The sequence below is a fragment of the Achroia grisella genome, unplaced genomic scaffold, assembly GCF_030625045.1.
Source record: "Achroia grisella isolate CSIRO2021 unplaced genomic scaffold, CSIRO_AGI_Agris_v1 utg3288, whole genome shotgun sequence".
NCBI lineage: Eukaryota > Metazoa > Arthropoda > Insecta > Lepidoptera > Pyralidae > Achroia > Achroia grisella.
In genome coordinates this window covers 248,706-309,653 of record NW_026712800.1, presented here as the reverse complement: position 1 = coordinate 309,653, position 60,948 = coordinate 248,706, and the positions used below count along the sequence as shown (strand labels likewise).

Sequence of the window (60,948 nt, the reverse complement as noted above, 5' to 3'; positions counted from 1 at the left end):
AATCGTTTTGAAATAACCAACGGAAGGTTGCTGGAAATCCCGCATATACTTATTATATTATACTTACTTGGTTATCCGACATGTATTATTAAGTATGCGACCTTTATTATGAAATAAAACCATATGCGTCAATACTTATGACTTTTATTTCTTTAAAACCTTCTCAGTATGAAGGTAAACTAGCCAGTCAGTGCGCCTACACAGCCAAGTTCAGTGTTGTCAAAACGTTAATGTAAATGGCCGTATCGGGTGTGATGTGAACGCGAATCGCGCGTTTTCAAATCGTGTTCGTTTTTCAAACGTGTGAATTTGAAAAAAGAATATTATATTTTTTGTGACGTGAATTGTGAAATAGTGATTAAAAAATTTTTGGTATAGGAGGGCTGTGAGTTAAATCGGTAAGTTTTTTTATTAATAAATAAAAATAGTATCTTTAAGATGGAATGTATATTTTAAGTAATTTAGGCAAATATTAAATAATTTTACTACAAAATAAAGAAGTTATTTATTAGTTATCATATATACGTATATATTATAATTATAATAAAAATTACAAATAATATTTAATTCTAATAATTTCCTAAAATTAATCTATAACGAGCTCTATATTTATCAGTTTGAATAGAAGTATTAATTTAAAAGTGTAATAAGAGTAAAATGTAAGAGTTTTTATTATAAATTGTCGATGGAAAAAAGAATGCATCGAATCATTTTACAACTTGATTAAACCTTTATGTATTGAAGGCCCTATTGTATTATAAACAAAGCTGGGATATGTGCCCATGAGAATTAGTATCGTTAACACCACGAGATTGCAACCTTGTACAGTGGAATAATGAATAAATTATTTTTAATGTGATATTTATAAGGATATTGACATAATAAATAAATTTCAATAAGAAATGTAATTTTAAAATATTCTGTCAATTATAATAGCAGATAAAATATTGCTCGTATTTATTAATTACTGCTTTGTTTTAGAACTTTATACTTCTTTTGAAGTGAAACGAAGTAATGACTTAATTTTGATAATTATACTCATGCAATTTTTTTATTAAATTTATGCCAATATTATATGTAGCATGTAAATAAATAACATGCTATTATTTATGCAATGACAAATGACACAGTCAATAACTTTGAGATCACATAAATGTAATCCCACTAGAATAAAACCACCACTAGATCTTGAAATAAAATTACAGAAGAAGACAAACCAGACATTACAACTGATAAGAGAATAAAATTAAAGGATACGAGGCATGACATTTAATGCTTCAGGAATAGCAATACAGTATAATGTATTTATTATATATAGTATGAGTATTATGGATGTCACATGTTAACGTGATGTTGTTCATGTGTATAGGTTACCACGTACCATCAGGTAGGCTGATTCGTTCTATTTATAAAACGGAAGATGTTATTTACAGCATCAATTTGTTTTGCCAAAAATTACCGTTCCCATGATGGATTTTTTGTCGTATCTTCAAAACTGGTTTCTTTTACACTTAATAACAAAAACAAAACTAGGTAAGTTACAAAAATAGACCAACCTTGTATAAACATAATTAATATTTTTTGCTTTATAAACTTCGGAAGCAAGAAGGATAATAGTTTGTTCGTGAGAGATCTTTGATGATTTTTCAATAACTGTAAATATAGAAATGTTGTTTGTTTTGTAATACACGTATATGTTAACACTTTTATTAGTATATCTAAATTATGCTAGTTACAATTCAAAATTATAATTAAATAAATAATCTAAATTATAGTTAAAAAAATATTAGTTCAAACATAGTTTGACTAATACCTAAAATATGCATATCACCTTTAATATTGATAGCAGGTTTCATCCTATTACAAGTAGGTTAATTATCATTACTAAACGATGTAATTAAACGACAATTATAAAGAAACATTCTAGTATGTCACTTATTAATAAATCGGTCTGTGTGAATGTACCTCGTAGAAAAAATATAAATATGCATACATAAATCCCAATTTGAAACATCTTAATATAACGAGACTTCATAAAATCGTTAGATGTAAACGTACCTTATATGAAAAATGGATAATTGTCGATTCATACAATCAATGCAACGACACGCAGCTGCAGCGATCTCAATGATAAATCTAAGTAACAACTCACGCGATATCCTATGACTTGATGATACCACTGAAAATGGGCTATTTGCTGAGATTATATATATGTATTTATAAACCTGTATAATATATGTAGCATGTATATACATATACTATAACTAACTGACTGCATCCCGTAACGTTGGATGACGCAGCTAAGTTTAAGCTTCTACATCATAAATAATAAAATAGATATTTTGATAAATATTTTATTATAATAATTAAAAGTCCTAGAGAATCATTTATTTTAAACTAATTCAAAAGACGGCGGTAAGATTGCCTCCTGCTGCTTTGTATTCCAAATTTATTTACCAAAATATGAGCAAGGGCCAGAACCAAAACAATTGATAATGCCTCTAACTACACCATTTGGAATAATAGTCGTAACAAACATAAAAATCGACATTACAAGAGTGATCCACCTGCTAACAAGTATACCTTCTTAGTTTATTAATGACGGTCTCGGTGGTCTACCGGCTTAGCACACCGTCTTACTTCGATTCTTTGCACGGTACAAACATTTGTATTCATAAGTATGATTGTTTGTATCAGTCTAGGTGTTTTACATATATATATATATCGCTGATTATATGACAAAGGGCCACAACAATTTTTTTTGCGTTGTGACCCTTTGGTGTTTTATCAGCGATATACATGTATATAATATGTATGTATTTACAGAAAATTATATATATGCTTTTGTATCAGTTGTCTAGTAGCCATAATTTAATCTCTAGCTAGCTTAGTTTGGGACTAGATGGCATTGTGTGTGATAATAACATTATTATATTAAAGTTGGTATGTATATATAATTAAAACTTATCAAATTAAATAACTTTATCTTCGCAATCCTGAATGAATGACAATTAAATAAACGAGTAGCCATTTAGATATACCACTTAATGGGCAAAATTATGTTAGATTGTTTCATTATTTTAATGTGAATCATTCAGTTTGATAATAAAAGTAACCAGATGTTTCTAGAAGCCTTATAATATACCGCCAAGTCATGCTCTACAAATCACAGCAGGTACGATTGAAGAATCCACAGAGTTAACTTTACACAAGTCCTTCTTGTACCTAGTTGTATTTGCTAGAGCTGTTAGAAACACCAACAAAACAAAACAACTCTGTCACAGCACCACAATTTTAGTTTTATATATTTGCTTATATTAATGGCAAACAAACTAACTGCCCTGATGGTTAGTGGTAACCTTCGCCTATATATCAATATCGATATAATCAACGTCACTATAGACCATTCCTAATGCATTATCAATCCAGAGAACTAAGAATACCTCTGTATCTAGTAATTTTACTCTCTTATCCCACCCTTCAACGGAAACAAATCTTACAAAAGAAGCTCTTTTACGGTTGAAATAAGTGAGACAGTACAGATGACTTTACTACGTAGATAACTTTGTACAAAGTCTACCTCGGTATTATGTAACGTACTTGCTAACGATTGTCTATTGTAACAGACGACTGATTCAGAGTATAATTCAGAGACTGACAAAGAAAGATGCATCCGTGAAAGTACTGACTAGGAGAAAAGATCTGCAGTCCCAAATATAATAGTACCCAAATTACAAATAGTTACACATAGTACAAGAAATAAATCAGTAAACTTATTTAATAATTTACCATTGAATTAAAAAAAAAATTTTTTTTAAACAATTGTTACAACCAGATTGAGGATATTTTTTTATTGAATAGTGTTATTATATTCCGTAAGTGATTTTTACAATGATGCCCATATATTCTGTTGTTGACCTAGTTGACCTATTGCACTATGCTTGCTGACATAACAAAACTGACTATTTTTGTCACTATTACGTTTTAGGCCTTGTATGTTATCCTACACAATTTATGCTGTTTCGTATGAATAAAGAAATAATAGGTTGCAATTTCATGCAATTTTTTCAGTTCCTAATTGCAACTGTATATTTGTACTCGTACTTTACAATAAAATATGTGTACTGTATTATATTTTAACGTTTTCAATTAGCATTGTTAGTGACAGTAGGCGCGTTATGTAATAAAAATCTTTGTGACAAGATTATTAATATCTTTACATGGTATAAAATTAAATCGCTGCCGCTGTTTGCTGCTAATATTTTAATGCAGTTATCAGGAAAAGATAGAGTACATTCAAGAGCTTTATTCATATGTATAATACATGCGTATGTATTACAGAACAAGCAGAGAAATTCAAAGATTTGTAATGCCGAGCAAAGCAGGGACGAGTCGGTAGTAATATAGAATGTAGTTCTAATAATGAGTAATGCTGGTTGTTGAGTAGAGAGCACACATCAAAATTAATATCTGTGGTGAAGAGCAAATAGTGTATTCCTACCCAATATATGAATTATACTAGCTGAGCTCGAGACTTAGTTCGTACCCATGATAATCAGAATAACGACACTTTATAAATTTATTCTTTGTAAACCATTTGGAATAACAATAAAAAAAAATTTTGAGTAAATTTTACCACAATACATCAGTGAAAACCACGTCGAAATCGGTTAAGCCGTTTTTGAGAATAACGCACAAAAATGCACAGACAAACAGATAAAAAATCTAATAATGTCTGTTGGTTCTATATATTATGTTAATAAAGTACTTACCTGATTATTTTAATCATATATCTATCATAAACAGACAGAGACATTCATACATTTTATTACAATATGTGTAAATACCGAGGTATATCAGGGAACATCTTGGAGATTGTGTTTTATAAATATGGAATTATATGCCATAAATTATTATTATGCATACTGTCTTGGGAATGTGACCAAATGATATTTTGAATGTATGCTAATGAAATGAACATGTAAATTTTAGAATTTAATAACATAGTACCAATCAAATAAGCAATTTAGAAAATATAAATTTAATTATGAAATTAATTATATCTGTATTAAATTTATAATAAAAATACGTACATCGTTATGACTGTTATCCGAGATAGGGTAGTCAGAGGCATTGTGAACAGTCGTCGTGGTTTGTGGTGGACTCAACATTTGACATGGCTATGTTTAGTTCAGACCATTTCAATCCAACTTAGACTGAAGACCCCATTTTTCGAATTAATTAGGTTTGTTAACAGTGTTTCAATCACCAGAGTCAGATTATAAATTGACCAACCAGAGTATAAATTGACACAATACGTTTCTTTAATTGGTGTCAGTCAAATTCCAACGCATAATTTTTACCAGTATAAGTCGGTGTAGTAAAACATTACGTACTTAATAATCTCTTCTCTATTCAGTAAGTATATAGTAAGTACTTTTGTATCCGGTTCCTTATAAAACAAATAACTCGTTAATTTTCAATTATATCGCTTTTCTGTTCTATAATAATAATTGCTATGATGTATGGAATTTTTATACAACGTTTGACGTCATACAGGCTTAGGTACTTGATATTCTTTTGTATTTTGATCTTTTTTAGTTTTTTAGTGAACTTACGTACATAGAGTATTTTTTGTAGGTATATATTATTATAACTAAAAATATAAATATATACATATTTATGCTCAATATTGTACAATTGGAGCTTTTAAAATGTGTAATATGGGTTTTTATAATGTCAACACTTTCGTAAACTTACGCAAAATAGAGTTGGTGGTATTTATATATTATATTTAGTAAGCGTAGATCTATATCAAGGTGAACTGTATCATTATATATATAGAATCTTAAAATAGTTTCTGATAAATATAATTTAATGTTAAACATACTTGATTGCAATTACGTCTAATTTTGAAGTAGATGTCTGTCTCATCCTATGTCTGTCATAGTCTCTCTTTATGTGATTCGTTGAAAAGTTCAGTCGTGAAAAGTTAGCAAATAGACAGACAAAAACACTATTGGATTTATAATGTTAGTATGAAATAATTATGAAGTTTAAATGGAGTTTTCTTATCGTGAATAATACTGATGTGTAATATTAGTAATATTTTGATAATGAATACTCTGTCTTATATAGAGTTTGATTGTTTTAAATAATGTTGCCATCTAGTACTCATAATATCGGCTATTATCTACAGATACCATAAAAAACCCAATGCTGTTAAGTCTGTTAACGTAAAGTTTATTTATCTGATTATATCTAAATATTCATTAAATAGTAAAAATCCCGTTCATGACTAACTTACATTATTCATGTTTGTATTCTAAGAAATTGCTTAGTGAGTAATACAGGATTTTACTAAGTAAGTGGTTTAAGATGAAACTATTAAATTTATAGCAAGGTAGATTAAACATATGTTTGCTTGTAAGGGTTTGAATAAGATAGCCTTTTGCAATCCACTGTTTTTTCTTTGTCTGCTATCTGTGCTGTGTAAAGAATTATTATTATTATTTTATACAACATTAAATTATTATTCATATAAAATTAGAGATAAAACTTAGCATTATATAAAATTAATAAATCAATTTCTATATACGGTGCTATCAAGTTACAAAACACAAGACTTCACATAACTACTAAGTCTGGTACTTGGGACAGTAAACAAGTGATATCTATACTTTTATTTGTAATCACGGACATAAAACATAGATATATATAATCGTACTCATTAATATATATGTACCTCACGAAAAGTGAGGTAATATGTTTAACCGCTGTACAACAAAGGAAGTCGGCTTTTTTCTTCATTTTTGGATATAATTAATATTTTTTATTACATTGGAACATATATTAAAAGTTTCATTAAAGACAAGTTAACGAACTTCATTATACTTTTAGTTCATTAGTTTTTGGTAATCATTATTTATTAGTCAACCGCAGTCACTTGGTACCATAATTTACATGTGACATTGCATACATATTTGTATATTCATATGTTTATTAATAAAAACAATTGCAAAACATTGCGAATGTTTGTAATTCGCACGTATCAACGTTTCAGATGTTATGTTAGGTACGTGATATACAAACATACATAACATGCGATACCTATTATGGAGTCATTGTGATTTTCAATTTAATAAATTATGGATCATTATTCTGCAATGATACACAGTTTTTTTTTCTTTTTGTACTAGATAAGTACTACTGATGATATTTTTTTATTCTATAAACACATACATATGAAATATATTTATATCTGTATATTATTCACTCTGATCAGTACAAACAGTCATACTCATTAATACGAATGTTTGTATAGTGAGAATCAAAACCACTATCAGAGCGTTGTGCTAAACCGCTAGACCACCAAGGTTATCGAGGTTTCGTCGTAATTGAGCCTTCGTGGAATTACCACATATCCACCAGATTGAAAGTGGCTGCTATTCGCCCCATACTGTACTCTACTACATTATTATATAAAATTGACAATGTTTTAAATGTAAGGAAATTCTTTACTTTAAACATCCTACATTTATACTTATGCCTACCAAATTGACAGCTCACATAAGTGTTTTGTAGTTATTATTTCAATGCATAAATGTATGATGCATTTTTAACAAAAGGGCAAGGGCTGACACTTCTAAGATCCTGAAGTCCACAGATTATTGATTCATTGACTCTTCTTTAGGAGGACAGTTCACCTACCCTCTTTCCTGATTTGTATATTTTCATGTAAATTTTATTTTAAAATCAACTGTAAGTACCTTTTTACAGGCGTATCCTAAAGTGACAATTAATAAAAATGTTTTACCGCGTTACATTACTTTTAATTCGACTAGGGTAAATAAGGTTGTTATAGTATCAGTTGTTTGTATAAAGGTAATTTGATAAAACGAGCCCATTGTCTTCTCTTTAAGAAATGCTTGACATTGTCGATCTCGATCGGGGTTTTTGTATTCAGGATGATATCGGCTGGAATGTATTCAATAAACAAGATCTTGAAGACATATATTGATGCTAGGATACGACGAGAATCTAATCGTACAATATTTATTACTAGCTGAGCCCGCGGTTTCACCCGTATTAAATTTATAGAGTATATGTTTTTCTGATATAAACTATATTGCTGTAAAGTTTTATCAGAAGTCGTTTAATAGTTTTTGCGTGAGAGTAACAAACATCCATCCATACTCACAAACTTTTGCGTTTGTAATATTAACAAGATTATCAGTACTTTTGGGATTGTGAGAAATAGAACTCATACTGCTATATGTCGCTTTGTACTGTTATTGGTCTTAACTATAAACAGGTAATTGTTAATTTTAAATTGCAAAATATTTTTACATTTAAGGATTCCCTTAAGGCATAATTCATTATTAATTTTAGATATTGCTCATGCACGTAATCATGACGCAGATAAAGAACCGGTACTAAGCAATGTTAAGCGAGTTTACAATAGCATGTTACATATCATTTACAATTAGTTATTTTCCATGATTTGTGACATTACGGTGACACTGTGCGTGTTTTTATTTGAAGAATAACGAAGCTGCTTCTCAGTTTTCTACGAGTTGGAGACACGGAAATAATATATTTTATAGGTATGTAAATAGTCACGTGTAATTATCTGTCTCAGACATTTTTGACGTTTTGCAAGTTGCACTTGGATTTCTATATGTAATAATATCTTATCTATCATAAGGGTGAGATATTGTAGCAGTGAAATGCTAGGTACGAAAGCATAAGAATGAATTCGTCTATCCACTAATATACATATACATATAAACAGTACCACGTCGTCATGTATAGGTAATAATAATAACCCTGGACAATCCACACAGCGCCATCTAGTTTCAAGCTAAGCAGAGCATGTGTGCTTGTTATTTTGTAAATACATATTATACATGGAAAACACTCATAAATTCAAAGGTTTGTACCGTGCGAGAAATGGAACCCGCACCAACGGTTATAAAGGCGATGTGCTAAACTATGTATTAGACCACCGTGACGCCCGTGGTACCATAGTCTTTGATATTCCGAAGGACTAAGCTGTCATTCCAATTATTATGTAATTTCACTGACTTATTTTATCCTTACAAAGCAAACTACTTTGAAATGGAAATAGATGAGACAGTGGCAGTCGATTGGCGTACAAAGTCTATCTTGGTAATTTCCTTAACTGCTATAAAAATGTTTTGCTTCATATAATTGAGTTATCATCATTGCACTGCATTATTGTCTTATTGTTGTAAACGATTTACCATATAAGAGACGGATTAAGCTATTCCCACGCTGGCCAAATGGACTGGTATAGAATTTTAATTCAAGTTATTTTTTGCACAGGATATTATACGGCTATTATATTCAAAAGTGCTAATATTAAGTTTTATTGAATAAATATTGTTTCTATTTCTATTTATGTCTCTTACGACATAATGCTTAAGACAAAAATATATATAAGCATAATAAATTAAATAAACATTTCAATTTAAGCCTCTTGGCTTACTAGTTACTAACTACGACTTACAGCGAAACGTCGTGAGTTCGAATCCGGCCCACACCAATAGAATAGAATAGAATAGAAAATCATTTACTCAAATAAACTTACATTGAAGCACTTTTGAATAGTCATAACATTTTTTTTTTAATCTACCGCTCATTCGGAATGCTGTCTCATCACAAGAAGAACAAGCAAGAAACTTGTGTTGCTCTTTTAAATAATTTATATGTCGATAAATAAACTTTGTATGTCGATTTACTGACTGACTGTCCAATGATAGAAATACAGACGTGTTGCGTTCACCATACATTCTATATTTAATAATGCTTCGGACTACCATCTGAAATTATTATCCATTTGACAGCCTCGGTGGTTTAGCGGCTTAGCACACCGCTATACTTTCGAAAGTCGCAGGTTCGATTCTTCGCACGGTGCAAACATTTTGTATTCATAAGTATGTTTGTTTGTATCAGTCTGGATATTTTGTTTATATATTATGTATGTATTTACGAAAAAAATATCTAAGTATTTCTATCAGTTGTCTAGTGCCCATAATACGAGCATTTCTTACTTGTGGGACTAGATGGACTTGTGTTAATTGTTAATTGGTTATATATTTATTAATCCGGTCGTGATGAATCCCGGTATGGTATGTTTTTGATTAACATTAGAATTCATGAAAGATGGAATATTCACAGGTATTTCAACTAGATAGTCGATGGAAAACGCTTTCTGTTGAAAGGGTCTATTTAAAATCACATTCCAACGCTAACGTTGCCTTACGCGATGTGGTAAATGCTATTCAGCAAAGCATTGCGAATAGCAAAGGTATATTTAAATTTAACAGACGTATTGTCTTTAAAGACAACCTTTTTGAGGAGTCAAATCCTTTTTTTGCGATGTAAAATGTGTTATATGTTATGATGTCATGGCTAATATGTTTTGTTTGCTATGACTACATGCAAATTTTAGGACCAAAGTTTACATTAGATTGCGTAAAAGCGTGGTTTTAGCGTAGACATAAGTGATTTCTTAATTTTGCTATGTCAGAATGTCAATGTTAAACTACTGAATATATTGTTAGGCATATTTATATACTGTATATTAATCTAAGGAGGTTGTATTCTTACCACTAAAAAACAGATACAGAGAGTAGTTGATTTTATCAAAAAGAAATTTGTTTCGATTTTAATTTCGTTTTCAATGTCATGAAATATCTCTTGTTTGTTTTATTTGTCCCTATAGGAAACGTAAAGAATCTAAATCACGGAAACAGCAGAACCGATTAGAGTGCGGTTTACATTAAAGTATGCCACAAAATAGCTCCAATTTTAATATAGTTTGAGTATTATTGCAAAAGGTGAACAAACAGAATATTTATATTATATTTATATATATCTCTTATTTATCGCAAGCTCAGCTAGTATTGAATAGAATTCTCTCATGGTTGAAGGAGCGGTGGTTACAAATAGTCTGACTCACTTCATTGGAGAGAAATGTAGGTTAAACAACTCAAGGTTTTGATCGTTTGAATCTGGTTCTTTTAAGTTGAAATATTGTAGAGTAGATACGTACCTACTATTGACGACTTATTGAAATTATGCAACGAGTGGAATCTATATACCAAAATATGGAATATCTTTAGTTAAAATTGATAATCCACTTGTACATATTAGAGCAAGCATTAATACTACGAGTATTTCCACATACGATTTCAGAAACATAAACATAGGCCTATATTTATCCCAAAGTGCAAATATTAAGAAAGAGAGAAAGATATTCTTTTTATGTATTTTAATAATTTGTTGAATAGAATTGAATAGAAATAGATACATTTATCATTAAAAGGACTTTATTTTTGGTTTAGTTATCACATAATAGGAGCACTACAATAAGTACCATAGAGCAGTTTTAAAAGGTGCTGTGACTAACTTCAGCTATTGGGTATGAGGCGTCGCAGTACTTTTTAATATACTCTGCAATATGAGATATAGGTATTTATAATATTGATACATATTAACGGGTACGTAGGTACCTGTTATGATGTATCTATAACTCATTAAAATAGCATCTTTGCTATCTTTTTTCTCGTACAAATAGCATGATAATTTGTTTAAATTTATAAGAATAAAATATGTGTACAACATAACAGTTTTAAATTATTTTCCGCAGTTGTATAACGTTAATAAGATGTGCATCTTATTGTAATCGGTCACGTTCTGATTCATATATAGGTAGGCGTGTTATGTTTGCATCGAAAAGTGTTATAGATATTTGTTAATTCTCATAACAAATTGAATAGGTTAATGAGAACATTGTGGCTTAGTAATTGTGAATTTAGTAAAGAAAAATGGTTTTCTTTTATATTATAAATGAAATAATAGTGACAAAATATGTAATAAGAAATTGTAATTATATATTTACGGCAAGTAATTAAAATTTATTACGTTGTCAATATTGTTTACTCATTACGTAATAAGCGACGTCATCAAACCAATAAATTATTGACATAAATTAAAAATTATTTCAAGGAGGAGTAATAACATAAGTTCATAAACAGAAAAATGCACCTAATCATCGTCATTACTTTATTACATAGTATAAAATAAAGACGCTGCCGATGTCTGTCCCTATGTATGCTTAAATCTTTAAAACTACGCAACGGATTACGAAGTGTTTTTTTTAATAGATAGAGTGATTCTATAGGAAGGTTTATATCTATAATACATGTACGGGCAAAGCCGGGATGATATAAAAGCGCTGATATAAAAGTAATTAAAATCGATGTAAACTTGAATTAAAGATAATAATTGTTGTTTAACATACTATATACAGCAGACACAGACCAAACATACAATCCAATATAATTCCTTTTACAGTCGGTTGATGAGTCGTATTACTATTTGTGTAAAGTAGCAGTAAAGTAGCTATTATTATCATCAACCAAGCGCCATAAGTCTATATAGAAGGTGGGCCAATTCATATTTACACAAACATCTGATATGACCTTAAATATATGAAAGTAAATATCATAGTAAATAACATCTCATTTGGTGGTTTCCTGTGTTAAAATAAACTCAGCACTGTATAATCATTGCAGTCGTGATCAATAACCAATTGAGATAATTACACCATTAAAATGACTTGGGACAAAGAATATATGAATATTTAATTTAAAACAATAAATACAGCGTTTTTGAAAAACGTATGTTGATAATACAAAATAAATTTTGACATATTTAAAGATTTGCTTTTGATTTCATCTAAAGAAAACAGCTAAGGTAAATAGGAATATGTCTATCTTCACGCCCGAGATAAATGGAGATAGGTAGCGAGCACCGTGTGCCTATAACTTCTGACCTAACAAATCACACTTGATTCATTCACTTTCATAGTTCTTTACATGTATGCTTCGGGCGACTTCTTAGCAGATAATATTGGATCTAGATAGGTTATTTAGGGCATCTCTAAATAACCTATCTAGATCTATCTTAGAGTACAGCAGTTAATATTTATTATTAATCACGAGCGATATATTTGCGAAACTACTACAACTAATTAAACACTAGTCTAGTAAGTAATTAATCACGAACTATAATTATGACTACAGTAATACCATAGATAATCAACAATAGGACCAGAATCTGGACCTTGGCACTTATGACATTTCTCAAGTGTTTCCACTCCACGCATCCATTGGCTTAAATGGTTTCTTTTTTCAAATTTTTAGAATGGTAAACTAGCTAACTCTTCACCTGATAGACAATGGTGACTATTGGCCATATATATATGGACATCACAGTCTACATTGATGTAGATATATGATAAGGCATATGAGACTTCGAATTATTTTGTTGGTATTATAGTATTTTGTAAACTCGTTTGTTTTCCACCAAGTCGCTTACCAAGAGGCAGCAATGCGTGCGCTATTGTTTCCGTCTGACTGTTGAGTCCGTATCTCTGACACGATCTTAGAAATATATTACTACTGGGAACCTTGGGAGCGGTGGTATCCTACATTGTGTAATGTTCCTACAAAGCCCACAATTTTATTTAAGTCTACATGTGGTGGTCAACGTATTCATAAGCCATTTTGTTATACTAAAGACAAAAAATACTTTAAATAAAATAGATAGATAAAGTAATACCGGCTTTTACGGTGTTCAAAATATATAAAATTTCATCAAATTGTAACCTAAAAGTTTCAACTGAAAGGAGATAGTCAGATATTTATTTTATATTTATACTTATTAATTACTTTTATATTTAAAATTTTAGACTGCATAAGAGGATGACGTTATAGTTAAAACGTGATAAAGTAGAGGGATGTATCAAGGAATGAATATTGAGAGTGCGGGACGAGAGAGTATTTCATCCCTATTTATAAGTGGTGTTACTATATAAAGTCAAATACCTACTGCCGACGTAAATCCACTTCCGTGTAATGACGTAGGATGTAGTATTGTAATGTGTCACCACTCTGCTTCATCACCCGGATGTCGCAAGATCTGTCTGGGGGAGCAAAGTACAAACAAATCTGTAAGGAAAACTAAATAGACTATATAGACACTACATCAAAAACTAGTAGGTCTACTCAGAAATATAATGTTCATATTGATTTCAAATTAATCCAGTTTTGTTCCGTTCTTTTACAATAAAACTGAACTATAAAATAGAAATGATAGAGGCAGCCCTAATGATTAATGGTGACTAGCTAAGAAAATAAGCAGTGTCTGCTTATTTTCTTAGATAGTCATCATTATTTAGTCACAAATAGAACAGAACTTATAGATACTACTACTATGGGATCTAAATAATTGTAAAACACATTTATTTTTCGTGAGTATATGCTCAAGCTGCATAGAATATATTACATACTACAAGTCATACTCTCGAAAACGATGTTTGTATTTTACCGGGAGTGAATTCGCCACATCGGAAGGTGAAGCAGTAAGTCAAATAAGTATTCTCGTGGTAGTCAAAATTGTATTCGAAAATACATTGATGGGTAAATAAAATTTACTAAAGTCCTCTCTTGCTCGTAAAATATTATTTATTAACTTTAAAATAGCAATAGTTTTATGACAAGTAAGGAGTTAAGTACAACACTTAGAATTTATGGACAATAATGTTAAACGACTACTTATTACTCCGCTTCCACTAATAACACTATTGTCAGCGTTGTCCACTCTATTGTTAATAAATTATTTTCATGTCGATAATATTTTAAAGTATTCGAGTAAAGTTTGTATTCGAATTGTAATCTCCAGAACCAGGGCACATATTTGAACATTTCTTTTTTATGTATATCATTTTTCACGTATTCCATCCATGTTTTCTGTGATTTTCCTCTCCCCTTACATTCATCTAAAATTAAAATTATGTTAGAAAATTACTGTATTTTGTTAAAATATCTCAATAAGGGAAGTAACTCAAAATAGTCATATTAATATTCTACGAGGCTATACCTGAGTGGAAAATAACAAAATTTTATAACTTTTAGTTTAAGCCATGTTTAAACTGGTGGTTTGGTCAGAAATCCAAAAACTTCGTATAGGGGTAAAAGTCCCTTACAGGTCATCGACCCCCAGCTAAATTAAATACCTTATTTGTTCGTCCTGCTACTAATAGTATAATTTATGTCTTTGTTATATTTTTATGGCCGTGTTTACAGTCCCCTCTACTGAATAACTTAAATATACCATCGTGTCATAATGAATTTTTAATTATTTGAAAACAATTTGTTACTTCTTAACAATAAATACATAGATAACTAAAAGTACTATAATGTACTAGTTAGTATTAAGATCATAATATAGATATAACATCTGTACTGTATTGTACTGTAAAATATTTTAGTTACATGTATAGTAAAAGTACCTATGTAAGTAGAATCAAATTAGGTATATAAGCATTTGCCATACATCAAATCACTGGTTGTTGGACTATTTAAGAGAATTTACAACTTAGATAAATATAATGTTAGTGGAAAATAATAAAAAAAAATTTTAATGGAAAATTGTATTATGTGTTGTTTTCAATTAATTTTGTATTTAAATTTCACGTCCTAAAAGGATAAACTGTTAATTCCATAACTTTAATTATGACATTACACAGTTATAGTATGTAATATTATATTATCTGTGGTTATAGACAATAAATACTTAGCATTTATGTAATAGATAATGTATTTGATATATTTTTATTATACAAAGTGTTATATTATATTAAAAACTTGAGACACTCAAATATATACAAGTTCTTAATATGGATAATACAAGTCTAGTGCTGGTACGTATTCAATAATGATAACCATTTCCGGCACATATTGCGTTTTTATGTTAAGGGCAACTACTTTGTATAGAATCACAACTTACGAGTGGCTATTACATTATTTATGGGTATAATATTCTAGGGTTTTACCCGTATCTTCATATGGATTTCAGGTTTCTTGTCCTGTTATTTCCCCGGACAAAAGTTATTGACCCGGCAATTCTTCTTGATTATGGCTGCTTAAGATAATTCCAGTTTTATAACGTTTTTTTATTTATTTAAATGTTTTTTATTTATTTAAAGTTTAAATTATCAATAATTAAAAGAATATATTCAATATTCTTTTAATTATTGATAATTTAAATGAATTATTTTTGTCACATACTAAGCATGCTTGCTGACTCGGTTGTGTTTATGATTATGATTCCCAAATGTATTAAATTGTTATTTTCAACGCTATGGTATGAAAATATTGTGTAGCAATTTAATAAAAGATTTTGATAAAAGACTTTCTTTGTGTATACGTTACAATAACGTATCTATATACTTTTTAAAATCTTTGAATAAATGACATTATATTATTAACAACCTTCAAAATACCATACGAAAATTTCTTTAATAATGACTGAAATCGGTTGAAATTGTACAAGGTATACTGCATATACCATAATTTTATAAATACGAGATTATTACGACCGCTACCAAGAAGATATAACAATTATTAGTAAAAGGTTCACTGTGTGGTTATCTGTATCTAGATAGCCTGTACGAATAAATTCATATGCTATTCACGTTTACAGTAACTGAAGTGGCTAACATATTTCATTTTGATTCGTCTAGCCTTTGTTGGCTGAAAGCTTTTAAGGCGTCGTAAATAAATGTACATTGTAGATGTTATTTGCCATCCATTACAATGTTGGATTTCCTCCTCTTAATTTATATTATTGAGTGGGTTTTATATTTCTTTCACAAAACATTAATTGTGCTTGTGTTGTGGTCTTTCGGAATACCTCTAATGTAACAGATTTATTTGAATGTAAAAAGATTGTTATGACCCTTGTCAAACATTGATTTCTAAATTATTTTAAGAATAGGATCTTAAAGTATCGTTCTGCCATTAGGTATAACTGTTCTCATAAGACAAGGATTTAGTCTACTATACAATCACGTTTCTTTCTGAGAATGAGAATAATGATATATTACACCGCCACTATACGGAAAAGAGACTGCAACAGTGTTATTCTTGAAATCGAAACAATAAGCACACATTGCTTTTGGACTGATCAAAATGATTTTGTAGTGGAATCGAAAGGTATTTATCAGTAATAGTACAAACCATTACATATATAGTGAACTATGTGTTACAATCTAGTTAGTAATATGTATCTTTCCGAACTTTGTCATCTGAGATTTGTCTACTGATCGTTTGGTCGAGTTAAACTTAGTCTGGTAAATTGTTCCAGGCTGACAACATCCGTCGAGAATTCAGAGTGTAGTGTTGCCACCACAACTAGGGTTGCCAATCTTAAAATACTGGGAGTGAATAGGGATTGTTAGTCATGTGGACTGATAAATCTTCTTGCTAGCAATGTACCATGTCAGGTTGACCACCACTCGGTTCCACCTAGAAACCATCAACAAATTTACCAAGAATTTATCACGATGGTTTCGATGGGCTAACTGCCCTGACATCATACTCATCTTATCATCCTCCACTAGTATCCCGCCAGCGTAAGAGCCACCGTTAGAGCATGCAGGTGCACCATTCCATTATTATCCATTAAAAGAACCTTAAAATACTTAGCCTGGTACTAATAAATAAAAAATCTAATAAAATCCCTTGCATACCACGATTTTCGTATATTAAAATATGATACATAAATGATAATCTGTTAATACCAAAGACCAATAATCACATACTTGTACAAGAATCTTCGTCCGTTTGGCATCCCTAACCACAATTGGTATAGGAATAACATGAAAGTTTCACTCCTCCAGATATATTATTGGGAACGTCTGGTAGACGATTGTGACGAACTAGATCATGTTATATATACTGCTATGAACATATATTACTGCTATGAACATATGTATTATATTACGTCATGTAGGGAATTGGTGAATAGAAGTGAGACACACGAATCTAAATTGAGTGGCGATATTGGAGCAGTGGTGAGCGGTTTAGATCGTTTTGTATGTAGGCTATCTAATTATCCTACTTACAGAACAAAATACTACTTCTGTGTTCTGTGATCCTAGTAATAATACAAACGCGATTGTTTGTGTGCATTGAGCTTTTGCTCATTCAAAAACTACACTGAAAAAATACAGAAACATAGCTTACACATATTGGCTATAACATATTGGGCATAATTAAAAAAAGATATAGTATAAATTGTGCGAAATATAGTGATTAGTATTTTGTAGAGAAAATTCTTCAATCTGTGAGCTATATTGCATGTACAATTGCAGTATAGAAAATAGTGAACCAAATGGTATTTAATTTGGATACTGCAACGACAATGTATAATTTATAACTACATTTATTAATACCAAAATATGTACCTTTATCAGTTTTGGTATTTAATGTAGATAAAATTTGTCGTAAAGTATAAAAGCTATAAGAATCACGTACACAGACTACCTTGTATAATTAACAGTTAGTAATGATGTGAATGAAAAATTAATTGCACGATAATCATCATTGTAATGATTATTATCAGAAAAACCATTGACGAATAGCATTGATATTGTCTTTGTTGTATTATTGTCATTACACTATACATAGTTTCCGGCTAAAATTGTAGCTGTAATTGATTTATAGTTGTGTAGTTACAGTATTGCATTGCTTTATCACGTTTAATTTCTATCGATATCTAAAGAAGACTTTTTTTAACGAACTACTGTATGCTGTTGGCTGCAGCTAGCTTTTACAGCTTTAGCGAACCATAAGGCCCGAGTGCAGATAGTCCTCCAAATCCGCGGAAGCATTTATAAGGACACCGCTAGGTGTTCTAACCTTGGTTCAGACCGTCGCAAATTCGATCAGCATTTGAATTGGACGGGGAATCAGAGGGGAAGGAAGAGGTTTTCAATTTACCTTTTCTATGTAACTGGAATGACAATAAACCCAAATTTTGGTAAGTGATAACTGGCGTCAGTGAACAGTCTCACGGACGTCACGTTTTCTAGAGATGGTCATGTGGTTGCATTCCGGTGGACTGAGAGGTCATGCCTCCGTACCATGTAATTTTACTGTTTTATATAACTTTTTAAATAAAACACATCTGAAATAGACAATACAGACGTATTTACGCAGACGACTTTACGCAAATTCAACATCGGTATTTCGGTATATTATGCAATACTTTTGTTAATAAAATTTAGATAGTTGTGTAGCATATATATAAAATAATCATGGGCCTCTGCTATTTTAGGTAGATAAAGTATTGATAACAGTCTAACCAGTTAAAAACATTGCACACCTCAGAAGTATATGTGTCTATGATCAACATTAACATATCAAATAGATCTATTATAATTTTGTTTTTTACGAGTCTTGTTTATCAAAAGTTGAAATATACAAGAACAAGGTCATATGTTACATATACCTAAGCGAGTATTTTAAGTTGTATACAGAATATATATTCTATATTACCTATATAGGTAAGTCGTCTATATAAAGTAACTGATACTTACGTCTCGTCTCATACAGTTTATTTAGACGTTGATCTAGTTATTAACTAATGAAATAACTTTTTCATCTCAACAATATATTTTCTGTATTCATCCTAAAAATCCCAAATTAGTTAAAATAAAGAGTACGAGTTAGCAAAGATAGTATACAATTCGCAATGCGAGAAGTTAAAGAAAATATGCGTTATACGGGACATATATGTATAAGTTTTAAAAACGACTATGTTTTATAATATAATTACCAATTATTAAAAATATGAATAACATTTAAGAAAGGCATCATATATCTTCAAACGAGTTCCTCTCGCACCTGTCTGTATGGAATACAGCATATTATAGTATAATGTAGATTTTTATGTGTAAAGTGATTTTTCAAAATTTACATATTGTATATTGGACTTTGTCTTGGTTTGGACACGTAATGCAATAAGAATGTAGAGAACATTTGAAAGACAATGTTACATATACGAATATGGGCGATTTTATGGGCAGATGGAGGCTAAAATGATGAGAACTGATGACTTTGAACTGATGACATGGGAAGAAAGAGAAAGAATAACAAGATAATTGCGAACAGAGCTAAATGGAAGTGAAAAACATATTATGCGGATCACAATTAATATGGCATAAATAGATAATACTGTATATTGAATTCCGTTTTCCGTATCAAGTCTCATAATTTATCTACTCAAAAAACAAAAAAAAAAGCAAAAATTCCTTCTTATAATTTTATTACAGATGAACGACACTCATAGAATACCTTTTGTACAAACATCGATTAGTCGATCCAGTTGTCATTATGTTTGAGTCACTTTATGAGTTTTTCTCGTCGACTATATAAACACCAAGTGTACTTGCATCTTTTACAACTCTACATATACGACAAATGGTCCTTCACCCAACCTGTTTACAATAAGATTCTTGTTGTGACGTTAAAAACTGGTCTTATGTTATGGCCCTTTAATAGTTGCCTATAAGTAAATTGAAGTAGCTTTACAATTTATATATTCATGTACAGTTTTTATTTATGAACAGGTATTAAGTTATATAGTGTTTTTTTTTATAATACAACAATGATTATATATAATACTAAGAATGTTTGTTCAAATTTGAAGTTTTACATATATCTGACTTGATGTTACTCAAACCAAGTTGATTTGTGTATGTAAAGGAACTATTAACTTGTAAATTTTATGTCTCAATTTAAAGAGAAGCCACAGATAACAGTGTATTTGATAAAGTGGAATTTATATTAGTGTACTGTATGTAAAATGTACTTCCTCAAAATTATTTGCTTTTTATGAATACTTTTTTAATTATTTGTAACCTTAATTAATTATGTATAAATATAGCGTCAAATATTTTATTATTTCTTTTTTTAAATGCACTACAGATTTTTAATTGAGTTTCAACAACTATTACAGACTAATCCAGTTTATTAACGTGTTCTTGAACCGTAATCAAGAATAAACCAATTACGAATAGTACAATGTCGTTTAGTTTGTTCAATGAGTAACCAATATGATACGAATAAGTCGCTAGTGCACTTTTTTTGTAAGTAGAGTGTCATACAAGTAGACGGCCCACCTGATGGAACGTTAAGCAACCTGACATCCCAGATGGCCGGCCGTTAAAGATATTAATAGATCCTGAATGATTATTACTACTTTTTCGTTAGGATGCAATATTTTATAACTTTATTTATATATGGCATATAACCATATGAGATAGTGAAAGATTCCTTTGGAATATCGAGCGATCCAAAGTGTGATTGACTGATATTTAATAAAACATCGAGTTTACCAACTTCTGATTTTATGTTACGTTATCTACATTCTAATTATGGCGATCTCTGTATTCTAACATGTCACATTCCCGTATATTGTAACATTTTAAAGATGCATCCTATTTACAATTTTGGTGCAATATCTTGTGATATTTTTACTGACAATTTTTTTTATACATATTATAATACATACACATATTCTAATATTATATATTCGAAAGTGTGTCTATTTGTTATGAGTTTGTTACTTTTTCATATCTAACTATATATATTATAATATAACTATAATAGATTATATCATGAAGCTGGACCTACGATACCATTTATCCAAAAAGTAAATAGTATAAATAAAAAGTATAAAACTTAATAGAAATTATTTAAATATTTTAAATTTTTATACCTGTAATTTTTACACATAATAAATAATACATGTAATATTGTACAAAACGTTTTTTTGCTGAAAATGCGATGTAATAAGATTCATTTAAAAAATATTAGGCAATGTCCTACATAACCTCATAGTTTTACGATCAAGGTTTGAGAATATTTTCGCGGAACCGGTTCCGAAGGTTCGGTGTACGAGGACGTCATTATTACTACGTCAATAAAAACACGCTCCGATGTTTTGAGTTAAGGAAACGATCGGCCACGCAATTAATGGAAAAACAACAATTATTACTATAACGGGCTATTATTTTAGTTATTATATTAAAACCGAGAAGTGAAGCTGCCCTTTAGTGCCGTAAGAGTTAAATTTTTTTAAAGTAGACTTTGGAAAATGTCCTATGTGTACCTTTATGTATTTATTTATTTATAAACTCTTTATTGCACCAAGCTTTTTATACAAGAATTACACAGACAAGAAATATAGATGTACAATAGGCGGTCTTATCGCATGTAAGCAATACCTTTGTTTCTGTTACGATATAATCTGTAGTGGACACTGCATGTCAAATGTGAGCATTATTGTTAATTGTCATATAATTAGAATCTTATAATTTTTGTCCTCTTTCCACCCATATACATAATTATGTATATGTTTGTACGTCGTAATATGTCACATATATTTTAAAATATAATTAGACAATCCTGTATACATCTGTTTCTTATTAATGGAACATTCAAATTCAATTCAAACGGGGATCGAAATTAGGACGGCCTGTGCCGAGGTTTGAACCCCTAGCAGCACCCTCAGAGTAAAGTCGTATCCGTCAGACGGGAGTTGGTCTTTAGCCTCTCCATAAGTCCTTCCATTAGTATGGAGTGCCATCATCAATCGCTCCCTATCGTCCGGTGAAGCTGTAAAGGCCAGCTGTGGCCTTAAGTATTAGAGTAGTCCGAAAAAAAAATTATCTACAATATGTACTGTATGTATGACTACTCAAATTTTTTTTTTCAGTTGTTACGCTGTTTGCTTCTTAAGCCTCGATCCGGTTGGATGAGATAAGGCAGTGAAATTACAGTATATGAACGCATACATCTTAGTTCTCTGGAATGTATGAATGATATCACGAGCGTCACATGATAAAGTGATGTTCGTACTGCTGTTCATGTATTAACCTCTGGTGGCCTACAACGAGATTGTTATTCTATTAAAAATATATTTCACTAGCTGATACATGAAATTACAATTGCTTGTTAGGAAATAAAATAATCGTTATGTAAATTAAATAAGCTATTAACATATTGTTGTCGAATAGGACTAGTTTTAAAGTAAAAACCCGAAAGGTAGAAAATAAATAAACAACCCATAACAAAAATCTAAAGTAATAATGGATTTATACACTATGTTATGTATCGATAAATATGTATTATTCATGTAAAATAAGCCGAACTATTATTAATATTAAATTCATCCAGAAATAAACATTCTGAATCATTCGACACCTTAAGTTCTTTAGTGTTTATCACATGGCTTAGTACTTTTCCACATTCAGTTCTATATATAGAAATAGGTAGTTTCAAAAGAGGTTGCTTATTTAATTTTCTGTGTGCTCTCTGGTAGAGTCGACGACATAAAGATTCGGTTATATTTATTACCCACGACATCTTATTTTTATATAAACAATAGGACATACCTACTATTATTTATAAAAAAAATACGAGGTTATCATTTTACTTAAGAAGATCCATTCAGGCTTTATCATTTGAAAAAACTACAAATAGACAGACATACACACTTTTACATTCATATATAATGTTAGTATGGATGATGTCCCTTATTATGTTAAATCTCAACTAAGGAGATTTGTTGACTTTTATGCCCATTGTAGATGTGAATCAGGACATTTCTTATGTAGGTAGTAATTCGAAGATTAATATCGCTGACTTAAATCATTAATTAATATCGCTACCACTTGTTAATAAATAAATAAATAACGTTGGTCAATTACACAGCGCTATCTAGTTCCACTAGTATATGAGTTACGTATCACAAAACTACAAATAACTTGGTTTAGTTAGATATAAACGGATGTATACCTTCATACACGGATGAATTTTTAAGGTCTTTGTATGCTCAAATACAACGAGGATATTTAAAGGAGGATTAGGATTATGAAAATAATTTGATTAACTTAACACCTAACAATATAATAACTCATTTTATAATTAGCAACCTAATTAGTACACTTTATTGTATGGTAATATCTTAGGGTATAAGATTTAAAGTTCTTAAATAATTAATGAATACTAGCATACTTATACCGATGTAGGGATTCCTTCCGGTCAGCCATTAAATAGCTAATAGGAAAGGTGAAGTAATGGAAACAAAAGCTTATTAATGGAAAATAACGGATATATCCATAATTAATGACTGTATACCGAGAAAATATATAATTCTACCGTACCGTATTATTAAGATCGTATATTTTATCGATTTATTAAGATGGCTCAAGGTTATGACTATAAAGGGGTATATTGTGAATCTTCATTAAGGAACCTTGAATTTAATGGTGGCTTGTATAGAGTTCAAGTACATCAGCTAAAGTATGTTATTGTGTTGTGAACCTTGACTGGAATATAGTCTAGAGGTGTATCACGTGCATACTCGATATTGATTCTTTATCATCATAATTATAACATAGTATAAAACAAATCGCTGTGTCGCTGTCTGTCCCTATGTATGCTTAAATCTTTAAAACTACGCAACGGATTTTGAAGTGGTTTTTAATACATAGAGTGATTCAAAAGAAAGGTTTATATGTATAATACATGTACACCCGGGCGAAGCTGGGGCGAGTAGCTAGTTATTATATATTACATGATTTTAGAGTATCCTAGTTTAGCTAGGCGGCCTCGGTGGTGTAGCGGTATAGCGCATCGCCTTCCATGCGATGGTCGTGGGATTGATTCCTCGCATAGCTCAAACATTTGTATCAACGAGTATGATTGTTTATATCGGTATGTGTATTTTCTAAAGACTGTCAATAGGTATCTGGTCATCGCCATAAAATAATTGTGTCTATTTATATCTTTGACTTAGTCTCTGGTGATGAAAACACTAATATGAAATCAAATTATTTTATACATTATTCTAAATGATGATTATTATATTATATTATATATTCTATATCTCAAGCCATACATTCGCCACATTGTAATTTGTTAATGCTTCTGAATACGCGATCTGGAATTACATTTCTGAAAGTATTTATGTATCCATATATTACTTAGTATAAAAAACGTACCACTTGAGTTTCTTGCCTGTTCTTCGCAAGTGAAGTAGCAAGCAAACTCTTTCGAAATACATATTAGAGAACTTCTTAGCTTAATTATTCTTAGATTTCAATGATACTGCAATACTGTTGGTATACCTACTCTTAGTATTAATGACCATAGATATTTGTTTTAATACTTCATCAATCTCTGCTAATATTGACTACTAATAAATATAAAGAAACATTAATAACAACAACAACAACGAGTAAAACTATTAATATTGACTAAACTAAATATTACCCGTGGGTTCGTCTTTAGTCTGCAATACAAGAGACAACCTATATCCGTCCTCGTCGTACAATCTATCATTACATTATTATTTTTTATTAAAATCCATTAAGCCGTGTAAATGTAACAGACTCTTTCGTATTTATAATATATATAGTGCATGTACTGTATGTACCTATATATGTGTCTATAGTTTTATAAATACACTTACATAATACAGTTTACAAAAATATTTAGTGCTAAAAAAATTAAACCTTGAAATATTACAACTAGGTGCATGTTCAGTGTATCTTATATAACCGATACATAATAGCCTTATGTATCGGTTATATACATTATTTTTAAATATTACCTTTAATGAATTTAAATTAAGTCATAAATTTAGTTTTAAATACCAATTCAAGCTGAATTGGTTTTTAATTGGTTTTTTTATTTTAAATACAAATCTCTGTACGTCGTTATTATCATATAGTTGAAAATTATAGATAATTAACTATATTTATAGTACACGTATTATATTTTAAATATTTTGCTGTACTTTTCTGTCATGTTTCGTGAGTTTCTTTCACCGGAGAGTTAGTCGAATATATTAATTATTATAGTGCGGCAAGATATGATCTCACTTCCATTGCTGTAATTCAGGGTATTAAACCACTAGGCCACAATGCTGTCTTATTAAGGAATTTATTCTAAAAGTTGTTGTTTACTTTTCAGAAAAAAATGCCGGCCTACGACAATGAGGGAGCGACAATATCTATGGAGGACGTTCGTAAACCAGAGCAATCTAACACAGTTAGTACAATAGAAGATGACTTAGCTATTAGAAGACTTAGAGAGCTGAGGCCACAGAAATCCACAGTATCTTCTAGAAAACAGCAAGCTGTCTGCGTTCGGAGAGCCTACAAAAAATATGGAACTGCGAAAAATCCAAACATAATATTGGATGGTTTAAATATGACAGTTCCTAAAGGTGCAATGTGAGTATTAACATTTTTTAATGAGATCTTTAATTCGTATGTAATTGTTATAATTGTAAACAAGAATATGAGAAAAGATCAATTAAAATAAACTTACATTAAAAACAAGGCGTTCATAAATTCCGCATATATTTATTTTGATTAATCAAATCGATGTCTGCAAGATTTAATTAGCTGATTGTTTTTACTTACTAGTAGTGGTTGGAATATATGTAATTTCTTTTTATTACTTTAAAGAATGAAACAATTAATTAAACCATTTAATTTTTTAAATTAAATAATTAATTAAATTAATCAAACCACTTTTAATTTAATATTAATGTCATAGAAAATTAGAGATATTTAATAATGAAGTCAGATCAGTATCTATAAAAGTAATTTATATTTTATATTTACACTTATTATTTTTATTTTTCTTTACGTGACGTTAACGAGGGGCAGACGTACTGGTATTAGCGAGCGACCAACATTTTTGTAAGAGAGGCTGAGCTGTTTAAAATTATAGCCTGCACCGAACTTCAATCCCCGGAAATAACTTTTAAATTAACGCGTGAACTTCTAAAAAACAGCGGATTTTTTTTAGTATTTATAAATCCTCTTCAAAAGTTGTAAACAATTTCCTTAAGTTCGTGTTGATTGTTAACTTTTTTAACACATTTAGAGAACCTTTTTGATGAAACTCTTATAAGATAAATTGTGAATTATGTAACACTGTAAACAAACAACTTTTATTTTGTTTTTGTTTAAGTTAAGAATTAAATAATCAACCTTATTATCTTACATTTTATAGTCATAAATGTATTAATTAATATTTCAAGCGTTGCAGAAAAAGTATCATTTTAGTAAAATTTAGGAAATTATAATATAAATTTACTAATATTATAAATGGAAAAATGTGTCAGTAGTTCGTTTTGTTATACATATATTTAAACAAATGCTACTTATTGAAGAGAAACAAGAAAAATAAAATGTAGGTAGGTAAATAAATAACATTCTACGAATTTGTGATTGTCATTTCATTTTTCAACAAACTATTTCTTGTTGTCAAACGTTATATATACTTTTTTCGTATCAGAAATAATTCCTCTTTCTTATTTCCAATCAAGGTTGAAGTGGTAAAAAGTTTTACCTTTTAAGTTAAGTGGTTTACCGCTATTTTCTTGAAATTACGACTATAATTAATTTAAGATAGTTTTAAAAATTATATAATATACGTAAACATATTTTTAATAGATATGGTCTCCTTGGCGCTTCGGGCTGTGGCAAAACTACACTACTCTCATGCATAGTTGGTAGACGAAGACTCAATGCTGGAGAGATATGGGTGTTGGGCGGAAAACCGGGCAGCCCCGGCAGCGGTGTACCCGGTCCGAGGATAGGATACATGCCTCAAGTAAGTGTTATCACATAATTTATAATATTCAAAAAGTTTACTTCTTAAGGACTACGACTTTACCGAGTTATTTTGTACCATTGTCTCACCTACTTCGGCCACTAACTACCTTGCTTAAGATAACGCAGTGAAATTATAAGGTATAGACATGACGTCTAAGTTCTCGGAAATGGCATTTAAAGTGATTTCTATGGTGCTGGTTATGTACACAGGTGACATTTATCACTAACAATCAGGTGTCAAGGTAATTAACTCGTTTGCTATTCCAGTTGCATAAAAATGACGATAATTATGATCTGTGGCACCTAACTGGTCGTTGACGGTTGATTTTTCCTTGTAATATTTGTTCTAGAACCCCATATTTGTTTTATTGAGTACTACTTACATACAATATATTTGAGACATTAGTCTAATAACAATTTACATAGCTAATTATTAATCCTGAAATGTTGTTTCGTAGCCAAGTGTCTGTTACAACTGACGAACTAACATTATAGCAATATATTAATGAATTCAGTTTTAATGCATAATGTGTACCATTACACAGTTAAACATCTAATAATTTATTTACTAAAATATGTATATAACATTTAAAAGCAGTTATTTCAGAACAATATTTGGCAGTTTTGTACTGAATATTGGCTGTATGTATGTATAGACCACAGTATTATGGATGAAAGCAAGTGGAATATCTTGAAGTAATCAAGTGTTTTGAAGTATTTATAATCACTATATGACACAAAGCAGCAACCTATTTAAGCCGAACGTACCTATTTAATCTACTTAATATATTACTTCCATATATTTCTGATGGTAAAGTATAATTTTATTAATGTTACTAAGTTTCACTCTCATGATGGATCAAAAGACATATTGCACAGACTATAACCAAATTAAAAATTCTAAGTTTGTTCATTGAATTCCTTTCAACTTTGTCTTCGAATATTAATAGGATAAAATTATAAAATATTAAATAAATAACCATTTTAAACATATTTATAGTATTAAATTAATCTAGTGGCAATTTAATGCAAAAATCTATATTTAGAAGGGATATTGATTTATTGCATAACATTAATAAATCCATATTGGTGTATGAAAAGTATTTTTGTAAGTTGATTAGATGGTATAAAATTACGGGGTTTGTGTTATGAATAAATTAATGTGTAATTAATTTATTAAATATATTAATAACTAATCCAGGATAAACTTTGTCTCAGCCCATGTTGTTGGTGATGAGTTCAGCACAATGGCAAATCTATTTCAATATTTTTAATATACATACATATTTTATTCAGCTTCAGAGTCTGTTCTATTTTTGGTCATGGTAAGAAAAATATGGGAGTTTGTCCAGTAAGAAGACTGGTTAAAAATGTACCAATAATGTTAAATAACAAAACATCTGCATCCCTAATTCCACTAAAAGACGTTTATATTTTATGATTATAACATAAATATTACTTTTATAATAAATCTCCTTTACATGTATAAGTTTTTATGGAATAGATTACTGTTTTATTATGTAAATAAATAACAAGTTGTCGAGAAAATTATACCCTTGTAATAAGATGAAGTGTGATAGTGTCAATGTCAGTGGATGCAAACAGCTTGTTTTCCAGTCATTGAAGCGTAGAAGGCAATGTTTACTCGTACATAATACGCAGCCAGCTATGTGGTTATATGTTGAATATCTATGGGTGTAGGTGCTATAATACATTGCTACATATTAGTTTAGATTCCTCAAATTTGCTCTGTACGACGTGATTATCGCTTGGGTCAAAACAGTAGTAATAGCATAAGTTTATTTCACAGATACAGGTCTAATTGAAGTAGTGCTGCTGACCACTAAAAATATAGGTTTTAAAAGACATATCGGTAAATAATAAAATATTATAGTGCCTTATAATACTATTAATAATTTCTTATAGTTAATATTGTGTTTTTGTATTATTATTAATATGTATAAGGTTAGGTTACACCACAAGGTATACATAAAATAAATTGAATGATGAAAATCGTTGACAGAATGCATACAGGTCAAAAGGCTTAACGTAGGTATAATAGGTTGAGTATCTATTTACATACTCCAGTTACATATATATAAAAATATATTAAATACTTAATAAATAAAATAATAGGGCGTTTGTTTTGTTATAATAAAAACGAATGGAAAACGTGAATTAATTTTTTTTAGTTATTATAACTACTTTTGTTTAGATGTCTGTAATATTTCCACTTAAATCGACTGCATTGAAAAAAATGTCGTTAATTCTTTTCGATTTGAGCTCAAAATTCAATCCAGGAGTAGGTATATAATCCTGTTTTACTGGTATAAGCTACGCTAAGCCTTTTGACCTATATGCATAAATATTATCAGCATTATTTTTTTTGCCGTACTTATATACAATCGTCTTTATAGGCCAATAAATATGATTTCTTCTATTAATGGTTATGGGATGGTATAGAGAAGATATTATTATATGTCAGTGTAACTACATACAATAAATATATTTAATTGGTCCAAATAGAGACTCACAAATGTCTGGTCGATTCGAATAGTTTTTTATATTATTCATGATAATTCGAGAGAACTGGACACTGAATTATTGGTAGCGGTAAAGTTCCCAAATATAATAAATACCGTTTAGCCTCTAGATGTTTCAAGGATAACATAAATTGGCTTGTAAATAATAATTTAATTTTCCTAAAATAAGGGTAATGAAGGTCATGGATAATATAATAATATTTGTGTAAAGTTAAGGTGTACTCACTCAGTTATTTTTATGTGACGCAATTAACTAGAAATTATTTTAGTTTAAATTTTCAAGAAAGTAATGGATAATTGCATAAAGTATTTCATTCATCATACTCGTGAAAGAGTACTGCTTGTGGGGATTGGTCTGTTCTGGCTATGAAAACTGCATATATTGGTGGTCATTCTATGCTCCGATATTTGAATTTAAAAATAAATATGTATTGTTGTAAACATGTGCAATCATACTTGAAAAGAAAGCTGAGTTTTTGTCAGTTCTTCTTATCTCGAAAGCATTCCGAACTGACGGTAGATTTGACATATCTTAGAAGACTGTAAAAGACCTACGTGAATAACTGTATATTTTATTGAATATTTTGATTTTTGTTGTTAGTACCTCCATGCGTTTCTAATAATATAGTAATTATTGGAACTACATACTACATTGGGTATTGCACATATTATTTATTGACATACATCGAGTTTCCCTTAACAGAAACGTAATCTATATGTAAACAAAACAAAGCCGGTTATTTGCACTATTGGTAACTAAAAATAGACTGATTTTTACGCTGCTTCAGATATTGTATTTGTCTCTGTACCCAATAATACGATAAGTTCTAAAACATTGGAAAAAATATGAAGAAAATTCTCTTTTATTGTATTTGGGTATGGCCAAATTCGACTAGTGATTTAATAAAGTATTAATACAATGTTTCTCTACATCTTCCATAACATATATATCTACACAAATGTATTAATTTTAGCAAGTAATAAAATAGTATCCTAATCAGAATAATCCGGTTCATAGGATCAAAATATAAACACTTTGTAAAACATGTAGATTATATATGTTTGATTATATGGCATTAAGATTAATCAGCAACAATGTTATTCAGTATACAGGCAACATAAAAATAATACATAGCAGTCACTTGAGATAATAATATGTTCATAATTATTTCTAGGAATTTAAATATACAAATAAATGTACTTGACTATTTAAAAAATTCCAATATGTAGTTTTAATTTTTGAATAAAATATACACATAGTTTCATACTAGATCGATTTTAGTTCCATTAGTATGTATCTGTATTAATATTATAAATACTAAAGCGTGTATGTTTGATGATTTTTCTCGAGAATACCTCTGAAAGAATCCTAATTAAAAGACGTAAAACTATTACTATCTCTGATATAGACAATCTTTTACCTTAAAGCAGACGAAATCGCGTCTAACAAACAGCTATCGATTATGAATTTCTCATTGCAATTACCCGTTCCGTTACGCGCTACATAACACAAAATCTATCAGACTGGTAGTACCTATTTGTTTTGCAGACATTCGATCTGAACTTAATAGTCCGTGTCAATATCGGATAATAAGGAACGTTTGTGTTCTCAAACATTCTAGCTAATGCTTTATCAATATACATTAATATAAATATCAGTTTTAATCTGACATAAATATTGGGGTTTGTAAAACGGAATCGTTACGTTTATATCAGAATTCTTTTAGTTAAAAATATTATGTACTTTACAGATATAGACTTTGTAGGAAGTCGTCTGCACAGGCACCTCTGTCTCAAGCAGCTTGTTTTGTAAGATGTGTTTCGCTCGAAGGGAGAGTCATCTCTCCCAGCAGGCAGTGAAATTACTGGATACCAGACCTATCCTAATTTATAATATAATATATATCATATATATATTAAAAAAAATGTTAATTTTAAAAAAGCTATATTATGCAGGTAACAACGAAACATAATTATTTTTAAAAATTTTCATAGAGCGTTGTGATATACATTATATTTTGAAAAGTATAGGTCTACCATCATAAAAGTGTACACGAGAATACAATATTTTATAAACAAAATATATTATCGAGTCGTTCTAAAAGTACCTCATTTATGGACGACCACAGACGATAAAAAATAAAAGGATGCTCGGTCTCAGAATTATTACCCCGGGTGACGACAATTACCACGCCCTACCTAGCTGTAAGAATGTTATTTTGCTCTTTTACGGGAGACACTTGTTATTTTACTAAGATACCATGTCTATTCATATTAGAGTTTTGTGACTTTATTAGTGACTAGCTGTACCCGCGATTTCGTTCCCATGGAATTATACTTTATTTTTCTAATATAAAATAATGTTTCTAAAATAAAAGTAGCCTACGTTACTATTTGTTACATTAGCTACTTGCCAAAAAAAGTCCCGTCAAAATCGGCCCAGACATTTCAGAAATTAGCCGGAACATACAGACAGATAGACAACAATTAAAAAAAATGTTATTTTGGTGTATGTACCGTATTTGCATGTAGTAAAAAAACGGTTATTTCAATATTACAAACAGATACTCCAATTTTATTTATATGTATAGATAAAAATGATGCTATATACATATTATAATATGAGAGATAATGTAATTTTTTTTATCACCACTATCATCCATTTCGACTTGCTCCTTCAGATAAGAAAAACTAATTGTTTAGAAAGCGTAGTAGCATTTAATGCACTGAAAATCCTAATGCCTTTGTCATCCCCAAAGTTTTAAAAGTCCTTTATAATGTACAAAATAAAATACGATCAGTAATTATTTATTAATATTTTTTATATTTTCAGGAAATTGCATTGTTTGGCGAGTTTACAATAAAAGAAACAATGACGTATTTCGGTTGGATTGCTGGACTCTCTACGAGAGATGTGGAACAGCGGGTAGATCTAATGGTCTCGTTGCTACAGCTTCCTGATCTATCAAGGTGAATATGAAGTTTCTCAATAAACGACAAGTATAACACAGTAAAATTGGAGGATAGGAGTCATGACATCTTAGTATTCATGAATGGCAACGCGTCATCACGTGCTAATATGGTATCTGTAGTACTGTTCCTGTATATAGGCGATGGTTATTACTTATCACCAGATGAGCAGGGAGCTTGTTTACTTAAGGTTGCCAAATAAAAAAAAATGGTTTTAAAAGGATTGATGTATGGAAAACCATAATTATATTCTTGACGTTTTTGATAACCTGTATGTGTTTATATAAAAGCTTTAGCTCCAGGCTTTTATTTGAAAAGTACACTATAATTTGTGACTTGTGTATATGATAACAATAATATATGAGTAATTAGATTTTCAGATGTTACTTGTCTGCATAAAATGTATGTATTTATTAATTGTCTAGTATCTATATATCAAACCTTGCTTAGTTTATTCAAGGTGGGATTTGATTTTGGGATTGATTCTTTAGATATTTTTAAAATACTAGACATTATTTTAAAAATATATAAAAGAGTTAAGGTTACCGTTTATAAATGTTTATAAATGAAAAATAACATCCTTATTGATAACGTCGACAATTATCAATATCTCTAAACACTCTCAGTATTTAGAGATATTGATAATTATCGACGTTATCAATATCTCTAAATACTGGTGGACTCTTCACATGATGAAGCCACATTTATTTGAGAATATATGAAGCTAACTATAAACAAACTTACCGCTGTCTCTTGGTCTAAATTTTGTAGAATTTAATTTTCTATTTAGATGAAAGATTATTAAATATTTTCCTTTCACATACAGGCACGTGAAGAATCTCTCAGGTGGTCAGCAACGCCGTGTATCATTAGCGTCAGCTTTGATCCACGACCCTGAGTTGTTGATCTTGGATGAACCGACCGTAGGTGTGGATCCTGTATTACGACAAAGGTAAGTCTATTTTACAGTAAAAAATATTACATATCGAAATTTAACTTTTATAAAAATTATGCGATTCCAACATTCATTTCCTATTTTAAGCTCTTACAGATTATTTTTTGAGATACATACAAGATAGAGCATCTCCGTCTTCGCAGTATAATCTATCTTAACGTCAAATTTTTTTTAGAGCCGCACAGCCGTTTAGGTGTAAAAATGGAACAAATAAGACAGACATACTTTCGATTCATTTATGTAATTTAGATTATATGGATAAAATTTTTTTTTACTTATATTATCGAACATGCAGTAATTTATTCGCTTAAAAGCTACGAGTACTGTATCATGTTGTAGGTACAATAGACACGCATGCCTCGTAAATAGTAATAACAATTAGACCTTGTTTGCAGCATCTGGGACCATCTAGTGGAGATAACAAAAGGAGGCCGTACCACTGTGATCATTACTACTCACTACATTGACGAAACTAAACAGGCGAATATTGTAAGTATCGCTTTATGTTATTAGGCCTTACTTCTATATATATGTAGGTATATAATTATCTTACCAATTTAAAAATGTAAATAACTTATTTTTTAATATAAGTAATTACTTTTTTAAATAACTTATATTTTTCTTCAAATAATTTTATAGAAAATCCTTAAGTATGTAATCTTTACAGTTCTAAAAGTAGCCTTCCTTATATAAAAAACTATTATTTTTTATTATGATATGTATTTGATAAAATTTCGTTTTGTTTCTTCAAAACCAGTTTTTATATCTGTATAATTGTAGACAGGTGACTGAGGGTGAATATAGTAATTTAATCAGAACTTTAGTTTATTGATCTAATAATAAAAAGGATGGTGGTGGTACTAGGCCAAGTTGAGCAGAAAATAGACTACTTTCCCATTTTTGTTGTACAGTGTACTAAAGATACATGGAATGAATTCTAGCGAATATAAACTTGGTAGAGTCTCTACGTTAATAAATGTGGAAATCTACCGACTCTAATAATAATTAGTTCCCTGATCATAATATGAGATTGTGATACAGATACTGCGAGTACCATCAAATTTCGGCAAAGTTCGATACCTGGTATCTAAACTAACATTTTTATACAGAAATCAGTGAATGCAATGTATCAAACAGGACATAAAAAAGAGAAAACACTTAGTTTATTCGCGTTTAGCCAACTGACTTATAAAAGTTAAATGGATGTTACTTTAAGTTATATTTTATTTTCACAGATAGGACTAATGCGAGGCGGTAGATTCCTAGCCGAAGAATCACCAACCGAACTTATACGACGATACCAGGGAGAAAGTTTAGAAGACGTCTTCCTCAAGCTGTCAGTTTTACAGAACAGAGGCAAGAGAAGACGATCTAGCATTTTAGCCGATGTTGTGAATAAGGTTGAACTTCCTGGCATACCTGTAAGCGATATTGCTTAGAGTTCATATTTTTTATCATACTTTATTCCTAATTTTCTTAGTTTAATCTTAGTCTAATTTATCAAGAAGTAGAGTAAACTAATGTGATGGTCGGAGTGATGGTGAATGAGATGGTTTCTAAAAATCGAAATATTAACCTAAAATGAAGCACATGAACGCACATGAAAAACATAAAGAAACCGATAAATTTGTGTACGCGTTGCTAATTAGACATGTAGTAAACTATTAAATAAACTTATTAATGTAGATCAACAATTTTACATCAGTACATTCATTACCTAGATACTATAGGAAACAAATTAAGTACCGACACCTCATCACATCATGTATAACACTCCAGTAGTGAGATGATAACCCTTCACACTACAGCATTATTGGTTAAGAAAATAAAATAGCGAAGTACAGAATTACAGAGTTCCTAGAATACATATTTGTCTACATTATTTATTTTAGTAACTTGGTGCCATGTTTCCAAAACATAAAGGTCATCTAACACTGAAAAGCGAAAATATTACAATTTACATAAATTGCTACTGAAAAGCAAAATATTTACGATGTAGCTACTAGTGTTTAACTAATGGCTAAGTGCAAAGTGTGTTATGATAAAGTTAATACTGATTCTGTATGTGGCATTAGAATAAAAAATACTATTCAAAAGTGCTTAAAAACTTTATTTGATTCAATATAATTTATAATCTATTGTATGTTATCTTTACGTTTAATTTTGAAATATTTACAAATTGTTAAGAAAAAGTGACTCTCATACTTATCATGTTCCTTCAGAATCCAGCTGTAGACTTGGAAGAGGGGGAGATTGGCGAAATCTCTGGAGAATTTGGAGATAATGTATCCATGAGTAGTAAAGGTCGTGTAGTGGTAACACCAGAACTGCTGACGACCGCGGACGCCCTACCTCCCGACGAGGAGCCCACTCTCAACTGCTTACAGAGAGTTCAGCCGATGAAGTGGCATCATATGAAGGCTCTGATTTGGAAGAATATGTTAAGTCTTGTAAGGAATTTCGGGTAAGATATTAGCTTATATTATTATGCACTACAAATGTAGTTGTTAGCTGAGTGTAATCTGATACTTTATAGCTAATAAGTATGTGGCCAACCCTGGTTTGCCGAATTCTAGAAGTCAGTATATTTAATGTGTTTATTATTTGTAGTGTATTGTTATATTTTTAGTGCGATGATAACATCTCTTCTAGATGCCTCGCTTAAATTTCAAATTCCTCCAGTAAATAGAACATTGGCTATCAACAGAGTATAAGTACCAAATAGCATATACATTATATATAATAATAGATATATATCTATTTATAAACATTGATGCACACAATACAACAGGCACACATCGTTTATTTTCTACTGGACTACTGTCCAGTAGAAAATGGTTTAGTAAAATTACTGAAATAAAACTGTAAATTTATTATAGATTCACTGCTTCGAATTAATGATACTTTTGGACGATACAAATTTGGCGCCGCTGCTTTCCAATGGGAAAAATTCTATATTGGCTCGGGTCTTACTCTAAAAATATGCATCTATTATGTGATTTTTTTACAATACAGAATGGTCTAAGTAAAATACCAAGCAATCGAAGTGAAACAGATACTAGATATTATTATTTCTTCCAGGGTCCTCGCTTTTATAATCGGTCTACCTGTTATCCAAATGACTCTCTTCTGTCTGGCCGTCGGTCACTACCCTACCGGACTACCAGTTGCAGTCGTTGACTACGAAACGAATAACAATATGACACTGTGTGATTATAACAAAGACATATGTCCTCAAGATAAGGAGTCTTACGAATGGAATCTGACGCTTTTCAGTTGTAGATATTTGGACTTTTTAAAAAAACGACAGAGCAATTTGGTAAGTATTTATCCTGCTATGTAAGATGTGTTTATTAAAAAATAAATTGATCTACTTGATGGAAAGTGATGAAAGTGAAGTGAAAGGGGTACCAGTGGTTGATGATAAGATGAGCATGAGGTCAGATGAGTAAGCTCGTCAATGTGACAGAATTGGTCATCAAGAATTTAGTACGATGGTTTCCAGGGGGAACCGCGTAGAGATCTCTTACCTCTCATTCGAAATGCTGCTTGCACTCACGTAGGAAATTATACAAACTCTGCCAATCACACAAATTCGTGACTTGAAGCTAGTACAGTACACATATGTATAAACTAGACAATAAAGATAGATTTATTTACTACCTTTAGATGATTACTCAAGATTTCAACAGTTATTGGCAATTTAAGCCTCGATCGTAAAACTAAGTAAATCATGCCGTTACTCACTTGCATGGATACAGTTTGTATTAACTCTAGTGATTTGTAGTACAAACTCACTTCAAGATTGGATTTCGAAGGAAAAGTTTACATACTACAGCAGCGTCTCGTAAATTTATCCGTGCACAGATAGTATTAAAATTTTGGCATATAAAAAGAATAAATAAATATATAAATGTTTTCGTGATTATAAGTCCAAAGAGGATAGTGCAGGTTAGATAATGTATGTAATACACAGGTAACATAATATTACATAGTGATAATAATAAAGGTAGTTCAATAGAGTTTTCTATAAATCAAGAACTAAAATAGTACGTAATCATGCTAATCCATATTAGAAGAAGAGTGTCCTCGTTGTATCAAGTAATAGTGCTTTGTCATATTCTTCCAAATTAAGAAAATAACTTGATTCAAGTAGCAAATAAGATTAGCAACTAAAATTGTATTTGTAAGTTTAACCTTTCCTTATTAAGAGGATGAGTATATAAAGAACAGGTAAAAAGTAAATAATTTCAAAATATTTTTACAATAAATCATTACATATAATATATGGTGGTGTCATACAAAATAATGATGACATTTCTCCCCACAGTAACTCCTAGCATTATCGACAAAGTAAGTACGTCCTTCAGTTTCCCGCTCTCTTGAACAACATGGCAGGTTTAAAAATAACACATAAATAATGTTATGCAGTGTGTTATATTATGGCTTCTAACAAACGGGTTTTTAAATTCTAGCTTATTTTCTCTTGATTATTTTAGTGGGTTAAATGATGATTGTCAATTGTTTTATATATAGACACATCGGAGGGCGTGTATGTAATACTACGTAGGTCTAGTATTTAGGACTATACGGTTTCTTTGCGATATCACGGAATTTTTATAACATTAATTTAGTTTACTAGCCAAAAGGTCATAAGTTGATATTTGGCTGATACAAAAAAAAACGTGTGTCAATTTACATTTGTGTCTTGTCAATGAAGAAGACAAAAATGAATGCTGGAGACGGCCAGTAAAATGCAGACTTGAGTGACCTCTAGTCTGCGTTTTACTGTCTGTCTGTCAAGTTAAATCAAGTGTTTCGTTCACCACGACTTTAAAAGCTGAATCTAACAATGTTATCCCAACTTTTATGGCGATATATATATTACTTATATGTTTTAATGTATTTATTTCCAATAAGAGCAGCGTATGATTTTCATGCAGGTACAAAAGTATATTTTAAATAATTTGTTCGTAAACTATTACAGGTCTATTATCCAACTGAAGAAGCCGCAATGACTGACGCGCGTAAAGGCAACGCCAGGATTGTTCTTATCATACCTCACAACTTCACTCAGAGTCTGCAAGATAGAATGACTGACCCTAGACATACTGATATTTATACCCTCGAGAGCTCTGTTATAGACGTACATTTGGACGATACGAGTAAGTGTAATTTTCTTTTCAATTGCAGTAATTTAAAATTGAAACATTTGCAAATATTGCTCAAACGATTGAATTTTTTGTACCAATTAATAGTAAAATAGTTTCACTAAGTCAGAATTTCATGTATTGAATTTCAAACATAATTAGTATTCTTAAATGGAACAAAAAAATTACATAATTGACTGCAGATATTCCTAGTTAGACTTAACTACAAGAATTTCCTTTTTTGTGGCAAAAAGTATGCGAATGAAGGGGATCTAGTCTAGTAATCTATTTCTGTCTATTGTAACTTTAGGTGAAATTGAATGCTATTTCCGTTTTATTAATCAGATTTTCTACACCATAATAAACCATACAAAGGAAGACTTATGAAAGTTCTGTTTTGTTTTCTTTTTTACATAGATTTAGTAAAGTAATTCTCTCTGTACTGTTTTGATGTAGAAAGAAAGAAAGAAAGAAAGAAAAATATTTTATTCAGTGCAATGTAAAAATACAATATAAACAACAAACAACATAAAAAAAAAGTTTCAAGTCTTTATTATTATCGAAAACATATTCTAAAATTTCATTGTATCGTATAATAAAATAACACATGAACTTTGTTTTGCTAAAATATAATATAATATATTTATGGAAAGCCTACGATGGGATATTTTAATAATTGATCTTTCATAAATTTCGATGCACATACACACCATGTAAATTGCGTACATAAATTAAGTACCCTCCCACTGAAATAGACGGAAGGCAGCATTTCACATCATTTGCATTTAAATTAGATTTATGCTACCAGAGGGGCAATCGCAATGATCGGGTCTTTGATGATTTTTATATCCGCATCCCCAGTTGATTTTGAACTTTAAATTTGTTGGGCTTGAGCTAAATTTTTAATGACAATCTCGCCATTAGAAATTAGCAGTTACGATTTGAAATGGAGAATTAATTTTGACTTCGATATAGTTAGGTCGTTCATTCGACTTGGAAATAATTAGGTGCGTTCAATCTTTAGGTACTTATGTACATGCGTGCTTCTTGCATAAAATCTTTATGCTTAGTAAAATCATAACGTTAAAATATGTATACTAATTAATTCATTAGCCACCAATGCGTCATTTATTACATGACAGAACCTAGTTGTTAATTTTAAATAATTAGGTATACAAATGTCGACCTTCTCGTATGACTGTTTGTGACACAGATGACAATGTACTCACATTACGAAAGGCAGAAAGTTTTGTATTATTCAGATTTCAAATTGTTAGTTCTTGTAATTTTATATTCAATATTCACTATGACTAGTGAAATGGAATATAGAAAATAATTCTCAAAAACTTCATACAAATTGAGTGATCCACGTGGTCAATTTATTACTAAACGAAATTATATTTATATATTTTTTTTTGCTTCTTTGTAGATTCAGTTCATTTTGTTAAAGTAAGTGAAATTGCCACACCTGGCCCGCCTGGTGGTAAGCCGCAGCCGTCGCCTAGGGATATAATGGGAGCCACAAATATCATGTCATCGTATACCATCATCACGCCTATATTACCCTTCATATTTTGCTATTCCCCAGTACTAAGATGTTATGCTTCCGACCCTGTAACTTCAGTCCATTTCAATAATAGAAAAAAGTAATACAGTATTTTTATTACATCCAATTATCTATCTTGAATATAAAATCTTTATGAACACAATGAAATTTTAGTAATGGCTATTTAATTTTGAATTTCGAAAATGGAATGTAACCAATCGAGTGGAGTCGATATCAATGGTTTTCAGCATCATCAAAAATAATTTATCACGAATTTTAGCTTAGCTACCATTTTAATTGCATTTGTAGGGAAAACCGCGAGCCGCAAAGGCAATTAATAACAAATTGCTGGTAATTAAATTTCTACTGTTCCCTCTTTTAGCTAGTCTGATTTTATAGTACTTTTTAATCTATTTTTAACGTTTTTTCATTAGTCCTGTATATTACGTTTTTATATATGTCCATTATGGTTTCTCCATAATGTATTAAAGTCATCAGAGATACAGTATGTACAAAGACAAATACTTTTTCTTATTTTGTTCTACTGTAAATAGCGCAAGTGTAAGTTGTATCGATGTCGAGAGTAGCATATGGCAATGAAATTACACACCATAGTCATTAATGGCAAGGTATTGGATATTGCAATACGTTTTGCAACGGCCATAAACAAGGTGACAGTAACCACTTTCATTCCTCAGACGGATCGAAGTTTGTTCCAAATTTAAAAATAATGGTCTGTTTTACGAAATATTCGTAAAGCATTTCCGTTCACGACTTACAATAACAATCATGACTTCGTTCCTGGTAAATATAATTAAAAAATCCTATTAACTCACCGTTAATGAAAAGCATTGTCAACAAATCAAATTAATCCGGGAGACAGCAGAAAACTCGTCCCTGTGTCATTAATGCTTGGCAAAATATAGGCATGTCAATAGCAATGAATTTGTTCCGAAAGGCGGAAATACTTATCAGATAAAAATCATATTCTAATTTTTTTTTCTTAGCTTTCGATAATCTCAGTGTCACGGAAAATATTACTACTTTTATTTATAGACATTTTGATAAAAATATATTGTTTAAATTATCTTACTACAGTGTCATTATAGATTGAAACTAATATAAGAATATATAATTATTACTGACAAGAAAACATCAATTGGCTTACAAATATTGCCATTCTTTGCTTTAAAATATATAACATATTAATAGTAATATAAACATCGACGACGATTCACGAATCGGACAATTCACACAACGTCATCTAGTCCCAAGCTAGATAGTAGCAAGTAAACTAACATAATTACTCAGGAAGTAAAAGAATGTCCTAGACTAACTAGGCCGTCAATAATAAATATGTTTAATTACACTACACCTAAATATTTTAGTCTGAACATGAGAAGTACCAAAAGGCCTTTAGGCGATGATTCTATTCCATCTTCCATTAGGTGGGTTGTCTCATTTGTAAATTGTAACTTATGACCTACGTACGTATTAAAACATTATTTGCATTTACATATCTTAGACTAGTCATCCAGCTAAAATATATTATGTTTTAAAGTTTGCTTACAATTTTATTTTGTTTTGTCTACAGACAAGCAAATGGAATGGATACTAACAAAAGATCTTAGTTTGGCGTTTGCCGAGACCGTGGATTATTTGGCAGAAGTCTGTCAATTACCGCCCAGGATATTTTCGCTTCCTGTTAATGTAAGTTTTTTTATTATTAACTTCAGGTTAAATTACGTACACATATAGAATAATTATTAAATTAAATTGTCTTAATCTTTATTCTATACGTACTAAAAATAAATAAGAAGTAGACAAGGAAATACATGTAAGTATAATGTAAACAGGATTTTTTGGGCCTTATATGGAACTTATTATTAGTATCCTGAAGATTCTTAATACACATGACTCGTAGGTACGTGAACAAATAAGATAAAAGAAGTGATACAAATTGTCTTTTACTATTTTCATGTACGCAGCAATCGGCTTTGTAAACAACGACCCTTATTGAGCTGAAATGCTGAAACTGCTTATTTGTTTCTGACAATACAACACTAAATGAAACTGGCCGAATATAGAAGTTCAAATATTTATTATTGTACTTTCCCTATTAAAAAAAACATAATTCTGGTTAGGAATTCGAATTTCCAATTAAGCTGTAACATTTAATGTGCATGCCATTCAAATTCTTCAAATTCGAATCTTATGGCATTAAATATATGGATCAGTTTTACATATTGTGACATAATTCGAAGTCTGGTTTATGTAACTTGCAGCAAGATAAATCTCCTCTTACCGTTTAGCTAGAGCAAACCATTTTAATGGTTTCGAGTCTAATCTCTTCACCTACATCTGTTTTTAAATAATTATTTAATGGATATTACAAGATATAATGGGTTCAAAAATAATCATATTATTATGGCAAATTATAGTAGCGCATAAATTAAATATTCGTTATAAAGAATTATACATTTAGAAACATTTAATTAATGTACTATTTAAATGCGTATACCTACTTACCTAAGACAATTTTTTTGCTCAATTAACTTACATTGTAACATTGAAAAGTATCATTGAACAATTGACTCTACGTATTTGTTATTTAGTGAATTGACTTCTGTGTATTTAATAGTATATATTTAAATATAAAACAATTGTTTCAGTTCAATGCTCCTATATATGGTGTCACAGATTCAGATTTCACTGATTTCGCAGCTCCTGGCGTGATATTGACGTATGTTAAAATTTTAATTATAGCTTTTACTATTTAAGGATGTTGTTGGCGCTCTATTTGTAAAAATAGCCATTAGGTATTGCTCAAAAATAAAATTAATAATTTGAATATGGAACGTCGAAGGTTCGGCTGCAATATTGTTTTGTTTCTTTTTGTACAAATGTATAACTAAATGACTGCATAATTTCTTGATCAATCACATGTTTATTTATTTACTACATCTGTTTTGTCCATAAACCTTGCATGGCCATAATAATAATTAAATGAATCCTTCTATCGTTTGTTTACTTGGCAAACTAGCAAATGGCTGTCCTGATGGAAAGTAGTAGCCATGGCTTATGTATTATATATGAGTAACATCACTAGCATCACAGTACTCTGTAATATTACTACTATATGTCATACACTTTAAACTGAAATATTGTTCACAATCCGGATAGACTTTACATTGGCAATATTGTAAACATCAAAATGTTGAAGACTTCATCTACATGAAATTTATCAAATGATTAATTTATTTTAATTATCAATAGACACCATGGAAACAATAGTGAATTTTAATATTGAATTTGCAGAATTATTTACTTCCTGGCGGTGGCATTGACATCGGGCGCCATGTTGGCTGAAAGGAACGAGGGCATTCTTGAAAGGTCACTCGTTTCCGGTATTACTGGTAAGTTTTGACAATTACATTTTTCTTCTCACGAAAGTTTTATCAGGTTTCTTATTTAAACATACGAGTTAGCTTACGGAGTACCTGGATTATATTATTGACATATACATCAACATATACATGCATTGTCATTTTATTTTCGCGAATTCTTATTAGTTTGTTATAAAACAAAATAATAAATAGTGAAACATCTCAAAACTCATATCAATGGTAGTGTTTTGTCAAATATTATAGTTTGAAAGATAGGATATGACTGTTTAATTTTAGGTCTATAAGTTATTTTGTGTTTTTAAGACTGAGGGGGCGACTGTATGAGTTCACCCAAACCTCATTAACGTATGCGTACTGAGTAATTACTTTCTCAATAGATGTCTAGAAATTCGAAATTTGAATATATTTCTACTACGACCTTAACACACGACGTCATATGACTGTCTATTGAATAGGCTTTCTAATTCCTCACTAAAATTGAATTTAACAAGTTTTGCATGAGCAATACTCCTGTAAAGCTAGTCTTTATATTTAAACATAATAAATTAATAAAATCGTGACAACGCAAAGTCGAAGTAGAAGTGTCTCTTTTCGTCTTAACGATTCACGTTATAACTACTGGAGGATTTACAATAAAATTTTTACCGAATATGTTGTTAAATATTGGTCAAGACAATCCAAAGAAATGTTAAAAAATTTCTCCAAGGGCTAAATTTATATTTCCTATTTATTAATTTTAAATAATAATAATAAATTCCGAGCATAATTCACATAGTGTCATCTTGTCCCATACAATCAGAGCTATATATATACATATAGGAAATAACTAGTCTAATACAAATAATCATGCTCATGAAAATAAATATTTATACTGTATGAGAAATTTAACCAGTGACCATCGGAAGTAAAGCGCGGCTATACCGCTGGTCCACCAAGGCTCAATACACAATAGAATACGCCATCTACTATTTATTTATTAATACTTAAGTGCACAAATAAAAGTACGCTTGGCGGACTTAATACCTGCATTTGGGGGGAGGGGATTGTTAATAATGGGAACTAGTAATCCCCATTGCTAGCAATGTACCATGTTAGGTCGACCTCCACGCGGTTCCTCCTAGAAACCATCATGATAAATTCCTAGTGAATTTGTCACGACGGGCTAACTGACCTGACCTCATAGTCATATTATCATCTTTCACTGGTGCCCCGCCAGCGTAGAATGTTCGCGCAGGCGGGTGCATCATTTCATTATCATCCACAAAAAATAAATACCTGCATTTCTCTATTTCAATTGTGGGTAAACAGAGATTTTTCATTTTCTGGACGACCATCAACCCCTATTGTTTAATTTATTTAGCAATACAATTTATATAATAACAATTAATAGACAATTTATATAATAATAGAGATCGTTAACAAATGTACAAAAGATGTATTATAAAGCGACGATGACACATTGATGACTCACTGAGAATATTCAACCCTAATTTCCGATACTGCTTATAGACATCCTGACCTCCTTACATTTAGGGCCAGCACAGCGTCTAGGGATAGGGATCTGCTGAGAAGGCGGAAAGTGGCAAATAACATAACATATGTATACGTGACTATCCTTTGAGAGTGAATGGGCGGACGTGAAACAATTCAATTGTGAATTCTGTAAAACATATATACAATAACTAGTTTTATGCCGTGACGCTATATGCTTGAGTTTAGTTGAAAAGTACCAATTTTTTAGAATATTGTATAGATCCTATTATAACTCAGATAGAGGTGTGGGTTCTAATATTAATTAGTGTTCGTGCAGTATATATATTTTTGAAAGACTACATCAACAATTTTCGCTTTGAATGTATTAGTTAATAGACAAAAACAGTCTGAATTACGTTAAACTTCCTGATATGTTTAAGTCCAAGTGATAAAATTCTATAACATTCGGGGAACCTGACGATAAACCGACTGTATATCAGCAATCTAAATCCGGGTAGTAAACAAATAGGGCACTTTCTAATAATATTGGAGTATTTATAACATACATGAATTAGAAACTTACTTAGAATAGAGATTAGAATCTCTACCGTGAAACCTATTTCTAAAGTTTAGAATAATTTTTAATCAAATCGAAATTACAATAGGATTAGATTGATCATATTGTCGTTGATTATAATTTCTTACTTTACTCTCTCAGTTAGCAATTTTTTATATATCAACGTAATTCGCTTGCTTACGTACCTACTTTCATTGTGAATAGGATTTACAATTTTGCACCAATTGCCGTTGACACGGTATGTCCGCAGCATGTACCATTCTAGAAAGTTTAAATCCCTTGGGCTGTAAAGGATTGATCGCGATCGCTTTATATAAAATGTTTTTCCGATAACCTAGAGCTTCAATAGTATGCCCCCGAGACATAACGGCAGCTACTATCCTGACGAAACTAATGACATTTGTCACGTGAAAGATTTAAGACGACCACATACTCTTCACATCGTCGGCTTAATAAATAGAATAAGGCAAGTCTAATTATTTTCCATGACTGACCAGTAGAGACTGTACTTTACAGACTAATGGCATCTGCGTATGTGCATACTTCTATCTCGATTGTTTCTTCCACCATGTTTGTTATTTGGAAAAATATTTAAAAGATCGTAGACCCATCAGAAGGAGGTCTGGAATTCTTATCCACTAAAAAAACCACACGGTGTCCCTACGAGCGACTTTGGAGGAGTTTGCTTTGTAAGCTTTATTCAGGTGAAATTTCTGGGTATGGAGTCATAGTCCTTTAGTTATCAGGATCGGTATCGAATGTGAGCTATCACGGGTATCACATAATGACTTGAATTTCGTAGTTATTTTTTATATATTGTTTTTTATTGTTTGCTAATTTAGTTATAGAAAATGCTATTTTCATAAAATTGTTATTTCATGTCAGATGTATGGGAGAAAAATAATTACTTTATCGCCTTTCGTCCTATTTAGTATATAGTTATTTTTAACTGCAAATATAATTCTAATTCGATTATTCATAAAATTTTTACATACTTTTACATATTTTATTTTATTAGAAGCATATAAAATGTTTCGTTTAAAATGACAGACAGATTTCAACAGACTTCATTCTTTTCTAAAGCTTTCGTATGAGGTAAAAATATCATTAAAAGTATAATTTTTGTCTACAGGTACTGAAATCCTTTTCTCACATGTAACTGTGCAAATTTTTGTAATGGCAATCCAGTCTATCATGGTGATGTTAATCAGCTTCGCCCTCTTTGGTCTCAGTCAAAATGGACCCATTGGATGGATCTCATTACTGGTCCTTATGACAGGCTTATGCGGTATGACATTCGGTAAGTTTATTGTATTTTTTTTTAATTTAATATTTCCCAATTCTATGACAATTTTTATTTAAGACATTCAACCATTAATAAGTAGTTAATCGAGGTACAAACATCAACTAATGAATATCTATAATTATACATCGCCATCGCTATTATTCGTTCAAATGTATATAGTATTGTTTTTATAAATCAAGATAAATTCAAGATAAGATTTTGTTTAAAATTTTTTATTCAGGTTGTTCCTTGTTTATGTCATAGTTTGACTTCGTTATTCTATGTAGTTAAAAATAAGTCCGTTTTCAAATAACAATATGATATTATTGAATTCTGTTGCAGGTTTCTTAGTATCTTGTTTGTGTGATACCGATAGAACGGCCACTTATATGGCCCTGGGATCATTTTTGCCTATGGTCTTACTATGTGGTATTATTTGGCCAATAGAAGGTAAGATTTTTTTATTATCATCTCTCGTATGTCTTTTTTATTATTACACTAGTCAGAACTTTCTGAAAGTAATGCAGTTCTGAATTTAAAATTACTGTGATTTATCGAATAGAAATATATATTATACTTTCGTTATTTATTTAGTTCTCAATAGAAATTTGAATTTAGAATTTGTATAGATTTTTAAAAATCATTATATAACAGAGAAAGCAAAAAATATATAATATTTGAATTTGAAATTAGAATAAAAATGTTTTCTTTTTCCAGCCATGCACATAGTCCTACAATGGATTAGCTTCGTACTTCCACTCACAAAATCGACGGAGTCTCTACGATCCATGCTCCAGCGTGGATGGTCCATAGGTGTTCCATCAGTATATTCTGGATTCATATCCACTGGTATTTGGATTGCGGTATATTTGATAACAAGTATTTTACTTCTTAAGTTCAAAAAAGGGTGAATTAATAAATATAAATTGTATCTTTATTTTTTACTATATCCAAAGTGAACAATTCTGTTTTCTGTGTTTATGTAAATATGTAGACATTAATTGTTAATTTGAGTACACATAATCGGATAGAAAAAATCTGAAATGTCATTCTTTACACTTATTTATTACTATTACAAGTTATGAGAATTGAATAATATACAGTATTTAATACAATAATCTGTATATTTTTCTCGTCATGCCGGCGTAACTTGTATCTTCAAATGATAATGTAACTAAAAGTCTTAAAATTCGTTTAAAGAATGCTATCTCAGAATCAAATCCAACATACAGTCATATAAAGCAACAAAAGATTAATGTTTAAGTAGAATAAGAATTATGTGTTAAAATCGTTACTTATGATGGTATGAACAGCGCATAGTAAAATGTGTTCGGGCTGAGAATATGCATGCTTATATGAAAACTTTTAGTTGATGCGGGCGGTTACTTCGGTACTATCGAAGTTTTATAATAACCGTTTTCAGTATATAAACATCAAAACAGTGCATGATAGAGTATCGTTTACGTTCACGAGCAGGTCATCAACACTGTTAAAAGTTTCACAGTTGTTTAATCGACTAAAATGAGAACGAACTACTGCATTTAAATATATCTCATCAAAAACATAAATGTGAAATGATAGCCGAGTTTAATAAATGATATATAATGATTGTTTTTTATAAAAGAGATGAGATTCTAAATGGGTGCCAAGTTCAATATCTTCCTGAAGATGTATTTATAACAATATAAAATATCATTTTTCTTATAATTTATCTAATATATGTCAAGATAAAATGGCCAGTTTCATATAAATTATTACTTTCTATTGCTAGTTAGTACTAATATTAAAATAGGAACCGACAAGTAACATGTTTAGAACTTGCGAAGGCTACAGTATATTTCGTATATTCTATGTAGTTAAACCTTAATACAGTATATTATCATAAGTTATAAGAAGAAATGATATTTTATATTGTTATAAATACATTTCAGGACAGACCATTGAACTTAGCACCCATTTAGATCTCATCTCTTTTATCGTAGAAGTCAACAATCAAGGTATATATCATAATATTAAACTATGGTCATTTCACATTTATGTTTTTGATGAGATATCATTACTTTTTGTACATAAATTATACGAGGTACTTATTTATAACTAAATTAATACCAAATTATTTTTGATAAATTACTGTATTTTCGTATATTTACGGGGTATAATTGTCTTTTTTTGTGTTATTTTCTATATTTTCTTGTAACTTTTAAATGTTCAAGTGCATTGCCAATTCAGTTTCAAATTTTTGGGCAAATCGGGATTTATATAACGTAGACAGATATATATGTATAATAGACCTCTCGTGACTTATTCTAAATTGTTAAGACGTAATAGAAATTTTAACTTAGAGTCCAACGTAAAGCCCTTTATTAAATATATAGGATACATGAGAGAAGAGCACTGCTAAAACATAATATTTGATTTGTGAAAATAGATATGTTAAAAATGGAATTGTTCTCTTTCAACATATACATTATTTAATATCTGAAACTACATTGACACGTTATAGTTCGTAAAGACGATTATGTAACAAATTGACTGTTATCTATTGAACGATCAAGAAATGCTCCAGCGTTGGATACCAATGAGTTCTCATTCCGAGTTAACTATACATTCCTACTTATAACTATACTAAAATTGTTATTAATTTTTGGTTTAAACTATTGTCTATACCATACGTATTTACTAAAATAATGTAATAATATATAAGTATAATTTAAGAAAACTATGAATTTCGTAGCATAAATCGCAACCTTATAGGTTAGATATCGAGAAACAAAACATTGAGTTTTATCGCACCGCTCCAAAGTGAACAATTCTGTTTTCTGAAATGTTTATTTAATAATTATTTATAAAAATAATGATTTTACACTCGATGTGCACATAAATATTGAAACAATAATTAATACTGAAATATCATTAATAACATAATAAATATTTAAATTACTATTACCTAGTTATAAGTATTGAATATTTTAGACATTTAATACAAAATTATAGTAACTATTTTTCTCGCTCATGCTGCAATATTTGACTTTGCTATTATCGACACTGATGTAATGTAACGTAAAAGTTTAAAATGATCGACGTTTTCATACAATATTAGTTTGCTATACAAATGAATATTTCGCCAGGGATCAATGTCAATTAAAGCTATCGACGTTTTCAAAGAATTTTAGTAATCGTCCAGTATAAGTTGAAATATAATCAATTAAAGTGTTGTAGTAAAATGATAACAATTTACCAGTTTCAGATTTTTTCCTTTATATTCAGCTAATTACCTATCTGCATGCCAAATGTTGAACTTCCTAGGTCATCTGAAGTGGGTTATAATGCATCTATATATGATCAAACTTGATAAAAACTGTTTTTGATACATTTTCAGTTGATGACGATTTTTGGACATTAATATCTAAATACTTTCGATATGTTTATGAAATTTGGAACACATTTTATCTCGCAAGTATATAAACCAAAACAGGTTTGTGTGAAAGAGTTTTTACGTTCACGAGGGGGTCAAAAGTCAAATGGTTTTAAATATACACACGTTGTTTAATCCAGTTTAAAATGAAACGGCTTGAACTACGCTGCATTTAAATAGATGTACTACAAGTCTGTCGTTCCAATGTTATTCTCCTCGTGCATTGAAAGCACATTTGTAACAATAATATTTATATTTCCATGGATGTCGTTTAGCTCATTATGAAGTGATTCTTTTCCCAAATGTCTTTCGGTGTATACAAATTCAAACGACTTAAGTAGGTATTTCTGGTTTTAATTTGGCAAAAAATATGTAACGAAAACTAATTTTATGCTACTTTTATCCAATTTGTGCTATGGGGAATGTCTATGACGAAAAATGTTACTTTTTTGATAATTATTCAGAAATACAAAAGCGTTTATTATGTACTATAACATTCTAATATTTATTGGGAACTAAAAATTTTAAATTAGACAGGATTATTCAGTAATTTTTGACGAATTTTAAAAGTATGAATATTATAAGACTCTTAATTGCCTACGCTGCAATGATGTAGATATCAATCAATTCAATAGACAAGTGATATTAATAATATTTAAGTCTATTGATGTACCTTATTCTGAATAAGATGTCAATCATACGGTTTCGTTCTTTGATATTCTATTTTTAAACATAATTATGATACATATAATAACATATTTAAAAATGTAATAAGTAGTCTAGGCGTATATTTTAATACAATTTACAGAATACAGTTCTTTTTCATGTGTGTCTGTTTTGAAACTCTCGTAGTTTCCAGTCGCACATTCATTGAGCTGGATCATTAAATTCTATAGAGTATTGGAAAAAAACATTATTTTTTTGGAATATAGCGATGGATTTAGGCGCCGCTGTACTAAAATGTGAATGTAGGCATATTAACAGCAATATAAAAAACAAAATAACTGTAAAATACAGACGGCTATTTTTATGTTAAATGTTTTTACACGAATACTATTTATGTATACTTACATACAACACACTAAAGTTATATATTGCACAAGATGCAAATGCACTTTCTATGCAAATGTTACCTCCTGTCAAGTTATTTTTCAACTCGGGTTTCAGATGTCACAAAATAGACAGTAATTTATTGAAATATTTTCGAACCAAAATCAAGTTTCGATGGAAAGCATAATATAACATAATATAATCATAATAAAATAGTTATGATAAATTGTTGTTGACACTTAATCTACAGTCCGTATGACATTTAATAGTGGTGGTTGTTAGTTTTCACATTTCACATAGAGATAGGGTCTATGAGTAGGTCAGTAGATGCACTAACTTTACTCTAAAATAGTCTACATACGACGCCAAAATCAAGGGCAATATCGGAGCAGTAGAGGTAAATTTGGCTAAGTGTACCATTTAAAATCCAATTTCGCAGCACAATCTAGAAAGCGTATCTACTGCTTTCCTCGGCGCTACTTCGATATGGTAACTGATTTTAGTATTGTGTGTGTGATGCAGTCGCTCCTATTCAAAACTAACTGAAGTTAGGCTTATGAAGCCACAACAGCAACAGGGAAAACTGTGTGAGATTCCCTTGGACACAGGGGACAACACAGAGACATCAACCAGACAGGTTACCGGGATACCAATGCTAGAGCAAGCATTCCTGTTACTAACCACTCTCTCTTTTCTAATGAAGACTACGTTAGGCGTACTTTGGAAGAACCAAGTATCAAAGGTGTATCATTTCAAAGGGTTTTTACCTTAACTTGTCGCCACTTTTTAATTACTCTGTAGCTAGTATCTGTCTATGTATTATATTGTATCTGTTAAAATTATGTTTACCAACCACTTGATACACGTGTTGGTAATTATAATTCGTTTCCGCGTGTTTACTATGTAAATAAATTCTTTTGAAGTCTGTATAATTAATGGAAAATGGTTTTTAAAGTGAATCTCATATTGCATAAAATTAAACGTTTAGAAATAAAAAGCAAAGCTGGACATGCAAATCAACACCATTTAGTTTCAAATCATTCAAGTGATTGTACTACAATTAGTTAACTTACTAAATAAATATGGAGAAATATTCAGATCAATATATATGCATGTATATAATAATACACGCAAATTTTTCGGGAACCATATACAAAACTACTGACATGTGAAGTGTCATATATGAACGTTGCACTAACGACGTTATTTCAAATAGACGAACTCACCGTAATATTATGGAACTATTAATGATATTTAATGATTCATACAAATACAACATATTATGTTATAATACCATAGTTAATTACTGATATTGTAATATACCTTTTACAATCCCTGTTACTAAATAGGTATAATAATTTAGTATTAAAAATGGGATGGGGCGATATGAGTAGGTATTATAGAGGGTATATCGTATAATTAATGCCTGTAACACATCAGACGTAGAAACTAATAATCACAAAAAAAGCGACAGACGTATTTGCAAAAATCTTATCTGTAAGTAGCTAGTCATGAAAGTAAAATAATAATTTACATACTTTTACATGACTAACAATAATTTGTAAACATAAATTTAGAATGTTTTATTAAAACTGCCGGGAAAATGTCTGAGTGTAAGTACATTCCTTTATTTTCTAGACAGTAACTTTATTATTATACAAATACTGTTTTTGATACATTTTCAGGTACAGTGAATTTACATATTTATTAATATATATCAAAAATGTAACCGAAATCGAATTCTTAAATGTACGATAAGTACACAAGTCACTTTTATGTCGGTAATGCAGAATGGAAATAAATATAATAATACGTCCTTTCTAAATTGGTCCTAGATTAAAATAAATTGATTTTATTAGAGGTGGTAAAAGGTTAGTGTGGTAGTCTTTGTCTCGAACTAGAGTGTATACTGGAGCCACTCTATTTCATAACTTCATTTAGTACCTATAGCTGTGTAGCATGTGGTAGCGTCGTTCGCTTCGAGAATAAAAATGTTTAGAAAAAAAAAATATTGGCGCTATTTTTGTTCAATATTAAATGTTAATATAATACGCGGCGTAATAGACCTCGGAGTCTATTATAATGACTGTATTTTTGTATTACCGTCACGTAATTTACATAACAAATATACCATGTTTTTGTAAATTTAGAACGATATCTCAAAAGATATTACAAGAGATAATAGATTGTAAGTTTTTTTACATTTTGTATGTAGTAATACGTATTTAAAAATAGGATTACTGTTCAGTGGTTATTGGAGTGGTTATGCAAGTGGATCTTCCAATTTATTACAAAACCATCATTAATTGGTTCTTGAATTTCATGAAAATGTAAACTGTATTATATTTTTCTTTTAATAAAAAATGGTGAATGGTTGTTGGATAAGTACCAATTTTAAATATGAGTGAGTAGCTGAAGGTCATTTCCCATTTGACAATGTTTATGTCAAGTTGCAATGCTATCGTGTGCCTTCTTTTCGTAATCGACTGTACGATTGTCGGATTTGACAAAACATATGAGGAACAATTAAAACATTATATAAGAAAATAGTACAAAGTTTTATTGATGACATTTAATGTTAAAACCATGACAATACTATATTTTTTATACCGTCTAGGTAATATTAACATGTTCAAAATCATGTTTAACATTAACAACCTCTTTTAAGTACTCTAGCTATTTTTAATAACAATTTATAAAGAAGTCATACACTATTTAATGATATAATGGAAGACTAATATTTATATGAGTATGTTCGGAAATTTTAAACTTTTTTCTGTTGTTTTTTTTTGTTTCGTTGTGGTGTAAAATAGGAAAATACAAATTATAGTAAGTTCATTAAATTCCCGTACACAGTTTGAAAAATATTAGTGTAAAACATGATTTTTAAAAATAAAATATAAAACTATGGTAAAGGTAAAATATTTATTGTATTTTGGTTCCTTAAGTAGTATTAATAAACAGGTTTTAATATTAAGTTTATTATGTCAGTAATATTAATTTAGCCTTGGTTCCGCAATAGGCGATCAAGCGCCGCAAAATTTTTCGGGGCGCATGAAAGGCCAAAGGGTATCATTTGGAGTATCTGTTGACCGTAAATTAATCTGAGAAATTTTCGGTATCATTAAGAGTAAACAACAACAAACAATTTTATTAAGAAAACCTAAGCCCTATTCTAGAAAATGCTATTCCATTATAGAGGCATATCTGTATGATTAATTCTGCTTTGATTCTTGGTATATATACTATTATATATATACTTATATATATTTATACTATATTTTTCAGCATTAGGTATGTTGAATTTAAATAATTCATTACATTCAACATTCGCTGAAAATACTTAGTGGCCAGAAGTCTGAATATAATGTATATTTTTTTATATACAGGGCATTCTATTTCTAACTACTTAAATTTAAACATCAAACTATGAATTAATTACGACAAGAATACAAAAATGTAAAACTATTTTGTAAGGTGGATAAACAGGTGCTCAAATTTGATATTCTTAATTAATAGGTTATTTTTTACAAGTATTTAATACTAAATACTATTATCTGTTAGGTAATACTTCTTAAGTACAATTAATAATATGATTGTACAAATGAAAATTGTGTGCTCAATTAAAGTTACTTAATTTCTGTTGAGAAATTGTGATAGTATGTATAAGTTGTGCCAATAAATAAATACTATACAAAGAAATATACTTTTTTATTCCAAAAATTTTTTTTTATACACCATTTTAGCCAGTATTATCGTTCGTACAAAATCCAATGCCAATATTAAATTGGACATTACGTAGGTAAACTCTTTGGAAAGAATAACAATACTAGAGAAGTTGATTTTCGTTGATATTCTTTTAAATATTTTATTTATTTGAATTGTAAAAAGAATACTATTTATTAAAATTAAATACAGATTTTTAATTTTTTTATGAAAATGATACTTGGCGGCAATAGGTAAGTTATAGTTACCCATGAACGAGTTTATACATAACCAACCTTGTTTAATTTGTATAATAAAAAATAATTTGTAAGTTCAAGCAAGGATTTACAATATTGTCTTCATAGTTCAATTAAAACTCTCTTAAATAAAATGATTCAGTTAAATACCGCTACAGACCCAAATAGATGTAATTAATATTAAGTTACGATATAGAACTTAATAAAATTAATTATGTAATTAGTTTCAATAACGATTAACGAATAATGAATTTATGAGTATAACATTAAGTAACATAAGTAATACAATTTATATTCCCAAGAACATTATAAAATACTAAATTATGCACTTTCACGACTGTTAATCCCAATGGGACAATCAGTAGTTTTTATGAGCGAATGATATCGAATATCATGCTTCTGGAGGATAGGAATGAAGTCACTCAGAAAGCCAACCGTGGCGAGTTTACTAGGAATTAAACAAAATGGTTAAATAGTAATAAACCTACCCATTGCAATGGGGTCAATAGTCTCCATTACTAACAAATTCCTCTCCCGCCTTATATGTTTTGTTAAATATAGATGTCGGTTGAAAACATAAGACTTCACATGCCACCATTTTGCAATTCAAATAATTTGGTCATCTGCACTTAATCGTATCTAGGAGAGCAAGGCCCCTCTATTCCGGAACTTCTCCGGGGCTTCAATGCCTCGTAGGGCAGGTTTCGTAACATTAGAATAAAACATTAATATTTTTAATCTAGTTTAAAATATATTTGGTATATTCAAGATGTACTTGAATAGAACGTTAATTTGATTAATTTAGTTTGGATTTAAAATTTCTTTAAAATACCATAAGGTGTTAACTCTATCACTTATAATTTTATTTGTATGTTTCTGCATTAAAGCTTTATTAAATAAATACAGTTTCAAACCTGGCCGAAATAATGATAAGGTGGAAGCGAAGATATTATTATTATTTTGACGAGGGTTATATCCTGTGAAGTACTTATCCTTAACGAGACGTTTTCAACGAGAAATGGTCCATATATCCATATATCCGGTTTGTCAATATTTTTTGACATGTGTCTGTTGTGTCACATCTGTTCTATTTTGTTTCTTCTAAGGTCTTTGAAGTGTACATCCGTACACAGATGCGTAGGAATCTGTGAGTCTGAGTGTACAGGAGGCGGCGTTGTTGTGGTACTGCTGTTCTGCTACTCTAGCGTGAGGGTTCACAGCCACCTGCATTAAATAACAGACGATGTAAAGCCTCGAATAAACTCAGTGATTTGCTAATGATGCGGGTAGACAGTCAACTGTAAACCACGTTTATAAGTGTGGAGTGAGAAGATCGAAATTTTGCAGTATCAAATATAAAATAGTAACATAGTAACAAAATTCTAAATATTTATTATTATAAATTAATCTATTTATAATTACTAATTGTTCCAGTAAAAATTAATTCCTGTGCGTTAGCTCTAAGTTTAGAATCATCAGACCATTATCTAATTCAATCTTCCCTAAATTATATATGACGGTTTTCGATGGATGAATTCTGCTGGAAGGATGACATTAATTATTTGAGGTATGTCTTCCTGGAGTTCGTTAGTTAATATTTATACTGTATTTGTAATAATGGAGTTGGCATGAAGACCAAACGCGAACTAATAATATCACAATTAATAATATAGCAAGAATCGAATAATTGGGATTGTTGATTGTTGACAGATACATAATTTCCATATGTTATTATTTTTAATATATCTAGAATATCGTGTGAAAACAAGTTTTTTTTGTGTAACTAGTATTGCTATTATTATAATAATGTGGGCGATAGAATCAGTGTACTATATGAGTGAGACGAATGAAACAACGGATGAAAATTGGAAAATACTAGTAATGTACGTACAAGCAGAGTACAGTAGAGTTAGTCAGACATATAAATTGTGCCTAAGTTTATTTATTTTTATTATTGCTTAGATTTGTGCTTCCGATCTTCTAACTGTAAGTTTGTGAAGTAAACTACTAAGATACGACTTTCCGTTGGAATATTTGTGGATTAAATATGACTACTTACTTTGAATGTATAATCTCCTGGTTGGACGTCTGTGACATCCACCCATTGGCAATCGATATTATATTGGTAGATATCTGAACAGTTTACTGAAACACCTGAAGTATAAACAAATTTGTTATTTATTAACATCTTCGGCGGTCTAGCGGTTTAGCACACTGTTTGTTTCCGAAGGACACGGGTTCGATTCCTTGCATAAAACATTTCTATTCTTAAGTACGATTGCTTGTACCGGCCTGGGTTGTTTTTGATATTTAGTATTTATTTTAATGTATTTACTATATTTGCCAAAAAAGGGTATTAAGTATATGTATCAGTTGTTAAGCACTCATAACACAAGGTCTGCTTAGCTTAGGACTAGATGGCGCTGTGTGTGTCCTTGGTTAATATTGCTATTTAATGTTATTTTTTCCAAGAAACCATGGAGTAAAAGTTGGTGGAAGGTAATTTAATTGGAACTCAATATTAGTAATCGTAGTCCTTTACCATCAAATAACCGCTATGGTTGATTGCCACCACTGTAATATAAAAAATAATAATATAAATACCTTGATCTCCATAGTTTTTACATGAGAATTTTTTTTCAACTCCTGGCATGCACGTGTTGTCTTCTAAACAGAAGGATGCTTTATGGCCTTCTGCCACTCTCGTGCCAGTGGCATCTAAAATATCGAAAGTGGCAAATACCTCCATACTGTGGTAATGCCTGAAATAAAAGATTCTGCCTAATAATGGCTGAAATAATTTTTCCTTATTATTCGGCAATATGATAATAAAGAAATTGGATAATTTTTCATTAGTACTCCGCACCTATTGGTCGTAGTGTGATATTATATAGCGTATAGCCTTCCTCAACAAGAGTTATTTAACACTAAATGAATTTTTCAAATCAAAAGTATTTTAGCGTTTTCAATCAAACAAAGAAACACACTCTTCAGATTTGTAATCTACCTACTTATTACCTAACTTACTACAAGTAACTTTATTACAAATCTGATGAAAAAATTAATGGCAATATAATGGTACATTTAAATATAGACTGTAATGAAAACGCAAATTAGTCAGCATAGATTGGGTACCGTTTTGGTGCTAAATATAATATTTTAGTATACTAAGATACTAGGTGTCAGTGAACGGGTTTTGTAAAGTCTACGAGTAGAAGGCACCTTCAACTGTTGTTTACAGTAAACATTCATGATAATTGTCCAGAACGTCTTCATTAAAACAAAAGACACTCAAATAATCTAGAGGAAGGGCACTGGAAAGGCAGTCTTTAATCTGTTTTACAGTCATAAAAACTTATTAGAAACTAGTAATCTTTGATGTTATAGATATTATATACAATAGTTACTTTTTATATAGCTTTACAATATATATATATATTTATTAAATTTTAGTAGTTGAATATCTGAGTCGAATATTCTGAATTTTAATTGTATTATAGAATATTTCGTGCTTATAAAATACCAAATTCACGTAGCTCATTTCTGATGTATTTCTTTGGTAGAAATATTATTATTGTAAAAGAGGTCTTTTCTATAGGATTGCTTACTGCGAAATTATAAGTCTAGAACTTTCGTGTTTATTGGAATTTTCTATATCTATGTATCGTCAAACTAAAATTGTTGGTTCAATCAAAATTGTTTATAATAGAGTTAAGAATAATTATCTATGAACAGTACCTAAAGTATTTGTGTCTACTTTAAATAGGTCAGACTGAATAATAAAGTTCCTTAATAACATACTAATAATACTCCTGGACAAGTCTCACAAAGCCTTAGTCTCAAGGTAAGCAGAACTTATGTTAGGCAACTGATATAAATACTTAAATACTTTTTTTGTAAATACATACATAATGTATATAGAAAATATTCAGACCGATACAAAAAATCATACTCATAAATACAAATGTTTGTACCATGCGATGAATCCGCGACCATCGGAAGTAAAGCGGTGTGTTACACCGCTAGATCACTGAGACTATTATAGTTCCTAGTTATAAACAATAGAAATATAAATGCAGAGCGAAATGCGTGCATGTTATGTGTTGCGTTCACCATAATGAGACAATAATTAACAACGTCTCTGACTACCCAATAAATCCCGTAAATCTTTCATATTACAATATTGTAAACTAGTATTATAATAATTAAAAATATATCTACTGGAATTAGCTTTAAATAAATTCTCAACATCTGTTAAATCATATTTAATAATTAAAATTAGTTGAGTTTCTTGCCAGTTCTTCTCAATTGAATCTGCATTCCGACCTGGACGGTACGGTAAAAAAATATGTTCATAAGCGGGTAAAATGTCCTACATAAATAAATTATTTTTATTTTTATTTTATGTTTGTTAGCTAAATTACAGACTTTATTCAGATCATAACAAATGCCATCCTACCACATTAAAATTCCCGCTTCTCGGGTAATTACCCGTGAATTGTCAGTTCTGGATAATGTCTTCATTACTGTTTACATGAGAACAAACCCTGAATAACATACACTCTGTATTCGTGTTTTCAACAACGCTATAAAAATATTGATGGTGCTCGTCAAAGACTGTTTGCAAATACGACTCATGTATCTAATAATAATAATCTGACACCAAGTGGTTTAACACTCCACCTTACAAATATTTATGTGTATGTGTTTTCTATGTATCTATATTATTTTCTATTTTCTAAAAAATGTATTTAAATATTTCTATTAGTATTTCAGTGCTCATAGTATAAGCTCTCTTTAGATTGGAATTAAGTGGCGCTGTGGCGTGTAAATAGTGAAAAGAAGAAAAAAGTCTTGAATAGTCTTGAAAGACTTAATAGTATTGAACTATTAATTTAATCTTAGCTAACTGTATAATTTCAAAATTTTGTTTACTTTCTGTTATTCTTTTACACTAGCTGACATTAAACATAAATCTTAAAGCTAACCATATACTTAGTGTGTAGGCAGAAGGATCTGGTATTGACCCGATACT

General features: G+C 30.2%; 2 protein-coding genes across 2 annotated transcripts in view; one reads left to right on the top strand and one right to left on the bottom strand.

Annotated features, from left to right (window-relative positions):
* The first annotated feature begins 203 nt into the window (after window positions 1-203).
* Window positions 204-49,031, top strand: LOC131843754 (ABC transporter G family member 23). Its single transcript, XM_059192484.1, has 16 exons — window positions 204-398; window positions 25,923-26,185; window positions 27,419-27,578; window positions 32,957-33,093; window positions 33,920-34,045; window positions 34,444-34,537; window positions 35,284-35,469; window positions 36,271-36,512; window positions 37,130-37,367; window positions 39,036-39,213; window positions 42,339-42,454; window positions 43,417-43,487; window positions 44,063-44,160; window positions 47,334-47,501; window positions 47,829-47,936; window positions 48,204-49,031. Exons 2-16 carry the CDS (start codon window positions 25,929-25,931, stop codon window positions 48,395-48,397), a joined length of 2,373 nt encoding a protein of 790 aa, XP_059048467.1. The 5' UTR covers window positions 204-398; window positions 25,923-25,928; the 3' UTR covers window positions 48,398-49,031.
* A 7,983-nt stretch (window positions 49,032-57,014) lies between these two features.
* Window positions 57,015-60,948, bottom strand: part of LOC131843749 (lysyl oxidase homolog 2) — a 12,841-nt gene continuing 8,907 nt past the window's right edge. Inside the window, exons 7-9 of the mRNA XM_059192478.1 lie at window positions 58,518-58,675; window positions 57,973-58,067; window positions 57,015-57,137 (exon numbers count right to left, since the gene is read on the bottom strand). Coding sequence (XP_059048461.1) covers window positions 57,015-57,137; window positions 57,973-58,067; window positions 58,518-58,675 — 376 coding nt within the window. The remainder of the gene's footprint in view (window positions 57,138-57,972; window positions 58,068-58,517; window positions 58,676-60,948) is intronic.

Bases quoted from the DNA above. Each gene is read 5' to 3' on its own strand.
- LOC131843754 (XM_059192484.1), top strand. From the start codon at position 25,929: ATGCCGGCCTACGACAATGAGGGAGCGACAATATCTATGGAGGACGTT. The intron at 34,046-34,443 runs GTAAGTCTATTT...CCTTGTTTGCAG, and splicing joins GATCCTGTATTACGACAAAG to CATCTGGGACCATCTAGTGG. The intron at 39,214-42,338 runs GTAAGTGTAATT...TTTTGTCTACAG, and splicing joins CGTACATTTGGACGATACGA to ACAAGCAAATGGAATGGATA.